At 52.3% G+C, this 71,537-nt stretch overlaps 1 long non-coding RNA gene across 3 annotated transcripts; it reads right to left on the reverse strand.

Annotated features, from left to right (window-relative positions):
* Positions 1–7,572: 7,572 nt before the first annotated feature.
* LOC124519298 (uncharacterized) lies at positions 7,573–53,688 on the reverse strand. Of its 3 annotated transcripts, XR_006964079.1 has the most exons (7): positions 53,206–53,688; positions 39,595–40,983; positions 36,097–36,160; positions 34,191–34,444; positions 33,618–33,742; positions 28,813–28,879; positions 7,573–7,984 (listed from the first exon to the last, which is right to left on the reverse strand). It is a non-coding gene; the product is annotated as an uncharacterized LOC124519298 (long non-coding RNA). The 3 variants fall into 3 exon arrangements; XR_006964078.1 differs by lacking the exon at positions 53,206–53,688 and having other exon boundaries at positions 28,813–28,876; positions 39,595–42,292; XR_006964077.1 differs by lacking the exon at positions 53,206–53,688 and having other exon boundaries at positions 39,595–42,292.
* Between the last annotated feature and the right edge of the window lie 17,849 nt (positions 53,689–71,537).

Below are 71,537 nucleotides of genomic sequence, written 5' to 3' on the forward strand. Positions count from 1 at the left end.
CAGTTTGACCCTGTGACTTTGAGAAGCTATTTTCGCCCAGCAAAGGACATGTGTGGATAAGCCATTTTTAAGCACTAAGTTCTGAGTGCAGCTGTGCAGTTATAGCTGAACTCTATAATTTGTGGACACAAATGCCCATTAGAATAGAACTGCTTTCGGGTTACCTTTAAAGGGTACACTCACTGGTTTGCTTAAAATCGGAGTCCAAGTAAAAGCTAACTAGGTCCCCACTGAGACTCTGAAGGGTATGTGTTCTGGAGCAGAGAGCTGATGCTGAGCTGTGAGGACGGGTGGCTGGGGGGGTGGGGGGGGTGCTGTGCCTGAACAAGAACGTAGTCAAGATCTTCAAATAATAATGATTTCTTCATTCACTGAGTTCACTCAGTGTACCCAGCACAGATGAACCAAGTACCCACCACATACCCTGCATTATGGCAAAACATAATCAGCGATGGCCTTCCTGCAGCTCATGTTCTGGTGGGGAAACTTAAATTAGCCCTGTAAGGTAAGATAACAAATGCAAGGCAGGTTGTAAAGCTGCTGGGGTGAGTGCAGGAGGGGCTCTAGCTCTTGAGTGGGCGTGGTTGAGGTCAGGCCGTGTGAGGAGGGGGTCACTTGGTTGATGGGAAGGAACCAGCCAAGTGCAGACCTGGGGAAAGAGCACCCACTAGAGGCACAGCACATGCAAAGGTCCTGAGGTGGGAATTGTATGGTGAACCTGAAGAGCAGCAAGGAGAGCTGTGCGGCTGCAGAAGGAGACCAGGTGGGGCAGGGGAGGGATGGAGTGCAACCCCCAGGTTGGGGGGGATCATGCCAGACACTGTAAGCCTGATGTCAGCACCTGACGTCAGCATCTCCACAGCGTTGACGACAATTTTGCAGCAATGAAAACAGAGCAGTTGCTTTCCAGTGTGGATGGGGAGCTCACCATGACCTGGGACTGTCCTGAGTACTTAACAAAGACCTTCTCATATGACTTCCCCGTAAGGAGGCACAACAGCGACCCTGTTTTACAGAGGAGGGAAGTGGGGATGACGAAGGTCAAATGATTTTCCCACTGACCCTCGGTTAACAAGTGGTGGCGTCAGGATCCGAACCCACATTTGCTGTTACCCCTGCCCCACACCACCTACATCTCGGCTCGAACACCACTAGTGATGAGGAGCCCTTTCCCTTGCCCCCTGCAGCCCTGATGGGGTCACGGCATCTGCTTTAGAGGAGAGCCCCCCTCCCTCAGCTCTGCTGTGGTGCAGACACCAGGTGAGCTGACAGACAGGTGGGTGTGGCTGTGCAGCGCTCTGGGCGGCACAATTCCCGGGGAGGTGGGACCTCCGCCTTGCCCAGTTCTGGGGGCACCCTCCGTGGTGGGCGCCGTGTGATGCTGCCCTCTGTGCTTGGCGATGCGGTGGCCCGTGCCCAGCACAGCCAGGAGCAGGAGGGGAGGCAGAGCTGAGAGCTGCTTCCCCTCGGGGCTGTCGGGCTCAGTGGACTTTGCCGTGGGCACCCTCCAGCCTCTCAGTTTGGCCAGAACTAGCGGTCTGTGATGGGCAGTGTTGGGTCCCTGGCCCCCCAGGTGACACCTCAGACGCTGATGGTCCAGGGTGAGTGCACTGTGCACCCAGAGGTTGAGGGACAGCTGTGAGTGGAAGGGATTCTGAAGAGCCATCTTCCCTGTAAGAGAGGACATAAGACAGCCCCACTCCTATCTGCCCTCCTTGGCCCCCACTGGGAGGCTGGTGCGACAGACAGCATGCCCAGAGACCTGCACACCCCAGGCCACGCAAGGCAGAGCTGGGCAGCTGACTGCACTGTGATTCTCAGCTCCCACGTCTGGCCACACTTCCCATGACTACACACGCCGGCGGCAATCAGACACACAGCCACTGGCACCTACAGGTTCCAAATCGCCAAGGGCTGATCTGAAGCTAAGTATGACCAGAAACAGCAGAAAAGGACTGCTCTGCGGATTCACAGACACCAGGGCATCAAACGGCTTCCAGGGGGAATGCTAATGTTGACGACACCATTCATCCATCAGAAGTGTGGACGGAGACACTGCGGGGTTTGTTCTGGGCTCTGGGGCACAGCCAGCGGCCAGTGAGGCATCCCTGGACACCCCACCCTGATGGAGATCACCAGGCCCAGAAGAGTGAGATCGCACACCCGCGCTCACGGCTTGCGCTCATTCACGGCTTAGGTACGGGCAAATGTGCACACACAGCTAGCACAGACCCAGGGGCCATGTCACCAGGAGCCTGTTGGGGACAGAGGACCTCTCAGACAATGAGATAGCCCAGTAGAGACCAACTCCCCGAGATGTCATGTCTGAGCTGCTGGCACTGGAATGGAAGGTCACTCTTGAGGACTGGAGGGGACCTTCTGAGAGCCCTGGGTGGCTCCTGGGAGCGCACTCGTCTCCCAGGAGTGCACTGTCCGGACTGGGTGCAAACCCACAGCCCCGGGGACAGGTGTGGCATTCCCCCTGCTCCACCCCGGTGGCCACCCCGCTTCCATAGCCGGGGTTGCCTTTGGTGCCCTCCACCCGAGGCTGCCCCATCCCAGCGAGGCTCGTCCTGGGTGTCCCGCTCTTTCCTCTGCATCCTGGGGAAACCGCAGGTCTCACCTCATCGTCTCATCTCTGAGCTGCTCCGAGGCTTGCAGAGAGCCTGATCAGTGGCTTAGATGGCAGAGAGAATGTGGAGGCTCCAAAAGATGGATCCCTCATCTGGCATCATACGAGGGCAAAGAAAAAAAGCGAAGACACCAATATGTTCATCCATTCCAGAAGCAGAGGGCCATGACCGCAATCCAACTCTGTTCAAGAACGCAAATTGGTGACATTTATTTCGTACCATTTCTTTTTTTTTTTTAATTTTTTTTTTCAACGTTTATTTATTTTTGGGACAGAGAGAGACAGAGCATGAACGGGGGAGGGGCAGAGAGAGAGGGAGACACAGACTCGGAAACAGGCTCCAGGCTCCGAGCCATCAGCCCAGAGCCCGACGCGGGGCTCGAACTCACGGACCGCGCGATCGTGACCTGGCTGAAGTCGGACGCTTAACCGACTGCGCCACCCAGGCGCCCCTATTTCGTACCATTTCTTGAGTACTCACAATGAACTAATTGCTTTGTAACTTTCTACCAATGGCTGTAATATAATCTGTCCCTCTTGCCAGCCTCATCAAGCAGGTGCTGGTGTACTTCAAGCAGACGAAGAGTCTGGAGTGCTGAGAGCTGAAGTGACCCACCGAGGCCTGACCTACCTCTGATGTGGGGTCCAGGGATGGGTGTTGGCCCTCCGGACTCGCAGGGCCCACTGAGAGACAAGCCTTGGGTTTGACTCACGTCGTCGTGCGAGGATGAGCCAGAAGCAGCAGGCCCTCCAGGACGCACACAGCTAAGCCCAGTAATCACTTAACATGATGAAGGTACCAGAGTCTGTATCCAAGTGATAGAGACTGGGTCCCTGCCCCGAGGGGCTTAACATCTAGAAGAATTACAGAAGTAATCTAAAGTGTCGTCAGAAAGAATGCTGAGAGAAGAAAAGGGAGAATCTGAGAGTGGGAGGAGTCCCTTCTCCCAAGAAGATGAGAGACCGGTTTCAGGCGGGTCTTCCTGGAGAGTCTGTCCTGCTGGGACTAGAGTCAACGGGGACGAAGCAGGAAGACGCGAAGGTCGGGCGAGCAGGACAGGCGGAGTCTGAGGCCCACGTGGAGAGGCCTTGCTGGCGCCCTCGATGCAGGGATGTCAGCCCAACGGTTCACCCGCGACTGTCCCTTCTCCGGTGCCACGGGGCTCGTGGCCCAATCCCACCTGTGCCACACCTTTTGTCCCATTCCCTCAGCTTCCACACTCCAAGCAGCTGCCCAGCAGGCCTTGCCATCTGCCCCTTGGCTGAGCATTTGCACAGACAAATCTCCAAAAGCCACACCTGCCCTGGGGCCACCCCAGGGGCTCTCATGGACCGTGCCCCGTGTGTGTGCCCATAGCGGCTCTCCCACCTAAAAGCCGCAGGGTCCCCCGGCAGCTCCATACCAAGAGACTGCAGGGAAGTGTCAGGTCCTGTGTCCTTTTCCACCTTGTTTCCTGCCTACCTGGGACTAACCACACGGGAACCAAAGATGTGTGAGGACAAAGATGTCCACGGAGATGAGATGAGGGGATTCCGGAAGCCTGGGCAAGAAAGGGCATCACAGCTGAAGAGACCAACACCGGCTTCCGTGAACACAGTGAGCGGCACGTTGCCTGCCTTCGCTGTTGGGGCAAGGCAGGACCTGGCAGGAAGTGAGCAGGCGAAAGGTATCCACGGGAACCCAGACAGTCTCCCAACCAGACGCATTGCTGACCACGGCGTGGTCTCCTTCTCCCATGCTTCATGACTCTGTCTCGCTTTCCACAGTGGTAAGCGATCTTCGTGGTTTGGCCTTGATCGATAAAGGCCACGGAGGAGATTCATACGTTCAATTTTCGCAAAAGGGCGGAAACAAGCAGGGATCTGCGCAGAGCTTTATTTGGACCCTTCTAAAGGAAGCAAACCCATCAGAGGAAATACTTGCACTCCAAAATAGATCAGCAATTTCCTTTTCCCTGTGGGATTTACGTTAGCGAGTTTGCAAACGGAAAACGCATTCGCAGAGTCTTCACAGCACTCAGCCGGGAAGTGGGATGTGAATCCTGTCGCTATTTTAAAACCTGTCTCAGGGTTGGGAGTACCTGCCTGAAATCGTCTCGGACTTCGTTCTGCATGACGATGCAGCAAAGCGTGTCAGGAAGAGAAAAGGAGAAAATGCTCGCAAAGGAGAAGCGGTCCTAAGAGGGAACCAGAGGCAGGCTGGGCTCAGAGAAGCGTGAACCACGGGGCTGGAGGCTGCAGCCAGAGGGGGGTGGGGGTGGGTGTGGGTGGGGCTGTGCTATCCAGAGAGACCCCGGGAAGCTGAGGCATGACAGGAAGCACAGGGCTGTGATTACAGCCCCTGGGGCCCAGCGTAGACCAGGCCTCGTGGAGGCTGCTCCTTTTGCCGGGGCGACATCTGCCCTGGGCATGATCTCTGGGTGGCTGGGCACACGGCCAGGCACCGCCCCACCCATCCTTTGCCTTCTCCCCGTGACGTCCGGGACAGATGAGGAACCAAGGAAGTGAGGGCACGCGGTCAGCCTAGAATAAAACCCAAGACCGAGGCACACTCACACACGCCCACATGCAGAAACAGGCCGCATTCACGTCACATTCAGGCCCACACGCTCCATCCCACGCTTCGGGATCTGCCCGCCCGTGCACTGGGCACAGCCCGGGCCCGGCTCACAGGCCCGAATAGAACCCGCCACAGGTGAGGGGTGGGTTGGCGGTCCGGGCCACCTGGGTGTCCTGGCACTGCTTAGGCACCTGCCTCCTTCCCCGCAGGAGCTCATTACCTTCTTTTTCCACCGGCATTCTCTGCCCCTCGTCATCCAGGCCTGTGGCTGGACCCTGCCCTGGGGCGAACGGGCCGTGTGGGTGAGACTGAGGGGAGGGCAGCACGCACCCCCTCTGCTCCACGAGGGAGACTAGTCCAGCCGAACCCCTCGAAGGCGCCCTGCCTCATGTAGCCCATTTCAAATTCTGGCTGCTGTGATCGCCAAGAAACCGGTTTTTTTTGTTTTTTTTTTTTTCAACGTTTATTTATTTTTGCGACAGAGAGAGACAGAGCATGAACGGGGGAGGGGCAGAGAGAGAGGGAGACACAGACTCGGAAACAGGCTCCAGGCTCTGAGCCATCAGCCCAGAGCCCGACGCGGGGCCTGAACTCACGGACCGCGAGATCGTGACCTGGCTGAAGTCGGATGCTTAACCGACTGCGCCACCCAGGCGCCCCAAGAAACCGGTTTTTGAAAGAGCTGAGCTAGTTCCTTGTTACGCTCATGTAGAAGTTCCGTATCGCAGAGCAAATCAGACTTGGCCGTCAGTGGCATCTCCTCCCTGCAGAGAGATGCCCGGTCCACCAGCACCTGTCACCATTTCTTCTGACGGGGAGCACTGCTGAACGGCGCTGGATGGCCGGGTGAGCATACGGCAGCTGCTTCCAGCGTGGTGCTTGAACAGCCACGTTTCTGCTGACGGCATGAATCAGAAAGTGGGGGAGATGTTCATTTCCACTCCCATACTCCACTGGGTTTGGTTGTGGGGGGAAGTGTCTCTGTTCCTTGCTTCCCCTACATGTGTACTTGCACTCGGTCAGTCACCCCACAGCGGCTCAGTAAGCGGCTCTCTCGTGCGCAAATGCCATGCCGGGCCCCGGAGACTCGTGGGAATCACGGCGCCCGCGTGGTCGGACACGTGGCCCCATTCAGACAGACCAGGATCCAGCCCAGAGCTAAGGCCACATGCTCCTGGGAGGCTGCAGAAGCCTGTCGAGTGGTCAAGACCAGCGGCTGGGGGTCCCGGCTCCACCGCTCCCCCACCGCGGGGTCCCCAGCTGCACCACTCTGTTCAGGTGGCACTGCTGATACCAACCCGCTAGGACTTCACGAAAACCGCTGCTTGTCTGGAGTCTAACGCTCGGCGAGCAGCGACATCACCGGCCCTCAGAGGCGCCGAGAGGGAGAGCGGCCAGCGGAGATGGTGCCCCAAAGACTCGGGCTCCGGTGGCAAGTGGCTGAGCCACGAGGGGCTTCCTGTCCAAGCTGCCCCCACAGGTTCCCGAGGCCATGTGGTCGTCTCCTTCAACCACACAGGCTGGGAAACATGTCAAGAGGGTCGTCTGCAGCGGCGAAGCCTAACCCGGACAAAGGCGCTCTCACGGCCACACGACAATGAGGGAAGAGCCTGAGTTAGGCAGTGGAGCCTCCTCTCTTATTCCAGTGCCGTTAGAAGAGCCTCGTGTCTATCCTCTGACCCGGGGGACCTCTGCATGAGGGCCCGCGGGCTCACCACGGGCAGGCCGGGTGTGAGCACCAGCTCCTGCATCCCAGTGACCTGCCACCCACCAGTGGTGCCAGCCGAGAGGGCCCCAATAGACCCCGCAGTCCAGCAAGACTGGTGGTCACCTGGAAGCCTCCCTCTCAAGCCTTCCCCACCCCTACCCAGAGCCAGGTGAGCCAGATCTGGGCCTACGGCAGGGACGGAGGGGGAATCAGAGGACAGGGTCTGTTAGAGACCCTGGGACGCGTAGTGAAAACCACCTGTTCCAAGTCTGGTTTCCAGGAGACGTGCGCTGGCTCACGCGTTCCTCAATTCCCCATTTGTTCATTCAGCATATTTGTCTACACCAGACTCGAAGATCATGCGGTGTTCGTGGTCAAGCCCCCAACTCTCCCAGAGTCCTGCTGCCGCCCTAGGCTGCGGACTCCCCTTGAGGCCCTAAGAAGGCCTCAGTAGATCCCGGACCGCCCAGCACTGCACTCAAAGTGGGAACCCAGCCGTCACCAGACACCCCTGCTCAGGGGGACCTGGCCCCGCCCACAAGAGGATCACACGTCCACCGTCCCACAGCCTGTGAAAGGTCAAGACTGCTGACAGGCAGCGTGGGAAGCAATGGGTGCCTCCCAGCAGGCCCCCGTGGGTGACCATTAGAAGCGAAGCGGCCCCCAGGGGCTTTGGCGGTCTTCCCGGCTGGCGGGTGGAGCCCCCGTCATCCTTGTCGGCCCACAGAGCAAAGGCCTTCCCTGGCGAGAGAGCAAGCCCGAGTTTTGAACGTACCTGAATGGGTTCTCCTGCAGTGTGACCAGTCTCCCAGCTCTGGTCCTGGAGCAGGCCCTCTGGAGAGGCCCATGCAAAGTTCTCAGCTGGCTGCGTTCGGCACCCCGAGGAACAGAGGCAGAAGGGCCTGGCTCTCACTTAGCGTGTTTCCTCCCAAATCCTCCTCGCTGACTTTATCCAACTTAAGGCCTGAACTTTTACATCGAATTCCAAGAAGCTACTCCTCTTCCTTGCTTTCTGCTTATTTGTTTCCCGAGGCACCCAGGCCTCCTGCTTGTGAAGAAGGAAGGGCAAAGGGGTGAGCAGCGCCTGGTGGGAGAGGAGGGGGAAACTCACATTAAATCTCAAAGCCCTGCACCCTTGCCTGGAGCTTACACTGTATCTGACCCACGATCGACGGTCAGGCTGCTGCTCTCTGCCCTTCTGATTGGCGCATACTTGGTTCTCACATTTCCCAGGATGGGATTCAGGTGTCTCTGCCTCGTCCCCGATGAGGGAAGCTGGTAGGTCTGTCCTGGGATGGGATTCAGGTGTCTCTGCCTCGTCCCCGATGAGGGAAGCTGGTAGGTCTGTCCCGGGGTGGGGTTCAGGTGGCTGCACCTCATCCCCGATGAGGGAAGCTGGTGGCTCCGTCCCGGGGTGGGGTTCAGGTGGCTGCACCTCGTCCCCGATGAGGGAAGCTGGTGGCTCCGTCCCGGGGTGGGGTTCAGGTGGCTGCACCTCGTCCCCGATGAGGGAAGCTGGTAGCTCTCAGCATCCGAAGCCCAGGCGGGGTGGGCTGTGGGTCTGAGCGGGGGCCCTCCCTCGCCTGGTGCTGGACGCGTAGCAGGACGGGGCAGGAGGGGCGGGGCTATGTCCCCGCTCCCCTGGGCTGAGACAGCTGCTCCCTGGTCCACAGGCTGTGCCCTCAGCCCGAGGCTCGCAGCTCAGGCTCGCGCCCTAGCCTCCGGGCTCGTCCCGGGTGAGGGAGGGTGGTCTGCTTCCTGCTGGCCGCAGCCGCCCTCAGACTGGAGACCTGGCGAGTCAGCCCATCAGCTGCTTCTCGTCATCGTGAGCCCTGCGACACTGCCCTACCGGCACAGAGCTGTGGACACCAGGGAAAGCGTCCGGACCTTCGATGTGCCCAGGTCCTGTCTGCCGCTCCCTTCACGCGAGTAAGGCAGGATGCCACGGAGAAGGCCAGCGGGGCCACACCAAAGCCATCACCCTATTAACAGACCCTCGGGGCCACAGGGCGGCAGAGAGGTGACCTGATGAGAGACCGGTCCAGTCCCTGGGCGCCGCTGGCTCCACTGGGCTCTCATCAGCCTGGACTGAGGAATCACTCTTCTCGCAAAAGCCTTGGGGGATGGGCTGGCACTTGATGTCTTAGGAGATGAAAGAGGCAAATGCTGCCAATTACGTATTTTCCCCCAAACACACGAAGAAGACCTGTCAGCACACAGGGCGGGCTGCAGAGTTCGTGCACCACCCCTGCCCCCCGCCACCAAGGAGGCGCTTCTGTTTTGCTGTTTCGGCAGAGGGTGGCCGAGCACCAGCCCTGCGGACTTGCACCCCAGAGGGTCTGTCGGGACCGGGGGCAGACCCCACCAGCCCTGCACGACCTGTGGGAGCAGAGGGCAGGGGTGCGGAGTCTGTTCTCCAGTGATTCCCTCGGAGCCCTCCGTCCCCTTGAGAACTTTCCGTCGGGCTGATGCAGAATCTCCACATCCCTGGGGGTTCTGACCCAGGCCCTATGTCCGGGCCCACAGCAGGCCCTGCTGCCTCCCAAAGGCCCTGTCCTGCTGCTCAAAGTCCCCCCGAGGTCACCTTCTTGTAGACTAGCCCTTTGAGGCTCCCCTCTCCATTGCTGATGAAAACCTGGCCACCAAGGATTTCAGCAGGAGCCCCGAATGGCTTTTTTGGAGCAGAGGTTTGAGTAGGGCCTGGAGAGGGGGCAGGAGTCCCCGAGGAGAGGGGCACCTGGACACGTGAGCTCTGGGGCTGCACAAGGAACCGCTCCCTCCTTCTGCCCCGGAGCCCACAGGGCCCAGTTCTCACCTTGTTCTGGGGATCCCACCCAGCAGAGGGTGCCATTGGCCAGGAGCGAGCAGTGACTGCTGCTGTCTCTGCCTGAGGGCCTGTGTCTGGGTGTATCTGTGTGTGTCTGTGGGTATCTAGGTCCCTGTCCTGTGTGTCTGTCTGTGTCTGTGTCTACTTGCTCACGGGACAGTCAGAAGCCACAGCCCACGCCTTTCTCTGTCTGGCCTACTTTTGGGGCCACAGGGAGGTCAGTGTCTTGGAAAATGAGCCCCATAGGCCCTCTGACTCAGAGCCACTTCCTCCTGCCCCCACCCGCCCCCAAGGCTGGGAACACAGGCACCCACAACGCAGACCCACAGCCTGACTCACCCACCTGCTTGTGTCTAGCTGGCTTGGGTCCCGGGAAGGGCAGTCGAGGACATGGGGTGGGGGGGGGGGGGAGCCGTGAGGAGGCGGATCCCAGGGTCCCTCTGCGCCCAGGGACCTTGCCGCCTTGGGGCCTGCAACACCCTCTCTGCCCGATGCCCTGATCGCTGAGAGGACAGGGGTAAACCGTGGCTCCCCGGGGCTGACGCAAGTGCGGCTATCACTTTGTGTCCGCTCCTTCTGGTGTGAGCGTCTCGTCTTGAACTTCCCCCTCACTTTCTTTAAGGTGATTTTCATTGACTGGGTTTTTAATGTATTCCGAAGTATTAGTCTCTTCTTTTATAGTTAGAGCTCTTCACAGTGTATTTAAGAAATGCTTACTCCAACGTCGCAAGTAACTCACTGACACATTCCAGGCAAAGTTTTTGAGAGCACCCCTGAATTTATGCCACGGGTCCAGGTGTAGCTGGTTCTGTGTATGTTGGGAAGCAAGGGTCCTATTTCTTGTCCCACACCCAGCGATTCCTCTCTTCTTTCAGGAGGGAAAACCCCACAGGAGAAAAGGGCAGTCAGATCCAAAAACGTCCTTGGAGAAGGACAAAAGGGCTCCCAGGCCAAACGTCCACCCTGGGCAGGGCCCCACGTCTGGGGAGACGTGAAATTCTCCAGAATGAATTCCGTGTGGGATTGGATTGATTTCAATCCACTGTTATCCGAAGGATAAACATGAGACACTCTCTTCCGGGGGTGAGTGTGCAGTTTTCACAATCAGCCAAATGCCATGGATGCCAGACTTTGGTGGTTTTTCTGTTTCCTTCCACCGTAAAGGTCAGAGTAGGGGACTGTGGGCCCCAAGCTGAAGAGAGGCGTGTGTTTCTGTATATGCATGGGTGTGTGTGTGTGTGTGTGTGTGTGTGTGTGTGCGCGTGCACGACGCTGTGTTTGTGCATATGTGTCTCCCTGTGACGGAGCTGATGGCAGAAGGATTTCCGCTCCAGACCCCATCAGGCCCCTTATCCATGAGTGTAGAGACACCGGCCCCCACATCTGTGTGCCCGGGGGGAGGGGGTGCGGTGGGGAGTCAGAGGGCGACCCGGGGGCTCACATGGAGCATCTGCTCCTAGAGCCACGCGGCTTTCCTTTTGGAGGCAAACCCCGCCTCCCCGTCCAGGAATCCGGCTCTGGGAGCTTCACCCTGGGCCCGGCACCTTCTCTCTTAGAAGCAGGAGTGAGTCCCAGGCCCGGGGAAGGAGCAGCCTGTCTCATGCAAGTGTCACGTCCACCCCACGCATCTTTTCCCCAGCTCCTCGGCAGGTCCGGGTGTCCACGCGACTGCTCCCTCCCTCCCTCCCTGGCACCCGCTCCCCTCCAGGACAGCCTCACGGGCCAGTCCACCCACTCAGGGCCTCCTCCACTGTCACCCGGGCAGGAAGGTCCAGGGCGCTCTCCCTTCCTTTCCCCCTTGCTCGGGCCCTGCCTTCTATGTCCCAGAAGGGCTCCTGCAGGTTAGCTTCAGGCTGACGTCTGGCTCTGCCATTCCCAGCAGTCATCCTCCTCTCTCAGGTGGGACGCAGAACACCTGCCACAGAGGGCAGCCTTGGGGGCAGGTCTCCCGGGCGGGGGGACATGCAGGCACACATCCCCAGGTCCTGGGCAAAGCCCCTAAGTAAATGCAGAGGAAAGGAGGGACGTCTGAGTTAAGGGTTGTGGGCCCACAGAGCAATCCAGGTCCCTAGTTAACTGAAACCCCCTCCCACAGAAAGCTGCGCTCCACACAGAGGCTGGAAATGCTTCCTGATGAACTATTTACTGCAAACACCTTTCACTTCCAGCCTCGGTCTTGGAATCAAACCCGGCATTTGAAACAATAACACAGAGAAGGGAGCTCTGTTAGCCAGCAGGACATTAAGAAAATCAAATTAAGTCACGCATTTTAACTCCCTTGCCTGCCTGGGCTCATCGCTGGAGAAAGGGAGAGAGAGCATGCAGCTTTCTGTAGCTTGCACAGTCCAGAGTTTTACTTATAAAACCCAAGAGAGCTGTGACCAAAATGGGCAGACCAAGCAATTCATTACAGATGAGGATCTTCAATGCTCATCTTGGGCCAGTGCAGACGGAAGGTGCTGGGCTAAAGAGTTTAGTCTGTACAAAAAGGAAATTCATTTCATTCAGGAGTTTCTCACTGACAAACCCCCGGGCAGGGGACGCCTCTGGCCACCTGGCAGGACAGCCCATATGTGGTCCCAGGAGAAGGAAACCGACCGGACACCCCGATTAATTAATCTTTGGAATCTGAAGACACCAAGGCTTCAAGTCACAAGACCAGTTGAGTGTTTGCCTGTGTGGACTTGGGCACGAGAATAAGCAGATTTGTGGATAATCCGGGAAATCTGAAGACAAATGATGTCGTAGCTTTGTGGCTCTTTGGACTCAACTGGCCTGGGAGACAGGTCGCGTTCTCACCTCTTCACAGTGGACCGGATGGCGTACGTCACAGCCCAGCCTGGGCATCTCTTCTTGAAATGAGCATATTTTGTGTGGGGTCTCTCCATCGATTTTCTGCATGAACATATCCTGAACACATCTTTCTTTTCTAAAATCTGTTGAAATCTCTAGTTTGCTCATAACTTCTGTCTCTACTGGAACCCTGGTTTTTTTGATGCCATGGACATTTCTTTATATGCATCAATAATTACACTTTGAGTGTAGATATGCTGGAGGCAAACATGTTGAGCAGTCCACCATCATGAACTGCAACAGTGATGCCCAACCAGTCGTCATGGACACACGTTTGCTTCAAAACCTAATGAGCACAAGCAATAATGTTTCAGGCCAGTTCTCTGGGTTCTAAGACCAGGACGTGGATGCCAAAACATGGTCAGTTCCTCTGAGTATTTTAGTGTTGATGTTCATAACTTTACATTCTAGGGTTTCTGTACTGAGCATAGACTGTGTTTAAAGTCAAAAGAATGTCACACAAGTAACAAAAAAGAAAGAAAAGAAAAGAAAAAAGGAAAGGAAAGGAAAGGAAAAGAAAAAAGAAAAGAAAAGAAAAGAAAAGAAAAGAAAAGAAAAGAAAAGAAAAGAAAAGGAGAGAGAGAGAGAGAGAGGGAGAGAGAGAGGGAGGGAGGGAGGCAACCAAGCCCCTCATTACCTCGTACCCATTAGGGTGGCCACTATCAGAAAAACAAAAAGCACAGGAAACAACCAGTGCTGGCAACCGCATGGAGAAATGGGGACCCTTGTGCACTGTTGGTGGAAGTTGTAAAATGGTACAGCTGCCATGGAAAACGGTAGGGTTGTTTTTGTTTTTGTTTTTGTTTTTCCAAAAAGCTAACAATAGATCATCATGTGATCCGGCAGTCCCACTTCTGGTCTATCCCCAAAAGCACTGGCATAGGGTCTTGAAGAGATATTTGTAGGGGCGCCTGGGCGGCTCAGTTGATTAAGCGTCCGACTTCTGCTCAGGTCACGATCTCGCCGTTTGTGATGTCCGAGTTCAAGCCCCACGTCGGGCTCTGTGCTGACAGCTCAGAGCCTGGGGCCTGCTTTGCATTCTACGTCTCCCTCTCTCTATGCCTCTCCCCTGCCCATGCTCTCTCTCTTAAAAATAAATAAACTCTAAAAAGTAAAAAAAAGAAGAAGAGATACTTGTACAGCCATGTTCACAGCAACACTATTCACACAGCTGGTAACCGGAAGCAACTCAGGACATCCGGCGACGGATGAGCGGATAAGCAACACAGGCACACGATGGGATGTTACTGAGGCTTTAGAAAGGAGGACCTCTTGGGATGTGCTACCACAGGGGTGAAACTTGAGGACACTGTGCTGAGTGAAAGAAGTCACACGGAGAAGGACACACACTAGGACCTGCTCGCATGAGGCCCCAGAGTCATCAGACTCACAGACACAGAAGGACGCACACTAGGGTCCACTCACACGAGGTCCCAGCGTCGTTAGATTCACAGACACTGAGTAGACAGTGGAGCCGGGGCTGGGGGAGCAGGTGGGGGTCTGTGTGTAACAGGGCCAGTGTCTCAGGGTGGGGAGATGGAACATTCTGGAGATGGACCGTGGGGATGCCCACACAATAGCGCGAATAGGCTGACTATCCTTGAACGATTGGTTTAAAAAGGCTACTATAGAAACTTTTACGTTGTGTGTTTTTACCACCGAACAGCGAGTCCCCTCGAGCTGCCGTCACAGATCACTCAGCCTGAGTGGCTTAGGAAGACCAGACGACTATCCACCAGTCTGCGGGCAGAAGGTCCCAGATCAAGGAGCCAGCGGATCTGCTGTCTCGTGAGGTTCACAGATGGCGTCTCCTCGTGTGTGCGCAGGCTCGCTGGAAGGGGTGAGGGGCCTGCTTTACGAGGGCGCTAAGCTCCAACCCAAGACCTAATCACCCCAAAGGCCTCAGCGTCTAACAGCATTACACGGAGGGTTCAGTCTCGGTGTATGCATTTAGAGGGACACAAACATGTGGTCTGTAGCAGACCTCTTTTCTCTCCTAAATATGCTGGGTAGGGAATCTGTCCACAGAGTCGATTCCTGTGGGCCGGGCCAGGCTCAGTAGGTGCCCCTGCCTTCTCTCCCAGTCCTGCCAGGAAGCCAGGACGGCGGATGATGTTGCCTGAGGCTCCATGGTGGTGACAGCGCCTCCCTTTCCAGGAAGAGAGCTCCTCCCTGGGGCGTGGGGAAGGGGGACGGCCACCTGGCTGAGGCCTCAACGCTGCCAGGAAATCAGGGTGGTGGCTCTGGCTCAGTGTGGGATCTTCAGGCATTCGTGAGTAAGAGGGGCTCCTTAGCTTGTCCCCACCCCCACCTCCCACACCCCTATCGCGTCCTCCCGGCAAAGTAGCCGGCTGCTTTGACGCTCTCTGCTTTCAGAGCACCCAGGCCTCTGCGGGAAGTTGCTTCCCGTGACCTCCCAAATTCAAGCTCAAGTAACCCATGGCATGCACAGCCTCCCCAGACTGACGTTTGGGGGCACACAACTGTCCCTCCACACATCTCAATAAAGCAGCTTAAGAAATAAAGACATTGCATGCATAACGACTGCTTTCCAAAGAGTACAGTGTAAGAGGAGGGGAGTCAGTACCTTCACGGTGGAGAAATCTGACAGACACAACCTCAGTCAAGTGACCCAGGTCACACCCCGAGTGACGAGTTGTTTTGACAGCATGGACCCCGACAGGGTGTGCTGAGGGTGCTGCTTCCCTTCTGTGGTCTGTGTCCCAAATGCCACCCGAGTGTAATCCTGAGAAGAGCACAGAAAAATCCTTACTGAGGGACCTTCCTCCTTAAAACTGCCCAAATCACCACAAGATGGGAGAAGTCTGAGAATCTGTCACAGCCGAGAGACTTCTAAGGAGATGTGATAACTAACTGGAAAGTGGTGTTTTGGATGGGATTCTGGGTACAGATCGAGTACGCTACGGAAAAAGGCAAGGAAACCTGACACAATGCGTTACTTTAGTTAATAACAGTATACCAATATTAGTTAATTAATTGTGACAAATGGGCCATACTAAAGTAAGACATTAATAATAGAGGAGCCTGGAGGTGAAGTATATGAGAAATTATTGTCAGGATTTTCTCTAAATCTAAAAATAGTCAAAAATTAAAATTGTATTAAAAACAATTTTTTAAATAAAGGCAGGGCTCTCTGATATCAATATGTGCCATGAAAATGCATTCATTGGGGCGCCTGGGTGGCTCAGTCGGTTAAGCATCCGACTTCAGCTCAGGTCATGATCTCACGGACCGTGAGTTCGAGCCCCGCATCGGGCTCTGGGCTGATGGCTCGGAGCCTGGAGGCTGCTTCCGATTCTGTGTCTCCCTCTCTCTCTGCCCCTCCCCCGTTCATGCTCTGTCTCTCTCTGTCTCAAAAATAAAATAAACGTTAAAAAAAAAATTTTAGAAAATGCATTCATTAATAGCCAGGAAAAACACCCTCAATGCACCAGCGTGCACACACACACACGCACTTAACATATGCACAGGGAGCACCTGCATGCACACACACACTGAACATATGCCCAGGGTGAGAGCCAAGGAGCTGACTCTGGCATCGCAAGGAACAGAATCCAAAAGGCAATCACATTGCCACGTGTTATGCTAATATAATTATTGGAATTCCCAGTCAAAAACAGTTAATTGAATAATTAAGATAGATTGACCTAAAAGTTGATTTAAAATTAACCTGATATGTGCATATTATCTAAATAATGACTCTCTCCTACGATCTAGCCTCTCATTAAAACAAAATCCCTTTGGGATAAATTATACACTTCGCACATGATTGGGAAGAACAAGCCACACTCAGCCCCCCACTGATGAATGTGAGGGAACCAAGTGAAAGTGAACAAGCCTGGCCTTCCCGGTCTGGTGCCGCCTCTCGCTGTAACCAACTAGCCTCCCTCCCACCTGTCCTCAGGAAATGCTGGGGGCCCTATAAAATGGCACCAGCGAAGGACCTCAAACCACTAAGTGTGTTGCTGAAGCTCCTCCTAGAGGGCAGTTGGGCAGGGAGGACCCATGGGGCTGGGGTCTTGCAGGTGCACTGATGCCAGGGAAGACAACTGCACACCTCCAACACATAGGCACCTCTCGCATGATGTGGATGCGTCCAGTTCGCTTTTCCAGAAGCAAGGACACCCGGGCCAAGGAAGAGGAGGGGCTTGTTGGAAACCCATCACAGAGCCTGTGGCCAGGGTGGGAGCAGAAGCTATGCTCAGGGTCGTGTTCGCCACTGCACAGCTCCTCCTCTTTCCCTCATGATTTCCTACAGGAGCCCATGGTGAGGTGTGCCAATCTGTGGGGTCCTGCTGGAGCACTCCAGGCTCCCAAGGCTATGCCCGGGGTTTGGCCCACGGTAGGTGAGCTGTTTTTGCTCTCCCTGTATCTCCAGACAGCTGCCTGCCGGGAGCCCGTGCTCCTGGCGGAAGACCTCACGGGGCACGGGGCCGGGTCCTCATTCATCGTGAGCCGGAAGTTACCTTGATAACATCGTTTAAAATGGGTCTCCCTCTCGACATTGTTAGGAGACAAAGAATTTCCCTCCTTAACATCATTCAGATTCTTAGCAGCGCGAGGAAACACGGGACACTACAAAATGATCTATTACTGAAAGGGTTTTTAATATTCTACTGAGGAAAACCACTCACCGCCATGCGTCCATCCTCCTGGGCCATCAGCATAAGGCAGGGATTGGTTGCATTCTTTCTGTATCTGTCTGATTTCTCCAGAACCTTCCCTTCAAAGAGAAATCTCTGTACCTCCGAGACAGGCCAGAAGAAAAGAGGGGGCGGGAGGTGGGAAGTGGTGATAAGGAAAAGCCGGCCGTCACTTTCAGTCGCAGGCTGAGCGTCTGAGCTCATCTCCAAATCTCCAGAGAAAGTAAACACCACCAGGAGTCAGAGTGGTTGGCCCTGACACACAGCGTAGGGCAGACGGAGCCAAGAGCCAAACCGCCACGGCCACTTGCAGAGAAAGAAACCAGAGCGGGGGGTGGGGGGGGGGGGGTGGTGGCGGCACCATCGAACACAGCTTGAAAAGGGTCACTAATGTAAATAAGAAGACACACTTCGCAGAAAAGTGAAGACAGTTTCGTGGTTCTCAGAGATTTGCAAATACTGTGTGTTCTTCAGGAAGCACACCGAGGCAATCGGCCTTTGAGGGTGATAACGGAAATGACTCTGAGCTCAATCACTGTTTCTGAATTACAACAGTCCAGCACTCACTCCTTAACCACGCGGAAGATGACCAAGGCCCACTCGCCAGATTCCGAGGGGAGCAGGAAGGGTGACGGGGCGGCCCCCGGACCACAGACGGCTCGGCAGATGCGCGCTTCACAAATATTTTCTGCCATTCTGGGCTGTGGATTGTGAATTATCCTTTTCCTTTCTTAATTTTCTCCTTTATGCACTAAAGTTTCTCACTTTAAGGGAGAAAAATTATGTTTTTGTTATGTTCCTGGAGCTTTGATATCATACCTAAGAAATCACTGCCAAATCCAGGGAAACAAAAGCAAAATGAACTACGGGGACCTCATCAAAACGAAAAGCTTCTGCACCGCGGACGAATCAATCAGCAAAACTAAAAGGCAACCGACGGAATGGGAGAAGATATTTGCAAATGACATATCAGATAAAGGGTCAGTATCCAAAATCTTATCAAACTCAACACCCAAAACACAAATAATCCAGTGAAGAAATGGGCAGAAGACATGAAGAGACACTTTTCCAAAGAAGACATCCAGGTGGCCAACCGACACATGAAAAAATGCTCAACATCACTCATCATCAGGGAAACACAAATCAAAACCACACTGAGATACCACCTCACACCTGTCAGAGCGGCTCACGTTAACAACTCAGCAAACAACAGATGTTGGCCAGGATGCGGAGAAAAAGAGTATCTCTTTTGCACTGCTGGTGGGAATGCAAACTGGTGCAGCCGCTCTGGAAAACAGTGTGGAGGTTCCTCCAAAAAATAAAAACAGAACTACCCGATGACCCAGTAATTTCACTACTAGGTATTTATCCAAATGATACAAAAATGCTGATTCGAAGGGGGACGTGCACCCCAATGTTTATAGCAGCACTATCAACAACAGCCAAAATATGGAAAAAGCCCAAATGTCCATCGACTGATGGATGGATAAAGAAAATGTGGCTCATATATACAATGGAGTAGTACTCGGTGATCAAAAAGAATGAAATCTTGCCATGTGCACCAACATGGATGGACTTAGAGTATATTATGCTGAGTGAAGTAAGTCAGTCAGAGAAAGACAAATATCATATGGTTTCACTCATATGTGGAATTTAAGAGACAAAACAGATGAACCTAGAGGAAGGGAAGCAAAAACAATATAAAACCAGAGAGGGAGACTCTTAAATACAGAGAACAAACTGAGGGTTTCTGGCAGGGTGTTGGGTGCGGGGATGGGCTAAAGGGGGGAGGGGCACTACAGAGGGCACTTGTTGGAAGAGCACTGGGTGTTGTGTGTAAGATTCTATTCCTGAAATTATTATTACGCTATATGTTAACTAACTTGGATTTAAATGTTTAAAAATAATTAAAAACTTGAATAAAAACTCAACGAAATGGAAAAAAACAAAAAGAAGTCACTGCCAAATCCAAGGTCACGGAGGGTTATGCCTATGTTTTCTTCTACAAATTTTATAATTTTGCTCTTACACATAGGCCTTTGATGTCTTTTGAGTTCATTTTTTTTATGGGGTGAGATAAGGGTTCAACTTCATTCCTTTGTATGTGGGTATCCAGTTGTCCCCTCACCTGTAGTAAGTGTTTGCAAGTTTTTTTAAGATTTTTTTCCTGGGGCGCCTGGGTGGCTCAGTCGGTTGTGTCTGACTCTTGATTTCGGCTCAGGTCATGATTTCACGGTTCCTGAGTTCAAGCCCTGCATCGGTCTCTGTGCTGACAGCATGGAGCCTGCTTGGGATTCTCTCTTTCCCTCTCTCTCTGCCCCGCTCCCAAGCTCGCTGGCTCTCTCTCTCTCTCTCTCTCTCTCTCTCTCTCTCTCTCTCAAAATGAAGAAAGAAACTTAAAAAAAATTTTTTATGTATGATTCTGGATACAGATGTATTTATGATATGTGCACAAAGAGGTGTAAAGAGGCAATTTACTTCTCCCTTCCCAATTTTTATGATTTTGATTTTATTTCAAACTATCTGTGTCTTTGTATTTAAAGTGCAGCTTTCGTAGACAGCATATACTTGGCTCTTCTTTTTCTATCCATCCTGACAATCGCTGCCTTCTAACCTTAACCTTGACCCACAAACGCCTACAATAAATATGAACCAAGATGGCAGTGCAGAAGTTACCAGCACGGTTGTTCAGGCAGTAAAGTGGGAGGCTTCCCACTACCTGATTTCACATGTACTAGAAAGCTACAGGAATCAAACCACCATAGTACTGGCATAAGACAGACATTTGGAGCAATGGACCAGAATAGAGGGTTCAGAAATAACTCCCCACATTTATGGTAAATTGACCTTTGACAAAGGTGCCGGGAACACACAACGGGGAAACTCTCTTCAACAAATAGTGTTTGGAAAACTGGTTTTCCACACACAGAAGGATGAAATCGGATCCTTAATTCACTCCCCATGTAAAAACCAACTCAAAATGGATTAAAAACCTAAACCTAAGACCTTGAACCATAAAATCATTACGAGAAAATATAGAGGAAAAGCTTCTTGAGATTGGCCTGTACAGTACTTCTTGGCTACGACCCCAAAATTACAGGCGCCAAAAGCAAAAATAGACAAATAGAATTCAGTCAAACTGAAAACCTACCTCACAGCACAGGAAACCGTCGACAAGTGCAGAGACAGCCTACAGATGGGGAGAGAATATTTGCCAATTGTACATCTGGTAAGAGGCTAATATTGAAAAAATAAGGAACTCATACAACTCAATAGCAAGAAATAAACAACTCGATTACAAATAAACAAAGGATGCAAAGAGACATTTCTCAAAAGAAGACACGCAGATGGTCAACAGATATATGAAAAGATGCTCAATATCACTAATCCTCAGGGAAATGCAAACCAAACCATAATGTCACCTCGCATACGTTAGAATGGTTATTATTGAAAAAAAAAAACACTCAAGATAGCAGGTATCAGGGAGGATGTAGAGAAGGGAACCCTCATGCACTGTTGGTGGGAAGGCAAACTGGTGCAGCCACTCCAAAAAACAGTATGGAGGTTCCTCAAGAAATTAACAACAGGCCCAAACACCTTTGGGGTGATTAGATCATAGGGTTGGAGTCCTCACGAATGGATCGGTGCCTTTTCAGAAGAGGCTCCAGAGAGATCTCTGGTCCTTTCCACCATGGGAGGACACAGAGAAGGTGCTGGCCATGAACTAAGAAGGGGCCTTCATCAGAACATGACCATGTTGGCGTCTTGATCTTGGCCTTCCAGCCTCCAGAACTGTGGGAAACAAACTGCTGTTCTTTCGAAGTCACCCAGTCTGTGGCATTTTGTTATAGCAGCCCAAATGGACTAAGACAAATTCCCCACTCATTTTATTTTTTCCATCAGTTTTTGTGGTCTTCAGCATATAGATCCTGTGTCTATATGATTTATTCCTAAGTATGTTATGATTTAGAAATTTAGAGTTTAGAAATGTCAATTTCTAATCATTTATTGGTAGTGTATAGAAAAACAAATGATTTCTATATGTTGACTTTGTATCCTATGACCTTGTTACACTCATTTATGAGTTCTAGCAGCCTTTTTAGTTGTTTGTATTTTTTAGTACTTTATACTAGATATCATGCCGTCGACGGAAAAAGTTTTATTTCTTCCTTTTCAATCTGTTCCCCTTTTATTTATTTGTCTTGCTATTTCACACTTGCTAAGAATTGCAGCATGATGTTGGATGGAGAAATGAGAATGGATATCTTCACCTTGGTCCTGATTCTCGAAGAAGGCATTTAATCTTTTGCTATGGATGTTAGCTGTCGGTTTTTTGTAGATGCCTATATCATTTTAAAGAAATTCTATGTCTACTTCTCTGGACTTTGTTTTATTATGAATAGATGTAGAATTTTTTTGAATGTGTTTTCTATGTGCCATGTTCTTTTTTTTTTTTAACCTGCCAATATAATGGAAGTGGATTGCATTATTTCACTTTTTGTCCCACTGGCTTCTATTTTTAGTCGTTTCTCCAGAGTTCACAATATCCATCTTTAACTTTTCAGATGCCGCTTACAATTAACATTTTACCATTTCCGGTGAGATGTAGACATATTGCGGCCATCTTGGCCACACCTCCCCCCCTTCATGCTGCAGCGTGCAATACATCTACACACCTTATAAAGCTCAGAAGAAATATTACAGTTTTATCTGAAGACTTAATTTTTCTAGAGCAGTTCAGGGTTTACAGCAAAATTCAGAGTAAGGTACTGAGATTTCTCATATGCCCCCTGCCCCCACACACGCACAGCCTCCTCTGTTATGAGCATCCCCCCGCCAGAGAGGTACCTGTCCTCACATATCACACTCACCCACAGTTCACGGTTTACTCTCAGTGCTGTACGTTCTCTGAGTTTGGACAAACATACAACACACAGGCATCCATGGTTATAGCACCACACAGAGCAGTTTCCGTGCCCCGCAGATCCCGAGCTTCACCTGTTCCTCCCTCCACACCCCCAATGATATCATAGGTTTTACTTTACAGAAGTTAGGAGGAAGAAGCAAAATAAAATGAGTAGCCTTTTACATTTACCTATATGTTTATCATTTCTGAGGCTATTTACTCTATTCTGAGGATCTAAGTTTCCTTTTTCTGGTATAATTTCCTTTATCCTAAAGAACTTCCTTTAACTGTGAGGTTTTTTTTTTTTTTTTTGGTGATAATTTCTCTAAGTTTTTTAAAATCTTAAAAAGTTCTATTTCAACAGTCACTCTTTAAGGATATTTTTACTTGATATAAGGGAGATACAGAGGAATATAAAGGATATGGGGAAACATTGAAGACACAAAGGGTATAAGGGGACATAAGGGACATAGGAGATATGGGGAACATAGCAGATATAGGGGCACACAGTAGATACAGGGTGACATAGGAGAAATAGGGGCACGTAGTAGATATAGGATGACATAGGAGATACGGGGGACATAGGAGTATAGGGTGACAGGGGACAGAGGAGGACACAGGAGACATAGGGGGATATAGGGGACATAGGGCACATAGTAGATATGAGGGTACATAGTAGATATAGGGGGACATAGGGGATATGGGGGGACATAGGCGTATAGGGTGACAGGGGACATAGGGGAACATAGGGGCATGTAGGGGGATATAGGGAGACATATGGGATATAGGGGATATAAGAGATATAGGGAGACATAGAAATAGGGGGACATAGGGGTATAGGGTGGCAGGGGATATAGGGGGACATAGGGGACATAGGGGAATGTAGGAGATATGGGGAACATAGGGGGATATAGGGGACACAGGAGATTTAAGGGGACATAGGGACACATAGGGGAATGTAGGAGATATAGAGGGACATATGGGACATCCCGGGAAAATGGAAGATACAGGGTTCTAGATTGAAAGGCCTTTTTGTTTGTTTTCTGCACCTCAACTCTCATTTGTCATTCTCTTCTGATCCCCACAGAGTCTAATAAGAGGTTGGCTGTTGATCAAAGCATTATTTCCCTCTATGTAAAGTGCCACTTTTCCTCTTTTGCTTTCAATATTTGTTTTTGGGCTTTGCTGACCATCTGTTTGATCCTGCTGTGTCTGTGGCAGTGTCCTTATTCTGCGTGGCACGATCTGTCTTCCCACACGTGGATGGGTCCAGCCACGATTCCTTCAAATATTTTGGTCTATCGTCCTCCCTCTTCTCTCCTCCTTTGCAGCCACTGGTCTCATTGAGAGTGCCTGCGACTCTGTTATCTTCCTACCCTTTTCGCTGCTCTTTTTCACATCAGACCATTTGTGCTGCTCTATTCATTATTTACTCTGTCACCTCTGTGTAGCTGTCAAGTCCATGTCATGAATTTGCTATTTCTGATATCGTACTGTTGAATTCTAAATTTTTTCAATTGTTCAGATTTTTCTGCCAACATTTCTGACTTTTTCATTTTTTACAAGCATAGTTATTTGTCTTCATTGAAGATATTTATGACAACGGCTTTAAAATCTTTCATACTTCTCCTGTCAGCCAAGACAAAGTTAACAAGGAACAAATTCACCCTTCTTACTATAAAACTAAGAATTGTGGTGGAGGGAGAGATATATTGAATAGTTGTTTTTAGAAAGTGGGCCTCAGGCAGCACCGGACGAAACCACTGGTACGTGCAGCTGACAAGGTGAGCCCTGTATTGGGACTGCTGTCTGCAGAGAGAGAGTTCAGGCTTCAGCACAGGGTGGAGAAGCCGGTGATCTCCCTGTGTGAAGGGATGGCCCTAGGAGTCCGGGAAGGGTAGGTGACTCATGCTTACCTGGAGGACCACGAGAGAAGAAAGAACTGTGACAGGAGGGTGAGATCTTTGCAGATTCTCAATGGGTCCCCTTGAGTCTTCAGCTGAATACTGAACTGTGTGCAAATGTAAGGGAACTACCCAACGGTACAGAATAAAATACCAAACGAGAATGAGAGGGAATAACCCGTGAAGCTCACGCAGAACCAAGAACGGCTCTGTGTTCCAACCAGGTAACACGTGGCTCAGGAAAGCCTCGTAACGCAGAGGAGACCGTGTGGAGTATTCAGAATGGCGTCACCCCAGGGGAGGAGCATGATCAGCCCGAGACTGAGGTCACTCCAATCCCATCTCACAGTGCTTAAAATCAAACATAAATGTACAAGTTGTTTCAAAGTCACACAACTCTATCCCAGGAATAAAGCTCAAGAATGGTTTCAGGAATACAAAACCGTCCAGGAGCGAACAAAGAAAAATATGCAATGTCTATCAGCCAAAGGGAAATCACCTGGTACAGAAAACAGCAGGAAACCACATCACGTGATGAGAAAAGTCATTGGTTGAAACCGACACACAAATGGCAGATGAAGTAACTCATGGACAAAGACGGAATGTCATTACTGTCACCGTAACCTGTGCTCCAGAAGCTATGAGAACATGGATGAGGCTCAGCAGAGACAGGGAAGAAATGAAAAAGACCTAAATCAGACTTTCAGGGACAAATCCTACAGGGTCTGTGATGAAAATTCACCAGATGAGATTAAGAGCAGATCAGGCACTGAGAAAGAGAAATTTAATGGACTTGAATACATGTAATAGAAACCATCCAAAATGAAATATGGAGAGAAAACAGACCAGAGAAAATGAGCAGAAAGTTAACTGGGGGATGACTTCAAATGGCCTAACATACATGTCATCAGAGTCCCAGAAAGAGAAAGAAAAGAAGACAACAGGACAAAATATTTGAAGAAATAATGACTGAAAATCTCCCATACTTGATTTTTAAAAAACTGTAAACCTGCATGTCCAAGATGCTTAATGAACCCTGAGTCTAAGAGGTCTGAAGGAGGCACATCATAATTAAATTGCTTATAGAGGATTATAACAAGATAATCTTAAGATCAGATAAAGACACATGCTACCCACACGAGAAGGAGGGAGACGTGAGGCAGATTCCTTATCGGAAATGGGGCGACAGGGGGAGGGGACCAAGGCCCGCAAAGCACTGAGAGAAAAGTGTTGATTCATGATTCTATGCCCAGCAACAAATGGTAGGAAGAAGGTAAAACAACTTTCTCAGACCTACAGAAGCTACAATAATTCATCATCACCAGCATATCAACACTAAGAGATGTTAAAGAAAGTCCTTCAGGGGCGCCTGGGTGGCTCAGTCGGTTAAGCATCCAACTTCGGCTCAGGTCACAATCTCACGATTCGTGAGTTTGAGACCCGCATTGGGCTCTGTGCTGACAGCTCGGAGCCTGGAGCCTGCTTCGGATTCTCTGTCTCCCTCTCTCTCTTCCCCTCCCTGGCTTGCGCACTGATCTGTCTCTGTCTCTCTCAAAAATAAATAAAACATAAAAAAAAAAAAAGAAAGTCCTTCAGGCAGAAAGAAGATGATGCTGCACAGAGACCTGATGTGAAGAAAGAGGTGCTTTCTTGGGGGGTGTCTAACACATGAAGGACAAAATGCACGGGGACAGCACCACTGAGGCCCCAGGCAAGGGAAGGAGCTGTGCTGCTGTGAGGTTACCAAACTGTCATCAAGGGGGAATGATATTACGTGAAAATGGGCAGTGATAAGTTAAAGCTGTGCATTACAAACCCTAAAGCACGCTTGTGAGCGCGCGCACGCACACACACACACACACACACACACACACACACACAATTACAGGGAACCAGCAAAGATATGATTAAATGGAATCACAAAAAATGCTCAAGTTATTCAAAAGAAGGCAGATTAAGAGGAAAAGGGAAATGAAAACCAGATGGACAATAACACAAAATAGCAAGATCATAGATTTAAGGCCGACTCTACTCAACAGTGGCATCAGATGAAAATGCTCTACAAACCCCAATCGAAAGGCGTAATTCGAGAGACTGAGTAAGAAAGCAAGACTCAACTATGTTCTGCCTGCCCATGTCCACTCTAAATAGAAAGACACAAATAAGGGGCTCCTGGTGGCTCAGTCGGTTAAGAGTCTGACTCTTGATTTCAGCTCAGGTCATGATCAGCTCAGGTCATGATCCCAGGGTTGTGGGATCGAGCCCCGTGTTGGACTCCACACTCAGTGTGGAGCCTGCTTGGGAGTCTCTCTCTCTCTCCCTCTCTCTCTCTCTGCCCCTCCCTCAAATAAATAAATAAATATTAAAAAAATTAAAAGAGATTGGAGAACCCTACCACTAACGCTAGCTGAAAGAGCTGTAGTAGCTGTGTTATTATGAGATGAAATAGATTTCTGACCCAGGGACAAAGAAGGTCCCGGTGCAAGTCGTACAGTGTCACTTGCAAGGGGACGTAACGCCAATGTCTCTGCAGCTAGCCGCCGAGAGTCGTGGTGCATGAAGTACAAGCCCCACCTGCTGTCCTGACCCTGGGGCACCCTGGGCTCTCTCTTCGTTCACGTTCCTTTCTCTGAGGAATACGTCCCACTGACTTAGTCTTTTGCATGTCGGGTGGCGATTTTGAACCACGTCCACATTGTGAATGTGGTCTGGAGGCGGCTCTGGATTCTGTTATTTTTTGCCAGTGCCGTGTCTCATTTGGTTCGGCGGGTGGTGATGTCAGCTGCGCTAACTCAGGTCCCTGGGGCCGCAGCTCCAGCCTCCGTTCAGGTCTTGTCCTTGCCCGGTTGCTTCCGGAATGCTGTGTGCACGCGGTCCGGTCAGGCAGGGGTGCAGATTCCCTGTACACTTCTTCCCCAAACCGCAGCGGCCAAGCTCCGTCAGCCGTATTGATCTCATTCTCCAGGCCACAAAGAGCGGCTTTCCCCCTCAGACTGGCTCCCGCACGGCCCAGCTGCACGTGGCCCCTGCACGTGGCCCAGCTGGAGGCGGAAAGGAGCATTCTCTTCTGCGCTCTTTGCTCCTCAGTACCCTCACGAGGCTCCCGTTTGCACTCTGTACAGATTTTCTAGCTGTTTTCTGTGAAGGCGTGAGTGTGGTGTGATCTTACAAAAACCATCACAGGAAGCAGAAGCAGCAGTTACCCGTCCAATTTTAGAACTGCCTCCGGCATGAACCTCACATCCTCTGGGTCACGCTTGGGGAAAGTGTACATTTCATCTGCTTCAAAGTCACATGGCTTCGTGGCACTGATGAGAAACACACTGCTGTCTGGTAGGGGACACTGCAGCCTCGTGAACAGCCAGAGTCCGCCGGTCCAGGGCTGGGGCTGGGGTGGGCACCGCGGGGAGAAGGCAGCGACAGAGGGCACCTGGCGGGCCTCTTCCATTTCAGATTCCGGGTCTCGGCACAACTTCCAGCTCTGGCCAAGGGGCCGTGCCCCTCTTCCCTTCAACATCAGCCCCTTCCACCCCGACCTGAAGTCTCCGCAGGACCTGCCTGACTTGGTCTCCCCTCCACCCCGTGGCCGCTCCTCGGCCCAGCCCCGTGCTCGGCTCCTTGCCACCTCTATTCCCCTCCACACCCGGAGGCTTCTCTAGACGGCACCCCACCCCTCCCCCACTCAGTGCCCCTCACGGGGCTCTCCCTGCTCCCTCCGGGCCCAGCCCCCACCCTCCTGCCTCATCCACCAGGACCATCTCAATGTTCCTTCTTCCCCCAAGAAGCCTGTCCTGACTCCCCAGCATGAGTTAGGGGCCTTCCACTCTCCTTACACTGTCCTTGTCTTCTTCAGCGCTGGAAGTCTGAGACCCAGGGGAGGCAAGCTTCCCTGTCCCAACCAGACCTGTCACTGGGGAGGGGCACGGAGAGCCACGCGGCAGCTCTGCCACGGTCAGGGAGAGTGAGAGGGGCCCCATGCTCTGCTTGCCCCGTGCAGCCCTCCACTCGGCCCAGCCTGGCCATCTCTAAAGGAGGCCCCACAGACCCCATGGGGTTGTCCAGTGGTCCCACTGAGCTGCCTGGGTGACAGAGTGGGAGGAAGTGAGGAGGGGACCTGGGCCGAGAGCCAAGAGCCTCAGAGCGTGCCGGCCGTGCCACAGCCGAGGGGCTTCGGGGCCTCAGGACCCACACTCAGAGGGGTGCTGCCACCCCATCACCGATGGGACACCCTGGCTGGGGTGGCTCAACAGCTTGGCCAGTCACATGGCTCCGAGTGGGGAGCAGCCAGCCCAGGGGCATGGAGACGCTGCTGGAATGCTGCAAGCTGGGCCTCGGTCCGGCCTCCCCACCCTTCCCTCAGGAGCAGCTGTGGGGCCCAAGAGCTCTCTCTCATTCCAAACACTCGACTTTGCTCCTGTTTGAAGCTGACGGACCACAGCTCAATGCCCCAGGAAACGCTAGGCTTCGTGAGGGTGAGCGGGCCCACCCACCTTGCAGAATACGTGTGGCACGTAGGTATCCTGTAGACACCTTCGTTTTACCCAGCCCGTCGGCTGGCTAGGAGTCTCAGGGAGGGAGCAGCACCTCGGCACACCTGACACCCTCCACAGAGTCACAGCCCTTGCCCCAGTCTCCAGCCCTGCCTGCTGTTGCCAGGACACTCCCCACCTGTCCCATCCCCGTCCCTCCTACCCCTGCCCCCAGAACCCTGACCCCTGCTCCTCTGGGGCCAGTCCACAGAGTCACCAGGTCTCTTACCACAGTTCCTGGGCTGTGGCCTTGACTCAGCCTAGCTCTGCTTCTCGACTCATTGCCCTGGGACCTGCTGGAAAAACAACAGTGTCAGCCGTGGATTAGTCCCCACCCCCCGGGCTTCTTTCTGATACTCTCTGGAAGTCATGTGAAGAGCCCGGAATGTGTGTGTCCATCTTTTCTTTGTTTTCTGAGGAGGGCTGATTTTCAAATCATAAGTCACGCCTCTTCTGGTCAAATGCAGTGATTTCTCCCAGGTTACAAGAGAAATACACTTACTAAAAGTAATTCTGCCGTGGGGCTGGCTCAGTCGGTTGAGCGTCCGACTTTGGCTCAGGTCATGATCTCGCAGTTTGTGGGTTTGAGCCCCTCATCAGGCTCTGGGCAGACAGCTCTTGAGAGCTGACCTGCTTCAGATTCTGTGTCTCCCTCTCTGTCTGTCCCTTTCCTGCTCACTCTCTCTCTCTCTCATGCTCAAAAATAAATAAACACTTAAAAACATTTTTTAAATAATTCTGCTACAATGAAAACAGGGCTGGAGCAGATCTGGCCACAGTTAGTGTCAGTCCCCTACCCCTACATGCCAGGCCTGGATTACAGCCAGAGAAAAAAAGAAAGACAAGAATTGATAGGGAGAATGGGATGGCCAGGTCGGTCCATGCAGATGGTCACGGAGCAGAGAAGGGAGGAGGAAGGACAAAGACCTCAGTGCGGGGCCCTCGGGTTGGGGGGGTGGGGTGGCAGCCAATCCCCGCGGAGGCCGGCCCGCCTCAGGGCTGTGCCTCAGGGCTGTGCCTCGGGGCTGTGCCCAGATTCAGGGGCACCAGCAGCTGTTCTGCCACACTGACTCCACTGGCAGGAAAACAGACTGGGAAATGGACCTCAGTCAGTGTCGTCCGGGGACCCCGACTCAAGGCCAGACCTGCAGGCTGTGCCCGCTGCACCCGCTCAGGTGCCCCCGGCCGCAGGGCATCGCCACAGCCCTATTACCATAGCGATAATGCAGAGGTGTGATAAAAGCCACCTGTCATTCATAAAACGTGGCGTCGCCTTTTTGCAAGGCCATAAGCCATCCTGGGGCTCAGCCAAGAAACGGCCTATAAAACCCTGAGTAATGACCTCAAAGCATACTTTCCAATATAAGGAATATTCTAGGCAGCTGTTTGCAGAATATTTACGTGCAATAACTTTACACCCCCCCGACTTTTAACATGTTCATAGTCTGACTCCCTCCCCCAGCAGCTCCCCCCCCCCAACCTTAGTAGCAGGAAAGCGTCCAGAATGTGCCTGACAGTCCTGGGAGCACAGGGCCCTGTCCCCTGGGTGACAAGTGGCAGTGCTGTGCTCAGGTGCAGTGCCCTTTGCCATCGGATGCCTCGGCACGGCAGGGGCCTAGCAGAATGCCAGCTGTCTTCGGGATCTCCAAGTTACCAGGGAGGAGGAGCTCAGCCCTGTCCTGAATCTGTTCCTACGGTAATGCTGGGAACAGCAGATTTTGTCCGGGTTGGACGAGGGTGGGCATCCTCTCTGGCGAGGGCTGGGGGGGGGGCTGGGGGGCACCCCTTCCGACCACGTGCCCCAGACAGAGCCTGAGGTGTGCAGAGGACAGGGAGCCTCAGGAGGAGGGCCCACCTGGGGCTTGCACCTGAAGGTCAAGGGATGATGAAGCTGGTGAGTACAGAGCTTGAACTCCATCCCAGATGGCCTCATTCCCAGATCAGCTGTCTTCCCAGAGGAGCCAAGCCTTGCCCGAATGCACTGGGGGAACAAGGGGGGTGGGCCCATGCCTGCCTCGGGCACCGCTCTGTAGCCAGAAGGCAGCTCAGCCTGCTGGTGCCCCGAAGTGCTTTCTCTGCCCACCCTATGTGAGGGTTCCTTCTGCCTGCGGGCAAGGGGACGCTGCCAGGCCAGCAAAAATGTCGGCATGCTTCACTCTCTTGAGCCACAGCTCCTGGATGAAGGAGCAGGGCCAGCGGCAACCCCAAATCCAGACTCAGCTGCCCAGGCCCCACAGTCTGTCCAGGGTGTGTCTCTGGGAAGGAGGGAGCAGTGGTGCCCAGGGCCTTACAGCCTCGGCTCCCAGGGGCAGAGAAACTGCAGGGTGGTGAGCACAGGCCGAGATGTCTGCCAGCACAAAGACACTGCGGCTGAAATGGGCAGCCATAGAACCGATCGGTCAAACCTGCAACAGCAAAACCCCCATCAGCTCCTGTCACATGGGCTCAGCGACTTCAGTAATGTCGGGTGCGGGGCTTCACTGCGGGCCCCCAGCAGTGAGGTGGTGGCCACTACCAAGGGACTATGCTCTCCTGGTTGGCAGGCTGTTGACTGGACAAGTGTGGAAATAATCGCCCTTCACTTGCCTAAGGTCTCGGTCCTTGAGGGCCTGATTTCGATTCACGAGGGCCTCAGTAACTATTCTAACTGGGGGTAGGGTCCCTGGGTCCCATGCCACGTCAAGCATCCACAGCCACCATGGGAGGTTTTAAGGCAAACTGTGCGATGACCTTGGAGGACGTAGGGCAGGTGCCACTGCAATAGTTAAGATGAGGCCTGTCTATGCGATTCCTGTTTGATGTTCGTGTTTTACCCAGGTCTGGACCACTTTCACGAGGCCCCGGTCCCACATTCCTGCCCCTAAGCAGGTATTCTGTACCGGGAGCTGGGCAGGGCTGGCAAGCACAGCAGAGCCGTAGCTGAGCTGGGTACCAGCAAGGGCAGGTCAGGGTCCATGGCACCAGGAGCCAAGCCACAGGTGGCTCTCCACTACACCTGGCCAACTGTGGCCGTATAGTCATTGTGGACTGCTAGCTAAAGCATACGGGCACCTGTGCTGGTGAAAATGTTCCAGAATTTACCGTGGCCAGTGGTTGCACGCATTTATGAACACACTAAGACCACAGGAGTCTACCCTCTAAATGGGTGACTTGGGTGCTAGGTGAATCGCAGCTAACCCTTTTGAGTGAACAAAAGGAAGAAGGAATGAACAAGGAAACTGGAAAAAGGAGCAAATTAGTGAGCACTGCCTGGCGTTGGATGCTGGGGACTGCGGCCAGCACCAGGGCCACCTCTGTGAGGCTGAGCAGCCTGCCTCACTCGGGGAGCTGCGTCTGCCCTTCTGTGAGACGGTGCTCTTGCCGCCTGCAGGCCTGGGGCCGCTCGGGCGAGGGGATGTTTTGGAAGCAAACGCGATAACACAATTTCAGTCCGTAGCAGACTGACACGTGTTGTCTGGGTGTTTATATATTAGTAAAAGATTTCCTGAACCAATGGGCGTTTCAGCAACGGTCAGAGGCTCCTTCTCAGCTACTGGGAGGGGGTCTGACAGGAAATGGGAACTGTGCTCCTGGGTGAAGGTCACGGCCTCAGCCTAGATCTGTGGGCCTACCACCCTCTCGGCAGCAGAGGGTTCACTTGGAGGCCCCTCTCTCTAAGTGGAAAATGAGATCAGCCTGACGGATGGGCCAATTCTAGACAATCCAAAGGAAGTGGGAGTCTGTGGACTCCATGAGTCATGGGTGACTGAGCCAGGCTGCTCAGGGCCACGGGGCCCTAAGGTCAAGGTCATGGTGAAGATGCCCACAGACAGGGGCTGGGGCTCTGACGTTAGTTGCTGGCCAGATGCAAATGGACACAGTGTGGAAAATGCTACTGTGTCCATACACAAGAATGGGACGTTCCAGGCCCTCGGGGGGAGCCGTGGCAAGAGCCGTGGATCCCGCAGGCATCCCTCTCTCCCTGAACAAAATGAGGAAAACCAAAGGAGTAGATAATACTGACAAGAGACTTCTGCAGGGCCAGCAGTGAAGGAAACATTCCTGTGCAATCAGGGCGCAGGGGGAAACCAGGCCTATTTCCAGGCCTGATGCTTGGCATTTGTGCAACACGGGGTTTTGTATTAGTGCCCGCACGCTGGAGCCTGGAGCCCCCTGACGTTTGCTACCCCACCGCTCCAACATGTGCTGGAGCCCCTGCCCACGTGGACGGTTGTCTGGGGTGGCCTTGCTCTCAAGGGGTCCCTGGGACAGTGTGCGCTGGTGCGTCCCACCTCGGAGGGGCAATTGGGGTGCCACCTCATTGTGTCAGAAAAACAGCAGGATCTATGTGGCCTCCTCTGCTTTGCAATTGTGAAAACGAGTCCCAGAGCAAGAAAGGGGCTATCCAAGGTCACAGAGGGGCCTCGCTCAGGTCAGTACTGCAGGCCCCACTGTCAATGTGTTTTCATTTTTTTTTTTCTCTAAATACACATTTTTGGGCACCTGAGTGGCTCAGTCAGTTAAGTATCCGACTTCGGCTCAGGTCATCATCTCACAGTATGTGAGTTCGAGCCCTGCGTCGAGCTCTGTGCTGACAGCTCAGAGCCTGGAGCCTGCTTCAGGTTCTGTGTCTCCCTCTCTCTCTGCCCCTCCCCTACTCATGCTCTGTCCCTCTCTCTCTTTCTCTCTCTCTCTCTGTCTCAAAATTTTTTTAACGTTTATCTATTTTTGAGACAGAGAGAGACAGAGCGTGAACAGGGGAGGGGCAGAGAGAGAGGGAGACACAGAATCTGAAGCAGGCTCCAGGCTCTGAGCTGTCAGCACAGAGCCCGACGCGGGGCTCGAACCCACGGACCGTGAGATGATGACCTGAGCCAAAGTCGGACGCTCAACCGACTGAGCCACCCAGGTGCCCCCATTAAAAATGTTTTAATAAAATAAATAAATACACGTTTTTACTGAGGTGTGGCTTACATACACAAAAGCTTTATAAAGTGAAAACACGTGTGTACTTTGTACTCGGATCCAGAAATAAAAAAGATCCCATGCACTTACAAACATCCACTTGCAGGCCCGCAGAATCTCGGCAGCTACACACCCGTGCTGATACTTAGTACTGTCAGTCTTTCCATTTCAGGCACTGGGTTCACTACGTATGGGTATTATAGAACAGAGATGACCTGGAACGACACGGGGGTAGGGGCACCAATTCCCCACACAGTTGGAAATCCATGTGTAACTTCTGACGCCTCAGAAACTTAACTACTCATACCTTACAATTGACCAGAAGCTTTACTGATAACATAAAACAGTTGATTACCGCATATGTTGTATGTTACACGTATTACATACTGTATTCTTACAGTAAAGTAAGCTAGAGAAGAAATGTTACTAAGAAATCATAAGGAAGAAGTGCATTTAAAGTACTGTACTGTATTTATTGAAGAAAAAAAAAAACCCTTGTATAAGTGACCCATGCAGTTCAAACCCATGTTACTCAAGGATCACCTGTAGTTTTACTTCTCCTTTCCTAATGCACGACAAATGCTCAACTTATCAGTGATTAGGTTTCCCTATATTCTCACATATGCACTGAGGCTACAACTTTCCCTCTAGTTCCAGCCTTACCTGCATCTCTGTGCTGGGGTCTGCCTGGGAGAACTGCAGAGGGTGGCAGAAGACCACTGGCCAGTGAGCCTGGGCCTCGATCTGGCCAGAAAGTGCACATCCCTCATCCTCATTCCACCACTAGAAGTGCAGGTGTCTGTCCAGTGAGACTTCTGTCAGGAGGAGATTCCCCCAGGCTGGCTGTCTCCTGGGAGCCCAGGGACCCCTCAAGTTGGGCCACCATCAAGGGACACATCCCAACACCGCCGCTTGCCCTGTGAGTCCAAGGAAGGGGAAACAACCTTGTTGTGAGGCCCAGGGCTCCAGCCAGTCCTTGCTCCCAGATGGGTCAGAAAATACCACTAAAGAGAGCTGCTGAGGGGCTGGGCCTGCTAGACACATCCGTCAGTCCACCCTTGGCTGCGAAACGCAGGTCACAGCCCAGCTCCCTGGCCTCTCATGGTCCAGGCTAATTAGATCAATTACAGGGGCACCTGGGGCACCAGAGCAGGTTGTGCCAAATGGTTGGGGTGAGTGGGGTAACCCTGGACCCCTCTCACTGTCTATCCTTTAGGAAGCAACCAACGGGTAGCTGTGTTTTTTACGGGCAGTGACAAAACTCCAGCCCAGAGCCCTTCACCTGCTCTGCACTGAGTGGCCAGAGGCCAAGCAAGGGCCCCACACATGCCTGGTGCCTACTCTGTTATTAGAACTGACATTAGGCTGCTCTTACAGTCAGCTAACACTTCAGAGTGAGTTCCCTCCGTGCCAGCCTCTGCTCTGGGAGTTTCTACATGTTGTAGTTGCTTCTTAAAAGGCCTATGAAGTAGTAAGTATTGTTATTACAACAATTGCAGAGTTGGGGAAACTGAGGCATGGAGAGAGTGACTAACTGCTGGGTTCTGAACTCCTACAGCCTGACCCCAGGCCCACAGGCACCGGCCCTGCTGTGGAAGCCCAGATCATTTGGGGCTGCTTCTCTTGCACCTGAATCCTCCTCTGAGCCCCCCACCCCACACACGCTGGGCCCAGAGACCCCGAGAAGCAGCATCTCACAGCCGCCAGAGAATGGGTTCATGTCCTTGCAAATCAGGCTTCGATTATAATCCTTGTCGGGAGCTTCGGGTGTTGGAGAGAAACGGAGCTTGACAACTAGCTTCTCATTACAGAAGCTCCCCGTCTCCAGTTCCTGGCAAATGACAGGCTGGCGCAGGCAGGGCCCAAGACAAGCCAGGCTGGAGACGCAGACGCTAATCAGGGTGGACACGCCCAGTGACAGAGACCTGTCCACAGCACCTGTCACCATGGCCCTGCATTGGCTGCTCCTGATTGTTCACTGTTGGCAGCTGTGCCTGGGGCTTCCTCCCAGAGCCTGGGCCTGCACTGGGGCTGCTCCCTTCCACAGAGGGATGGGGTCCACTCAGGACAGGAGAGTCACGGTGGGAGTCTGGGGGAGAGTGCCGTCCTTCCAGAGGGCGGCCGTATGCGGAAGGAGCAGCATGGAGGGTGGGGAGCATGTGGTCCAGCCTGGGGAACGCAACACTCCCTGAGAGCCCCAGCTGCAGCCCAGAGGCCATGGGAGGCATGGGAGCCACGTCCTTGGAAGGCTCACTTCCTTTCGTGCTCGGCCCTGGGAGTGTGCCCAGCTTGGGGGGCTTGTGAGAGTCCAACCGCCACCAGACTCTGAGTCTGAGCGGATCCTGGGGGTTTCCCAAGGGAAGGCCCAGCCATAAGTAAGCCTGGGAGGGGCCCCCGTCGCCCTGCTTCCTGAAGTTGCTCTAGCCCCTCCCCCTCCTCCATCCTCCTGTCTCTGTGCGTGCGGAATCTCATACCAAGTCCGCCTGCTGGCCCGAACCTCCCCGACTTTCACATCTCTGCGTACTTGTTTGACCGGGAAAACGTTTGCTACGCTAGTCTGTAAACTTACTTCCGTGAACAGCATGCTGTAGACAGATTCCACTGTTGTCGAACATTCTTCACAAACACGGCTCCTAGTGATGAAACAGACATTCACCACATGATTGCGTCAGGACGCACCTCCTTGCTAGTAGGCACTCACCTGGTTTCCAGCGTGTCACGATAATGAAGTGAACCTCTTCCTGCACGCAGCTTGGGTGGGGACTCTAGCTACTGTCTTGGGATAGATTCCTGAAGTAGAACTGCTGGGCCAAAGAGCACGTCTGTTTACTCCAAGGCTGCAGGTGTGTGCGTGCATGTGTGCATGCTCACACATACGTGTGTGCGTGTGCCCACGTGTGCTCATGCACATGTGTGCGCACACACTTGTGTGCTCGTGTGTGCGCACGCGTGCATGTGTGTGTGCGTGTGTTTACGCGGGTGCGGGTGACAATCTCAAACCTATGCAAAGGTTGCAAATGCGGTGCAAGGATTTTTGTCTGACTGCTCTAAAAATAAGCTGCTGACTGGAAGGCTCCATCACCCCCAAAATCTTTCCACAAACGAGGACGCTGTGCTACATCAGGGCGGCACAACCATCACAATCAAACCAGGAAAGGGACACGATGCTTTGTTAATCCTGTGACACTGCACTAACCTAATCCTGGGCTGCATCCAAGTTTCACCATTTGTCCCCATGCTGTCACCAGAGAAAGAAGGTCCAGCTTCGAGCTGTGTGCTGGCTTCTTTACCCTCTTTCTTCTCAGTCGGGAGAAGCTCTTAGTCTCGTCTGGACTCTCACGATCTTGGCGCATTTGAAGAACACAGGTCAGTTACTTTGTGGAGCATCTGTCCGTTTGGGTTTGTCTGATGTCTCGTCATGATTAGATGCACCTCTAGCAGGAATGCCGCACAAGGAACTGTCCTATCACACATCAGGTGGCAATTTGTCCACTTACGGATGATGTTCCTGTCTGTCACCTGACTACCCCCGTGTCCCCTAGTCTTCTCCACTTATTTTCTTTTCAGTTAATAAGAATTTTGAGAGAGGGGCACCTGGGTGGCTCAGTCAGTTGACCATCCGACTCTTGATTTCAACTCAGGTCATGATCTCACGGTTCGTGAGCATGAGCCCTGCGCTGGCCTCTGTACTAACAGTACGGAGCCTGCTTGGGATTCTCTCTCCTCTTCTGCGCCCCCCCCCCCCCAATGCGTGCTCCCTCTCTCTCTCAAAATAAATAAACTTAAAAAAAAAAGAATTTTGAGAGGAGGAACTTTGAGTCTATTTCAATGTTCCATTTCTCATGGAATTTTGAACTTATTTGTGCATTTCTTTACATCAGTTTAATGTGTGGTTTCTAGTATATGCAATCCGTCCCTAATTTTACTTATTCTCATGCTGCAATTGTCCTAGAGTTGGCAGGTGGGACCCTCCATTCTGGCTTCTGTGGTGTCTGATGTGTTGCCACCATTCTGGAAGCATTTCCTGTCTCGCACAGTCTGATGTTTCCTGCTCATCTTTCCCTGCTCCAGCACCAAAATGAGCTGTCGGCCCAAAAAGTCCTCATTTCTTTTAGTGAAAGGGGTACTCAGGCCAATCTCTCAGGGTGCTGTGTGCAGAGTGCCAGGTTGCCCCTACTTGCGGGCTCCCCGGTGGATGCTGCCTCCTCCAAGGAAGCTCTGAGTGATGACCCATCATGCTGGCCTCATCCTGCCCTTGCCCCTGGGCTCATTCCCTGAAAAGAATGGCCCTGAAATCTTTAGGAAGGGACTGAACAGTGAAAGGGAAGGAGAAAAAGAGGAGCCGTGTCAACATCTTTCATTAATTAAGGCTGAAGAAAGTCTGTATTTTCCTACCACCAATACCACCACGAGAACTTGAAATGACTCATTACCAACACTGCATACAATCCTCTTAAAGTCAGTGGGGCGCCTGGGCGGCTCAGTCGGTTGAGCGTCCGACTTCGGCTCAGGTCACGATCTCGCGGTCCGTGAGTTCAAGCCCCGCCTCGGGCTCTGTGCTGACAGCTCGGAGCCTGGAGCCTGTTTCGGATTCTGTGTCTCCCTCTCTCTGACCCTCCCCCGTTCATGCTCTGTCTCTCTCTGTCTCAAAAATAAATAAACGTTAAAAAAAATAAAAATTAAAAAAAATAAAGTCAGTAACAATTTCCTATCTAAGTCTGATGTGATCAGTAACGATGCTAAACATTTTTCCGTGTTTACTATTATCATTTTTGTGTTTGTCTTTCATGTCTTTTGCCTTTTGATAATCATTTCTAAGAAATTCTTACATACTAGGGGAGCATGCCTATACATTTTTTATAATTAAATTACCTTCCTAATTTTTCCTTATTTTCGTCTTAATTTATAATTTCAATGTCAATTCAAATCTGTTTTTTGTGTGCTCACTTACATTTTCTTCTTAAAAATGACATTTTCATCTTAAAGTGGATAAAACTTAGAGTTTTCTACTTAGAGTAGAGTCCTGTTTTGTCTTGTCTTCTTGTTCTTTTGTGGCTTTATTTTGAAATCAAATCTGCCTAGAATTTAGTACATTCTAAGTACATTCTAAGATCTACTTTTAGTGTATGTAATTTATTTCTTGGTCCCATATGATTGACTGAATAACTTTTCTTCATTGATTATGATGATCCTGTTAACATTTAGTAGATTGTTACATGAACACATAAAATTATTGCATAAATTCTGATTCTATCCAGAGTGATCTATGATCTTCCATTGATACAAATGAGGGCTCCTGCAGGCGCACTACCTTTTGTGGCTGAGTGTAGCTTGGACTACAGCTGGAGGTCTGATAAGTAATCTCTGACCTCAAGAGAGACCTCTTCTCTTAAAGTGCTTGTGGTTCTTCACATTCACTTCTTCTCCAGGTGAGCTTGAATCACATTAGCAGGCTTCAAAGATCGAGATATAATTTTGTCGTGACTCATACGACATCTTTAAAACCCAGGAGAATTAACGCATATGCTATTCAGTCTTTGCCTTCCGGTGATGGTGTCTCTTTCGCTCGCTGTTTTAATAACCTCAGTGAGATAGTGAGCATTTTCCACATTAAGCCACTGTCTTTCTGGATAAGTTAATTCCTAGGTACTTACCACTGAGATCAGGCCTCAGTTTGTCCCTATCACATTTTCCAAATCACCCCTGACTTTCTTTGGAAACATGCTCATTTCATACATCTTGTTGCCATTGTCCTTACTACAAAATACTATGCATTTCCCACCTCCCCCCACCGCCCTGGCTCTATACCCCAGACACATTTGCTCAGGTCTGCAGTGGCCAGCCATGTAGCCAGCTCCCTGCATCTGGAAGGAGAGGTCCTGATGGGAAGGGCCCACCATGGTGGCCTTGGGGAAGAACCCCCCCAGAAGACGCCCAGGCAGCCCTGCCCTCTGATGTGCCCAGAGCCAGCAGGGACCCTCTTCTGCCAAACCCACACCCACACACCCACCCGCAGTCCCTGTGCTCTTTGCTCATGGAAATACCTCCGTGGTCTGTGATTACTCACCCACGTTCCCAACTTCCTGCGCTGTAGGCAACTTGTGTCTCTTCCTTTTTACTTCATTTGTTCTTTACATATTTTTTAACCTTCCAGCGTCCCTGTGAGAAGGAAGGGCAGCGAACAACACTGAACACCACCAGCTCATGACCATCATAGCCTGCCGTCTCTTACAGGGGAGCCTTAGAAACCGAGACCCTCCCCACACTCACTTAAGGAGCAAATACGCAGTACGAGATGAAGACCTATAGCACACACACCTCCCTCCCATCTTTTCACGAAAGACCGCGCTCAGTGGCGGTCAGAGCGACACTGCATGACGGTCACCTCTCGCTCATCTCTCAGGATAACAGAGGCCCGCGCTCCCACTGTCAGCCTGTGGTCAGGGGATCGTATGCCCCTCCTTGCACAGGGGGCAGACTAGGCAGAGACCTGGCTTCCGAGGTCCCGGGGCCCTTTGGCCCTCCTATGACCCCTGGTGATCTGCATCTGGGCGGCTTCCCGAAAACCCATCTCGTGGTCGAGTGTATCTGGTCTCCAGCAATTGTTTCCTGAAGATGTGGATTACAGAATGGAGGGACCTTTGGTGAAATCTGCATTGTGCATTTTCCCGCAAGGACATCTCCAAAGACATTTTAAAAATACATGTGGAAAAAAATCAGGTTTTCAAAAATAGTAAACGTTACAAACTAAGCTGCACATTTATTTCCTCTTTTCTGTATAAAACAGAACACGCGTGGTTATTTTTAGCTCCTGGAGCTCCACCGGGAACGTGGAGCATTAGTATGTGCCAGTGTATACACAGAGAAGTCCTTGTTTTGTCAGCCGCTCAAGCCCTGTAAGGGCACGTGTCTTCCTAAAGGATGCATGGAAGCAAACCACTGTCCTCCCTTACGCTGATGCTGGTCTGAGTGTGAATGGGCTGAGGCGGGAAGGAGATGGGTGGGTGCTGTGGACACAGATCATTTACTCGGCAGACAGTCCCCGCTTCCTGCCCGAGGGGCTCTGGGACTGAGGAGTCAGTGGGAGGGAAGCAAGACAGACAGGGTCCTGCGCTGGAGGCACTCCGTCTGGTGGAGGGAGGAATGCCATTCTCTCAACCCTCTTGGGGTCTCTGGCCTGGGCCTGAAACTTAGCAGGAGAAAGCACACAAGTTTATTTTACATAAGTTTTTCATCGCATGGGAGGGAGCCCTCATAAGGAGAACGAAGACCCAGGGTTGGCAAAAACGAGAGGTTTCATGCTAGTGTGAACAGAAAGGGACAGTGGGGAAGTATCCAAAATACCTGGATAGGAGTTATTTCAACAAGAATTCTCTCGGCCTGGGCTCCCGTCCCCTTGGCAAGACCACTTCCTTCCCCATGGTGCAGGGACAGCAACTTCACCCTGGTCTGTGTCCTGCTCTCAGGAAGAAAGGGGGAGATACGGACGTTCTTCTTGTACCTGTTTTTCAAGTGCCTTTTGCTCAAATCATCTTATGCCAAAGTGGGGTGGCCGTCTTGGGGTGGCGTGTTCGGCCACCGTTTACGGTGAACAAGTAGGAAGACGAGTGACACTTTGCACCGTGCTGTGTTCTGGCTGAAAGACACGTAAGGGAAGCCCTTCCAAACCTGCTCCAGACAGACTCCAGGCAAAGGCTGGGGGTGGGGGCTGTAAAGGACGTTTGTTTTCAAAGTCAGGAGTCCTACTCAAATAAAAAAAAAAAAACACCACACGGCAACATGGCACATACTTTGTTTAACTTGTGAGGAACACGTAAGATATTACAACCAGTTCAAGGCAGAGTTCAGACACATTCGTATACAGGCAATCAGAAATCCTGAAATAAATCTACAAATAGATGTCAGTATCAACAGGGCAATTGCATTCCAAAGGACAAAATTTAGTTGCATTTCTATGGGCAATAATTAGTTGCATTATTGTAAGTTTCCTACAGTTTAAAAGCTGTAAAATAGCTCAAGGCAATAAAAGGCACAGGCCCGAACTGAATCACAAAACCTAGAGGGGGAACGACAATAATTTTTTTGTTTTCCTATCTTAATGTTTCACGTTTTTTTCTAATAGGGCAAACATTCAGTTCTGTCTCAGCATGGCTAGGCCTCTGCATGAGGTGATACGGTGTCTTTCAGAAAACTGAGCCAGAGACCAGTGCACTGGGAATGGGGTGAGGGCTGCAATCCCAGGGAAGGAGTAAGAGGCAGGAGCAGGAGTGTCAGTGGGAAGAAAGGGGAATAAATACAGAGTGATGCCCTTTGGTTTTGCTGTTGGTGGGTTTTTTTGTTTTTGTTTTTCTTTTTGGCTTGCCACAGATTATAAAGGAAACAGCAAGACGATGGCTCACTGAGTTATCTTCGGGGAGACTTTAGGGAACCACTGCCTCTCTAGACCTTCTAGAGAAAAGGCAAGCAATTTATCTGCCAGTCTCTTCAGGTTGGTCAAGACCCTTCCAAGCATCTACTGGCCTTTGCCCAAAGCAGGAGCTGTGACCACCGGGGAAGTCATCACAGTGGAGGCAGGCTTCTCGAACCACAAAGAGGTCCACCTGCACACACTCTGGCTGGTCCATGTGAGGTGGAGCGGATGGGGTAGACGGAAGGGGTGGGGTCGATGGGGCCAGTGAGGCAGGTGGGGCGGATGGACGCGATGAGGGAGCTTGGCGCACGGCGAGGGCAAATACAGGCTGGCATCACCCCCACCCCCCTCCCCGGTGGAATATGTGTGATATTCCTCGGACACTCCTGGCTGCCCAAGAACAAAGGAAAGGGGTTTAAGTGCTTGCCATGGTGATGTGGGAAACTGCAGCAAATTAAAAATTAAATTTCCTTACTGCCTACAGCCCATTGACAAGTCCTTGAGACCGGCAGAACGACCTCCCTCTGGGAGCTCAGCTGCCTCGATGATGACACTTTGCTGGGGCCAAAACAGAACCCTAGCTTAACATTATCCCAACCTCAAGGTTCCTGTAAGTCTACTTCCTTTATCTCAACTGCCCCAAGATACATGCTGGCAATCACACTCCAAACTTACGGCCCCCCGATAAACATCTGGGGGGGGGGGGGTCTCATGACCGAGGTTTTACTAAATGGTAATAAATGGTGTTTCCCTAGGAACAGCTAACCCCTCAAGGTCCCGGAAACCTTGTTTCCAAAATTCCTTAGAGACTTACTCTAGCCCTGACCCCCTCCCAACCTACGGGTAAAGAATGAGCTACCTGTCACGACCCCAGAGCAGCTCTTCCCGCCATGGGTCCTGTCCACATACTTTAATAAAATGACCTTTTTGCATCAAAGATATCCTCAAGAATTCCTTCTTGGCTGTTGGCCCCAGACCCTATGAACCCATCACCCGAAAACATCATCAGGAGGGATGAGACAAGTGGGACAGATGGAGAAGATGGAAAGAACGGAATGGGCGGGCCACATGGAAGGGCATTCCTGCAGGCAGAGGTCATTTTACTTCTGTCACCATGTTCTACTTGCCTGCTAACAGTACCTGGGCAAAGTCTGAGCTTCTGTGGCATCTAAAGGAAGGAAAACACTCCCCAACCCGATCATCCCTGCCCAGCTTGCCAGAGGCCAACACCAAAGCACACGTGGCCCAGGGGCCCAGTGGCCCAGTCTGGGCTCTGGTGAGGACACGTGGATGCCAAGGAGGACTGCTGTCCACAGACAGCTGGGAGCTCTGTCTGGACTCTGCCCTGTGGCCTTCTCCTTGTGTTACGTTCGCCTGTATCCCTTTGCTGTAATAAACCACGGCCGGGGGGCATCTGGGTGGCTCAGTCGGTCAAGCGTCCGACTTCAGCTCAGGTCATGATCCTGCGGTCCGTGAGTTCGAGCCCCGCGTCGGGCTCTGTGCTGACAGCTCAGAGCCTGGAGCCTGCTTCGGATTCTGTGTCTCCCTCTCTCTCTGACCCTCCCCCGTTCATGCTCTGTCTCTCTCTGTCTCAAAAATAAATAAACGTTAAAAAAAACTAATAAATTAAAAAAAATAAACCATGGCCCTGAGTACATCAGCTCTCACTGAGCTCTGAGAGTCCTACTGGGGCATCCCCCACTTGCAGTCTGTTCCCTCGAACCCTGCAATAATGTTAGCTCTACGTGCATGAGAGCACTTGAGAGCCCGGAAAACTATCTGGAAAAATGCTGAAAGTAGATACCTCTGGGGTGCAGCACGTACATGTGTGTTCTCATCAGTCTGTATGTGTATGCACAGCACCTGTAACACACCCATCTCTGCTCTGCCACTCACATGATTGCGGGCTCAGCGGGCTCATCACTTCAGTGAAAAGCAGTAGACCACTTCTCACTGTGAGCTTCACCAGGACACTTAGGTTTGCACCCAAGCACGTTTATGCCGCTTGTCCACACTCTCCCTACTGCTGAGCTCGTTTATTATTATGGAAACCAGCTTCTGGCTAGTGCTAATGAAAGAAAGTGGTTTCTATGAAAACCAGGATAAACTTGACTTGGAAAATCAAGATAAGGGCAAGTTGAAGTTCTTTTAAAAATTGATCTTGAATTAGGTATAGACAAGATAACTATTAAACAGAAAATAATTTTTGAATATTTGGAAGAATTCTGGTCTTAGACTGCCTTACAAATACACTCGATTTCTCAGTCCACTTTAGAAAAACACTGAAACCACACATCTTAGGAAGACAAATTAAGGATGCGGTTTATACTAAAAATGGAGACTAAGAATCCAGTTGTGAGACAAGTGCTCACTCAGACTCTTCAGCCCCATACAGAAACATCCAGAGTTGTGACAGGAGCCAGAAGTGGCCACATTAGGAAGGCGGTTAGGGGTGTGGTGGCCTCTGGGCGGGATAATGACCAGGAAGGAAGCAGGGGGCTTTCTGGAGCCGTGACATTGTCATGCATCTTGTCTGACTTTCCACATTTGTCACAACTTACCAACATGTGCAGTTAAAACCTGAAGGTTTCACTATATGAAAAGTAGATCTCAATAAAATTGTTAAAAATTAATGCACACATAGCTACAAATCTTAAGTTAAAATATATGTAGCCTGTATCTCCTTCCTGTCTATTACCTATTTTCACAGCTCTTATATTTAAATGACAGATCATGTTGGCTTCACAGAACTGTTTCTTCTAGCCATATATGAAAGGCCCACACTAATATCATCTTCAATGGGGAAAAACTGAGAGCTTTCTCCCTGAAATTAGGAACACGACAGGGTTGGCCACCCTCACCACTGTTGTTTAACATAGAGTTGGAAGTCCTAGCTATAGCAATCAGACAACAAAATGAAATAAAAGGCATTCAAATTGTCAAAGAGATCAAACTTTCACTTTTCACAGATGACATGATACTCTACATGGAAAACCCAAGAGGCTCCACCAAAAAACTGCTAGAACTGATATAGAAATTCAGCAAAGTCGCAGGATATAAAATCAACGTATAGAAACTGGTTGCATTTCTATACACCAGGGATGAAGCAACAGAAAGAGAAAGAATCGATCCCATTCACAATTGCACCAAGAACCATAAAATACCTAGGAATAAACCTAACCAAAGACGTAAAAGATCTGTATGCTGAAAACTATAGGAAGTTTATGAAAGAAATTGAAGACAACACAAAGAAATGAAAAAACATTCCGTGCTCATGGACTGGAAGAACAAATATTGTTAAAATGTCGGTACTACCCAAAGCAATCTACACATTCAATGCAATCCTTATCAAAAGAACACCAGCATTCTTTGCAGAACTAGAACAAACAATCCTGAAATTTGTTTGAAACCACAAAAGACCCTGCATAGCCAAAGAAATGGTGAAAAAGAAAAACAAAGCAGGAGGCATCGTAATCCCAGACTTTAGCCTTTACTACAAAGCTATAACCATCAAGACAGTATGGTATTGGCACAAAAAACAGACACCTATACCAATGGAATAGAATAGAGAACCCAGAATTGGACCTACAAATGTATGGCCAATTAATCTTTGACAAAACAGGAAAGAGTATCCAATGGGAAAAAGACAGTCTCTTTAGCAAATGGTGCTGGGAGAACTGGACAGCAACATGCAGAAGAATGAGGGGCACCTGGGTGGCTCAGTCAGTTAAGCGGCTGACTTCAGCTCAGGTCACGATCTCACAGTTCGTGAGTTCGAGCCCCGCGTCGGGCTCTGTGCTGACAGCTCAGAGCCTGGAGCCTGGAGCCTGCTTCGGATCTGGGTCTCCCTCTCTCTCTGCCCCTCTCCCACTTGCACTCTGCCTCTGTCTCTCTCTCTCTCTCTCAAAAATAAATAAACATTGAAATAAATAAATAAATAAATAAGATGCAGAAGAATGAAACTGGACCACTTTCTTACACCATACACAAAAATAAATGCAAAATGGATAAAAGACCTAAATGTGAGACAGGAAGCCACCAAAATCCTAGAGGAGAAAAGAGGCAACAATCTCTTTGACCTCGGCCATAGCAACTTCTTACTCAACACGTCTCCAAAGGCGGGGAAGTAAAAACAAAAATGAACTACAGGGACCTCATCAAGATAAAAAGCTTCTGCACAGCGAACGAATCAATCAGCAAAACTAAAAGGCAACCGACGGAATGGGAGAAGATATTTGCAAATGACATATCAGATAAAGGGTCAGTATCCAAAATCTTATCAAACTCAACACCCAAAACACAAATAATCCAGTGAAGAAATGGGCAGAAGACATGAAGAGACACTTTTCCAAAGAAGACATCCAGGTGGCCAACCGACACATGAAAAAATGCTCAACATCACTCGTCATCAGGGAAACACAAATCAAAACCACACTGAGATACCACCTCACACCTGTCAGAGCGGCTCACGTTAACAACTCAGCAAACAACAGATGCTGGCGAGGATGCAGACAAAGAGGATGTCTTTTGCACTGCTGGTGGGAATGCAAACTGGTGCAGCCGCTCTGGAAAAGTGTGGAGGTTCCTCCAAAAAATAAAAACAGAACTACCCTACGACCCAGCAGTTGCACTATTAGGAATTTATTCAAAGGATACAGGAGTGCTGATTCGAAGGGGGACGTGCACCCCAATGTTTATAGCAGCACTATCAACAATAGCCAAATTATGGAAAAAGCCCAAGTGTCCGTCGACTGATGAATGGATAAAGAGGATGTGAGTTATAAAGTGGAATACTACTCAGTAATGAAAAAGGATTGAAATCTTGCCATTTGCAACAACATGGATGGAACTGGAGGGTATTATTCTAAGTGAAATAAGTCAGTCAGAGAAAGGCAGATATCATGTTTTCACTCACATGTGGAATTTGAGAAACATAACAGAAGACCATAGGGGAAGGGAAGGGGAAAAAATAGTTACAAACGGAGAGGGAGGGAGGCAAACCATAAGAGACCCTTAAATACAGAGAACAAACTGAGGGTTGAGGGAGTAGAGAGGTGGGGGAGAGGGGAAATGGGTGATGGGCATTGAGGAGGGCACTTGTTGGGATGAGCACTGGGTGTTGTATGTAAGCGATGAATCACGGGAATCTACTCCCAAAGCCAAGGGCCCACTGTATACATTGTACGTAGCTAACTTGACCATAAATCATATACATTTTTTAAAAAGTGCTACTTCTGTTACTTTCACAATGAAAGAATAAGTGTATTTTAAATAAAATAAAATTTAATAATTTTCATCATTGTCAGGGGTAGGATCAGGATCCTGTATGAAAGGGAAATACCATCCACCTTGGACTAAGAATTTTTCCAGTGAGAGATTTAAGTGAGGTTGAGGGAACACAAATGTCCTGGAGAGTTGCCTAAAATACAGAAAATGTTCCATCTTTTAGATTCCTAAGCAGAGGGCAGAAACTCACCCCAACTCTCCTTTCATGATGGGTGACTGGTGCCCAGGACCCAGGAGGGGAGCCTGCGTGGCCACAGCTCTCTAACAGGCCAACTGGGGCCATGACAGGACTCCTGGAAGGCACCCAGGTGGGCTTCCTTGTTGGGCAGAGGGCTGCCAGTGTTAGCAGTGGTGAAGACGTGCTGAATATAAATGTGACAACGTTTCTAAACATTGTTGGAAGAGACAATTTCACCCTCGCACGCGCTGCAATCGGACATGTGGCCTCTGACTGCAGGAATGACCACAGAAGCAAACGAGCCTGCGAGGCCCCCTCCCTCTCCTCTACATCGGCCTCAGCGTTCACTTCTCATCCTTCCCTCAGAAACAAGTCCCCAGGCCCCCGGCGGGCTGCAGAGACCCAATACCAGGCTGACCGTGATGGTGTTGACTTCTGGAGGGAGTCCTGCACACGGGACAGTCAGTGCCTTCTCTGCAAGCCCAGGTGCGATACACGGGGCAAAGTCCCTTTGCCAGTGAGGCAATGAGGCCAGGGGCAGATGGCTGTGGCTCTGGAGGCTGGACTGGCCCTCCTGGGCCGGGGACCCTGGTACATCTCCGGTGGGGACACTGCACTACACCTGGGTCCACAGTGGCCCAGCTGACTCGCATTTACAGGCAGCAGTGGATGGAGCCCAGGCCAGTGTTCTGGGCGGTTCCAGGCAATGCTGCAGCACGGGTCATTTCCCACCCTGCACCTCCCAGAGAGGGGACCTCTAGCCATTGAGATTCTTCTGCCCATTCCAGAGTTTAGACACTACTGGGGGGCCCGGGAGATCCGATGGGACAGACTCACTCTTGTTAGGACTTAAGGTAGGAAAAGCCCTGAAGTAGGCTCCCTAGGAGAGAGAGACTGATTTCCTGACCTCAGCCTGGGAGTCCAGCGCTACCTGTGGGGCTGATTCTGGCCTCACCCCAGGACCCAGGAGGTGCCTAAAGTGAATGTAGAGAAGCCTTCACCAAATCCCAGTGAAGGAGGATGCTTCACTGATTGGTGGGATAAAGGAGTGAATTGCTGAGAGGCGCTGGGTGCAGGCCCTCTATGGGTGGGGGTCACTTGTGCTGGTGCAGGACCCCCCACACACCCCCACCAAAGTCAGGGCTCAGCACAGATTCAGCAGAGACTCAGCACAGACCCAGCACGAAGCAAGCACGGACCCAGCACGGACCCAGCAGGGACCCAGCATAGACCCAGCACGGACCCAGCACAGACTCAGCACGGACCCAGCACGGACCCAGCACAGCTGTGCCTGGCCTCTCTGATGCCAGGCTCAGCTTGGAGGCTGCAATCTACTCCCTCCGCAGCTGCTCTGGGGCCAGGCGCCCGCTGCATTAATCCGTGCACTTCCAAGATCCCAGGGTCCGAGACCAGGGAAGGCAAGGAGGTGAGCGTATGGCGATGTCTGGAGATAGCAAGTCCAATGGTGCCACAGAGGGGACACCCTTGGACAGCTCGGGGAGCACAAGTTTGGGCCACTTTTACGGGTGGTGTGGCCACTGTAAGACACTCTCTTACAGTACCTGCAGGAACACTCCTTCCAAAGGAACAAGTCATACACAGTGGACACTGAGGAGTGGCAGCTACTCCCTCTTACTCGGCCCTTTTCAGTGTTGACATCACCAGGATTACAGCCTTTTCAGAGGGATCTCTGTCTGGTTTTCAAATTGCTGGTGATCACTTTGTATTAAAGGTAATCTTCCATTTGGGGAGAAGACTCAGAATATGTATGAAGGCTCGGGCAGAACGTTGAGAACACGCCCTGTGCATCTGCATGGCTGGAGCAGGGGCTCGTGGCCTGACTCCGGACACGTCCAGACAAGTCTAACTGCTGTGGGCAGCGCTCGGCTTCATACCAGAGAAGTGGGCCCCTCCAGAGGGAGGAGGAATGTGTAGGGTTGTGGTTTTTTCCTAGCATTCCTGAGTCTAGACATGGGATAAGAACTTGGGAGGATTCTCAGCGTGGGGAAAGAGAGCTAAGGGCACGTGATATGAGCACAGCGTGTGCAGAAATGTGGGCAGCAGGGATGGGCAGGGATGGGAAAGTCTGTACGGCCATGCACCTGGGCCTTTGTGGATCCTCTCAGCCATCGCTGCCCCTGAAAAGGCCAAGAAGCCACACTTATGCGTGATTCCTGTGTCCTCGCACAGTGGAAGCCTTTTACGCCAGAAGAAACTGAAGAAAGTCTTTTCAGCTTGGTGGCCTCACGTCAGGGAGGACAACTCTGGGTCCAGGGGAGCATCCCCACTGGGCACGACCACTGGCGACCAGCATCCTGGTGGCCTATGTCCTGTGCCTGTTCCAGCTTCTTTTCCCAGACGCTTCAGGGCCCCCGTCTCGTACGGGAGAAACGCCCAAATCAGAGGGCAGGGGGACCGCAGGACGAGGGGACCTGCCATCTGCCCACAGAAAATGCCACAAACCAACATGCAGTTTTACATGTGACTTACACAACCCCGCGTGCCAAACGGCCCCACAGTGAGTCTTTCTTCACCTAGATGCCCTGACCCAGGCTACAGGAGGTCAGCTGGTTTCTTTCCAAAACATCCTAGGTGCACACTACGGCATTCTTCCATGTATTTTAAGGTCTAGGTGTCCCCCCACACCCCATTTTTGTTGATCTGTGGTGTACTCTGCTTAGGGAATTCCCTCCTTAAGCTCCCAGAGGGACCTGGGGCTCCCTGGGATGCCGGGGTCCTACCTACACTGCAGGCTGCTGGTGTATACCGTCCAAGCAGGCCCGCAGGTCCAGGGCAACAAGGGGAGGAGCTGGTACTCCCTTTCCTCACGAAGGCAGGGCTGCGACTGAGTCAAAGGGAGACCAGCACCTCAGCCTCCCAGAGAAGAGCGGACTGCCATGCCCCTGCACCCACACTCCCAAACAAGCACAGCTCTCAGATGGGACTAGTCCCTGGCTGGCCTGACCCGGCTCCACATGACCCTTCAAACAACCACAGAGAAGCCAAAGAGGCCCAGGATGAACTAAAACCCAAGTGGGGAGGAAACCTGAAGACATCCGCGACCGTCCACGACACAAAGCTGGCCTGTACCTCCTACGCTTCCTGTTCGTGACATCGTGCCACACCAGCCATTTGACGCCAGGTCCCCTCCTCAGGCCTCCCCCTGAGCGAACGGAAACCGCTCCCAATCTTCGTTTCTCCGTGTACTGGTCTGCCCCTGTCCCTAAATACAAGCTACAAGAGGCTGAGGACTAAGCCTGTCTTACCCTGAGGCCACCAGGTAGAGCCGGACAGTGTGTGCCACCAAGGGGGTGCTTTGCCCACCAGGCCTGGTGCCCAAAGGGGCACACCTGCCGGAGTGGGCACACAGCTTCTGGCCATCTCCCCAGCGAGGCCTTCTTCCATCAGCACAAAGGGTCTGTATGAGCTACAGGTGGCCCTGTGGCCTCCTCAAGCACACAGGACCCACCCCAGTCACCACTCCCAGTGTGTGCAGATCCCCATCACTGTCACGTGGGGGTGAGGCCGCTCCTGGGAGCTGCCCCTCATCTCCTCCCCTTGACCAGCCACCCTTCATCATTTCTCACCCATGAACCTCACACACGTGTTAAGATGCAGGCCTCCCGAACAGCACCTAACAGATGAGGAGTCTCCCCAGTTGTCGTTGTCAGGTATGACCTGCCCACACGTTTCTGGCATGTTTCAAGCACGTTCTGAGCACGTTTCAAGCACAAGGTAACCAGGGTGACTCCAACAGGCTGAAATAAAACATAGTGGACGCATCAGCAAGTGTGGCTAACTATGGTAAGTGCTGGAATTTCCAAAGCCTTTTAAAAGTATTCAGAAAAAAACTGGAAGCATCCCATTGTCAACCTCTCCACATCCCTAAGAGGTACTGGAATTCATAACTGGATACCACTACTTTAAGATAATGGATAAAAGTAGAAACCTCTGGGGGCACCTGGGTGGCTCAGTGGGTTCGGTGTCTGACTCTTGGTTTTGGCTCAGGTCATGATCTCACGGTTTCGTGAGTTCGAGCCCTGCATCAGGCTCTATGCTGGTGGTGCAGAGCCTGCTTGGGATTTTCTCTCTCTCCCTCTCTCTCTCTGCCCCTCTCCCCCTCACACCGTCTGTCTCTCTCAAATATCAACTAAAAAAAAAAATTTTTTTTAAAGTAGGAACCTCTGACTTAAAAACATACGTATTTTTCTCCAGGTTTATGAAAACTTTCACACACACATAAAAGATGTTTTATAATGTACAGGGATGCATGGTTGGCTCGGTCGGTTAAGCATCTGACTCTTGATTTCGGCTCAGATCACGGTCTCACAGTTCGTGGGATTGAGCCCCATGTCAGACTCTGTGCTGCTGGCCCAGAGCCTGCTTGGGATTCTCTCTCTCTCTTGCTCTCTGCTCCTGCACCACTCACGCTTTCTCCAATCAATCAACATTAAAAAAAAAGAAAAGACTGATAATGTACAGACATATAGGGGTACTCCATTACTATTACTAAGTACCATTACTAATGGTATTATTATCAGTACCTTCACTACATTAACACTTTGGTTCATCACGTAATTCTATTTTTTCCATCCTTCTATGCATCTATCATCAGTCTTTTTTTGCCAGCTACCGCTTCACCCAGTGTTGCTCAACAGCAAACACATGCCGAGTGACGAAACCACCAACCGGTACGTGCTGTGTGATTCCACTTACACAACATTATGGAAAGCGAGGCCAGACACTTGGTTCTGGGACCTGCTGAGAGCAGAAGCTGTACCATAGTTGTATTATTAACCTAGCCTCCCATCCCATTCTTTTCTTGTGTTTCCCTAAGCCCTGTGCATGACTCATCATTAACTTTGCCCTTCCCACTTTATCCCTTGTTTGCACATTGATTATAAGAATCTGATGGAAAACAGATGATAACATTTTTCTTAAAACTATCTGATGTACCAGGCAGATCCCGATGGCGCCTCACTGTCCAGAAGAATGCATACCTTCAGTGGTTTCAAGACTACCCTCAACTTTCAAGAAGCCCATAAACTTCCCTTCACATACTCGCATTCCTAACCAATCACATATAAACTGTCCCTAGATTCAACAAGGCAAGGCAGCTTTGGGAATGACCCCCTGCCTCCTCGTTGGGCTGCCCTTCTGATAATAAAGCTTTCTGTGCTTCAAGAACTATGTCAATCATTGGCTTACCACGCATCAGGTGCCTCAACAAAAGGACAAATCTCTATAGGGACAGAAAGAGGACGGGGCGCCTGGGGGGCTCAGTTGGTTGAGCGTCCAACTTCGGCTCAGGTCATGATCTCATGGTTCGTGGGTTCAAGCCCCACGTCGGGCTCTGTGCAGACTGCCTGGAGCCTGGAGCCCGCTTCAGATTCTGTGTCTCCCTCTCTCTCTGCCTCTCCACCACTCACGCTCTGTCTCTCTCTCAAAAATAAAAGGAAAGAAAGAGAGAGACAGAGAGAGAGAGAGAGAGAAAGAAAGAAAGAAAGAAAGAAAGAAAGAAAGAAAGAAAGAAAGAAAGAAAGAAAGAGGAAGGGAGGGAAGGAAGGAGGGAGGGGATCTGAGGTGCTTGGGACTGGGGTACGAGGGCCTGGTTGGAAAGGAGCACATGGCAACATCTCTGGTGATGGAGAGGTTCCACGTGTCGAATACGGTCATGGTTACACGAGTGCTCACATTTGCCTAATTTTGTCAAAATGTACATCTAAAGTGGCTGCATTTTATGTAAGTTACACCTCAAAGAGTTGATTTTTAAAAGGAAGTAAATGCTGCTTTGGACTCAATACCTCTTCATTATGTGACTCCTCTCTTCCTCTCGCCTGCACACCACCCACCAAGTCACAACTTGGCTTTGTGTCGACAGTCCCGGAGCACTGTCTCGACAACATCAACACCCTCTTCGTTCTCTCTAGGTGCCTGCCTTGCTGCTCTCTCCTGTACTGAACAAGACAGAAACTTCAGAAAACAGTACATTCATTTATTCATTCATTAAGCTGGTCAGGCAGCAAGTATTTATTGCGTCTGTCAGCTCCGAGCCCTGTATTAAGAGAAGCTGGAAGTACAAATGACAAAGTCCACCCTGTACTTTAGAAGAGGTAAAGAGACCCAAAGTGAAATCAGCACAGTACTGCTATCAGTAACCGGTTGTGCAAGGGCCAAGTTCTGGAGCACAGCACGCCCACGCAACCGGGATCCTCGTCTTCTCCACTGTCAGGAAAGGCTACCAAGACACGATATCTGAGGTAGGTCTCCAAAGACACAGTGCAGACGGAGGAACGAGGGAGCGTCCGAAAGGGCATCAGACAGACGATAAATTACGAGATGGGAAAATGGACGAAACAGCATGGCAGTCAGGGGGAGCACAGCAGTTCAGCAAACCTGGAATGCAGGGAGCAGGGCAGAGGCTCCCGGCAGGCAGAGAAGGGAGAGAGCGGGGGAGGAGGGGCAGCAAAACCAGTCCATCAAGTAGGAGCTTAGGCTGGAGGGAAACAAATGTATTAAGGTACAGATAATTTACACAAACACCCTATACACACATACACGTGACTTTGTTCACAGGTGCTGTCTCTGATAGTACCAACTCCCATCACCCAATTCTTTTTATAGACATTATGGTAATAAAAAGTACAATTTTAGTACTTTAAAACCAGCCATTCACACACTTGAACAGGTTTATCTGCCAACCTGACAACTCCACTTACTCCTGAAGAGACAAAAATGGAGAAGGAAAGTGACCAAAGGATTTTTGGGTTCATCCAGAATACCAACTCTTCACTGGGGGGTAGGGGGCGGCAGGGAATCAGAATGGCCAAGGAGAGTTACACGAGATTTGTAAAGGCAGTGGTTTGATAATACATGGGTATAATTATAAAAAGATTAAGAAAGTACTATTTAAAACCCTAATGTACGCTCATGATCGAAAAATACCAGAAAACATACAGTGCTCTTCATTTCCATGTAAGACATTATTTTTCTCAGCCAAGTTCCTTTTAAGGAACATTAATGAAAATCACGTTCTTTCATAGCACACACGAAACACGAAATGCCCACTAATGGATGAGGAGCAATGCTGCCTCTTTTCCTTTCTTTAAACACAGACAGTTGACAACAGTCAGGCAGTATGTCCGGGCCACAGGGACTCGGGCGCGCCGTCTTACTCCCTATTCTCTGCAGTCCTGGGAAGGCTCGGTCCCCCGGCGGCGGGGACACGGACAAAGCGGCGCAAGAGAGGGGCGCGGAGGCAGACCCGGGCGCTCGCAGCCGGGGTAGGGGGAGGACAGAGCGGCCACCAGCGGACGGCGGGGCTCTCCCTCCCGAGGACACCGAGGGGCACCACGCCGCCCGGGAAGCGGGTCGTGGCTAGCGACTGGAGGTGCCACGTTCACGGGGGCGGGGAGGGGACGAGGGGAAGGTGACAGGAGAGGAAGGGAGCTGGACGGACGGGACGGGAGGCACCTTCTCGCGAGGTCATAGGGCGGGGACGCGGATGGGGGCCGGGGGCTTCCCGTCGCCTCCCGATGGAGTCACAGGCCTGCGCGCACCCTGAGCGCACAGCGCGTCACCCTAAGGCTCGCCGACTGGAACCTGGGCCCAAGTCGAAGCCGGGGCCGGCTCTCGACGCGCGCTCCTGCCCCGCGGCGGCCACGCGCAACAGGCACCAATAAACACCTGCGGAAGGGGGACCCGCGGACTAGACGGGCGACAAACGCTGAAGGACAGAGGGCCAGCCTCCCCCTCAGCCCGCCAGACTTCCATAGTCTCGGCCTCCAAACCGCGCCTGCGCAGGGGCTGCCGCCACAGTACGCCTGTGCCGGCCTGAGCTACGCCCCGCGCCTGCGCAAGTCCAGCTGCAAGCGGCGTCTGCGCAGCGCGGTCTTCAACGCGTTTTCTCCTCAGGCACATTCAAGTTTCTCGCTGAGCAGCTACACGTCGTCCGCTCAGTTCGGAGGCACACACAATATCTGGGTTTTCTTTAGCTCGCTCGACCACCATCGTGACCCGATCTTCCCCCACCCACCCCCGTGTCTCCGCTCGAGAGCACAGGAGCCGCCTCCCCGTTTCCTAACGTGTCCTGCAGCCCTGTTGTGCCGCTCTGCGCGTGCGCGGAGCCCCTCACCCCTTCAGCCGTTTGGGGTGGCGCTGTCGTAAGGCAGTCCGTTCTGCACGTGCGCAGAGCCTCTCCTTCCTCCCTCAGCCGTCTTTACAAGAGTGTCGTGCGGCGCACTGCGATAGGCTCTACGCGTGCGCTGAGCCACCCCGCGCAGACGGCTCCTGTGGTGGGGTCATGTGGCGCTGAGCCTTTCCGGTCTGCGCGTGCGCGAGACCCGATTTTTTTTTTTTTTTTTTTTTTTGGGGGGGGTTCCTTTGTGTCTGAGTTTGCACCTGTGAGGGTCGCCACCTGCTCGGACACACAGTTCTTCGAGTTTTTCATTTTTAGTGTAACCCTTCACAAGGACGTCATGAATTACGTTTTCTTAAACACGAATGATCTGTTTTGAACGTACATAGGAACGGTCACACTTTAATGCCCTCGTGGTGGCCTCGGTACCACTGATCATCTTGGCCTAATTTGAGTTCCAAAGGCCCGAGGCCAGCGAAGCTCCTCGCTACCTTGCGGGGTGTTTGTGGGGAGGTCGCTACTCCACAAGGTTCTCGGCCACCAGGAGCCCAGTTTGGACTCTGTGGGGAGCGTGGGGTCAGACCAGGGGGGACCTTGGAGGAATGAATCTGGGAAGTGGGTGGAGGCCACTCAGAGCTGGTTCACTGACGAGTTCAGCACCGGAAGGGACTGGAGCATTTCCAGTTTTAGATGGGGAGATCTGCGGGGGAGGGAGTCAACTAGGGGTGTCGCGGGAATCACAGCCTTTGCTCCAAACACAGAGGGCAGCCAGGCTTCCTTTGAAGGCCCGCGGGAATGCGCGGTGCTTCACAGTCCAGAAAGTGGGTGGGAGAGGCTGGGTCAGAAAAGCCAGAGAGCATGGCCCAGCGTGCAATACAGAGGTGCCAGTGTCAATCCCGGGGATAAGTTAACCTGCACATAATGGACAGAGAAGGTACACACACCATGGCCAAACAGGCCCTGTGCGGTCTGGGGCTGAGGGGACAGAGTGATGCCTCCTTTACCCTTAACGTGAGAGATGGGCTGGGTGGGGTTGCAGAGGCTTCTGTTCAGAGTTTGCCCCCTGTGATGGTGCCGGGGAGCCCCCTCACACTCCACACCCCCTGAGAGGCCCAAGCTTCTCACCACTGTGTTTCTTGAGATCTGGGGGCTGTGGCTCTCGGTGCGTGGGGATGGGAATGGGGAGATGAGTGGGAGGTAGGTTCGTAAAAGACCATGAAAACAAAAGCCAGAGAATCGTGGCCACTCCTGCAGCCCAGTGTTTGAAATGAGACTGAGCAGTCGAGGCCCAGGCTGAAATGGAGGCTGAGAGAGAGCCTTCAGGAGGAGGGCGGGGGACCTGGCACCTCCAGGGTGAAGGGGAGGCGAGGAAGCCTTGGACCTGGCAGACTGTAGGGGCCAAGCAGCCGAAGCCAGGTCCTCATGGGCAAATTTGAATGTGCCCTGCCTTACAGGTGAGAGCAATGTTAGACCAAGATAGATATGTATCAGTCCCAGAATGTCTTCTGACATTTCTATTATAATTTGGTTTTAGATTATATTTCTGCTTGATCTGTCTCTTTCTCCTAAAAATGGAATACAATATAACAATCCTGGCTATTTCAGTTCTGGTTCATCAAGATTTTAGAGCACGAAGATTTTATTAGCTAATTAGAATTAATTATAATTCTGGGATACTTAACAATGCCATTAGACAATTTTCACTGTTGCAAATGGAGAATGAAATCAAGTGCATGTGACGCTAACAGGATCTGTTCATCATCAGCAACTTTAATGGAGTTAAGTAAAGTAGCCCTGGGTGGGAAGACCCAGTCCATTGAACTGCCTTCACAGCCCTTCCAGAAGCCCCTAACTTAATTCTGGGGTGATGAAAGCGTTTCAGAGATCAAGGGAATAATGACGGACATAGATGAGACCGCTTGCAGAATCCTTCAATACGATCTTTTCAAGATCCATCAGCAACAACGTCTAACCCGGATGGCTTGGTCCTGAGTTCCTTCACGATCAATACACCATTTATCCTGGTTTATCTGAATTATTTGTGCAGAAAATTTGTTTGGCTTACCTGGGAAGACTTGTTTATATGCACATTTCTTTTTAGACAACCCTCTCTATTGTCATAGATTATTTTCTATCTATTTTTGAGTAATTCCTGGGAATAATGCAGAAGAGGCATTAGAAATGACCATCACCTGGATTCAGGCCCCAGTGTTTCCTCCAAAGTGCTCTGCTAAATGAGGTGAGAATAGAAACTGCAATATTTTTAGATAAAATTTCTTTGGGAAATAGCTTCTGTTTTGTCAGCAATCCTCTGGCTAATTTTTTAAACTGGTATTTCCAATGCCACTGAAGAGTTTTGGGATAAATGGATTGTAATAGAGAAAAGCTGTTCTAGAGTGCTGCATTGCTGGTGGGCCTCGGGAAATAAGGGAACGGAGAAGATGCCAACAAACGACGGGCCCCCCGGGCCAAGAGAGAGCACCTGAAAGGAAGGCAGGTGTGAGCACATCCATGGCAGGACCACACCGGTGCCTCCCATGAGGGGAACTGGATTGTGCCGGCTGTGCCGCGTGTCCGGGACCAGTCCGTTCTGTCCATTTCTGACAACGTGAGGAGCTTGGTGCCCTGCCGGTCCCTCTGCCTCTCCCAGCTCCTATCAGATGGTTATTTTTATATCGCAAAGCTAGTAAGATATCTCTTTTGTTCCGTAACCAGAGTTAAGTCTCCCTCGGCCTCAAGTGTCTGTGTGGCAGTGTATTTAGGGCCCAGGACAGCAGTCCCTCCCTGCTGGCCCAGAGACACGAGCCTGAGCCAGTGGAAAGGAAACCTTGCCAGCACTAAGGCCAAATACTTTTTCCATCTGTGCCATTTCTTCTCTAACATCATGCCACATTTAAGTTTCTTTATGTTTACACTGATAGCTTTAGTTCTTAAAATTTATAAGCGCTGTTCTTTTTGGTACAAGAGATTAAATAAGGCCGACACATCACAGTCTCCTTCTCAGCAGTCTCTCGGAGGCTGGTCCTAGATGGCTCCATCTCTTCTCTCACCATCTGGGGTCTCCAGGATTCTGGGCCATCCCTTCCCCGAGCTGTCCCCTCCCTCCTGCTCTGTCCCACATCTGTGCTCACAGGGAGCTGAGAGGTTCCTGCAGCAGCAGCTGGAAAGCCCCGAGCAGCCTTACGGCTCACACCTCGGTGGCCTTTCCGGAGACATCTAGGGGAATACTGATTCATGGGCACTCCTGAGGGGGCAGAAGGCTGGCCCTGGGAGCCCGTAACCGGTCCCTGCCCAGAATACCGTGTGGATGGCAAGGGTCACCTCTGCAAATGCCAAGACTGGGCTAGGCCGGCCTTCCCCGAGCACAGAGTTGGAAGACGTTGAGAGTCTCACAGTGCAGGAGTATTTGCCCAGGCTGCTTCTGGACAGACCCCCCGCCCGCCATGGAATACACGGGGCTGTGTGTGCGACATGGGGTACAACTCACAGTGCCCAGGAAAATCCCGGAGATATCAGGTGACGGGTGGTCACGGGAAGTCTGTGAAGCTAGAGACAGTCCCCACAGGCCACCCGGCCACAGCCGGCTTCCTCTCGGGACTGGCCCAGGAGGCCGCACAACCGCAGAGTGAGGCCTGGATGGAAGGAGGGGAGGAGGGCTTTCCGGTCACTTCTGGATAGGCAGCCTGTAAGACCCGCATTCAGGCCCCGCCAGCAGCTGCAGGAGCTTCTCCTCGCCACCTCTCTGCCATCCACACGGACGGCGTTGCTTTCAGGGTGTAATTGAGGAAAACATAAACATTACTGGAAACATTACAGGATGCGACGTTTGCTGCCCTCTCTTCCCAAAGCTGTAAACGTGATGGATGGCCCATTGTTGGATTATTATGAAAGATGAACCAGCTTATGAATTTCAACAAAACCTAAAATATCATCAGCGAGCCCAGTGAGCTTAACGGTTCATAAACCAGATGCTTAATTGTTGTGACACAGAAGGTCGAGAAAGATTGCCTGGCCTTTTTCCAAAAGAGGTTAGCCCAAGAACATGGACTTCCTCAGTAGCCTTCCGGTTCCTTCTCCTCCACGTACTGCAGCCAATGTCCTGGAGCGTCACAGGTCATGAAGATAGGGCACAGGATCTGCCGGCAGGACAGGTGTGAATGGGGACACACAGAGTATGGACAGAGAGGGGACGGCGCCTCTCAGGACGGCAGGCTGCAGGATGTTTACTTCACGGGGGACTGTGGTGGGTCGGGCCGGGGGAACATGTTGGAGGACACGGCCAGCATGCCTGTAACCAACGGGACACGCCGCACAGGCGGGGGGGATGCGGACCTGAGCGCGTGAGGAGGCTGGGCGGAGCGTGTGAGCGGAGACGGCAGTGTTGAAGGAGGAAGGCCGTGCCGGGCTGGGGCCGCGGGCTCTGCTGCTGAGGTCCCTAGGGGAAGGGAGCCGGGGAGGCCAGAGGAGAGCAAACAGAACCAGGCACGAGGTGAAGGGGGGAACCAGTCAGGGGCAATTCATGGTGTAGAGTGCCGCTGGTCAAGCACAATCAGAGGGTGGCAGAGAGGGACCTCACGATGCGGAGGCCGTGGCTTTGTGGAGAGAGTGCGTCACTGCCACGCAAGGGAGGGGTGGCCCTGCGCAAGCCTGCCGTGGGTCTGTGTGAGGCGCCGTGGCCACCCTGCGTGGCCTTTTACCTCTTCTGAGCCCCACCGCCAACCGGGTCTAGGACTTTTCAATAATCGGTCTACACTGAGGACTGTGAAACCCCTTATCAAGCTGTGCCCCTGGCCCAAGGCTCTTCCCACCCTCTTGCCCCTCCCCCTTCTGCTGACCTGAGTTGTGCTGTGCTACTCAGCTGTTGGGAAACAATTAACCCTAAATTATTTGCATCCCTTTTATTTAGGAAGAGCCTATGACATATGAATTTTAACGGCGCAGTTCTGATGATCAAAGCTGTTCGCGCTCGGCAAATTTTCAGGTCTAAACAGACGTCCTTCATTATGGGGTGCGGTTCAAGGCGGCCTGCTTCTGATACCCATTCTCATTCCAAACTGGGCTCGTCCGAGGCCCCTTCCGGAAAGCCACACGCCGTACATGGTGAGGCACAGACCCGAGGGAATCAGAGGGCAGAGGAAATATGCGCGCAGTGACGTTTTTCTCCTGGGTTCCCCCCCCCCCGCCTCCAGAGCCAAGCTCCCCGCCGCCTGTGGGGGCTGAGCTCTGTCACGGCCCGAGGACAGTGCCGGGGTGGCGCTCAGCCTCCGAACTGTCACCTGGCCTTCCCGTGCACATCACCTTCCGGGAGAGGCAGCAGCTGCTGAGCACAGGCCCAGAGGGACCCGCAGAACCGCCCGGCAGCTGGTGGGGAGGCCGGTGGGGCGGCGAGCCCCTCCCTCCTCCCTGGTCCTCGTCAGTGCGGATCCAACGAGAACACTCAAGGCGTAGAGATAACACATGGGTCACCCAGCAGATTTTATCCTCGGTGACACGGGTCTGCATCAGAATCACCTGGGGTGTTCGTAGAAGACACAGACTCCAGGGACCTGCCCGAACCTACCAAGAGACTCTGTGCCGGTGGGCCTGCCGTTCCCATCAAACAGGCCCCTTCAGTGAATCCCAGGTTTGTTCAAGCCTGAGAGCCACAGGCATCTGAGTAGTGACTAAGGTGGCTGGAGGTCAGGGAGGCTGCTCCTGTTCTAGCTGGTGACTTGGGCAAGTCCCTTTGCCGGTCCGTCCTAGTCCATTCTCATCACTCCCATACAAATACCACAGCCTGGGCGGCATACACACAACGACATCTACCTCTTGAAGTTCTGGAGGCCCGAGATCAAGGCGCCAGCGTGACTGTGTGAGGGCCAGCTTCTCACCGCAGTCCTCACCCGTGGAAGGGTGGAGAGCTCGCTGGGTCCCTTCCATAAAGGCATTAATCCCCTCTGAACACCAGCACCTGAGTGTTCTTAACTTAAAAGGCACCACATGAATTGGGGGGCACTCGAGCATTCAGTGCAAAGCACCTTCAAAGCCTCAAATTTCTCTGATGTGAACTGGAGTGACATCTTCCTCCCATGGTACAGAACTAAAGATTCTTCTGGTTCTAAGCGGTAGAAATCAAAGCCAAACCAACAGCCAGAGAAAATAAAAGTTAAAACATAATTTTATTGGCTCAGTTCATTGAAAACTTCCTGAGATCCAAACAGTGTCCCTGGGCCCCCTCTTCTGTCTGCCTCACTCAAGAAGCCCCTCGCAGAGGGCAGCCAGGGAGAAACACTGCCCCGGGGCCGGTGTCACCCTTGGAGCTGGCGACCTCCGCCCCCACATGGGCGTTCACATCAGCCCGGGAGGTGGTCTGACCCTGGACCAGGTGTGTGACCAGAGGGACGGGGACTCTGATGGGCCAGCCTCTGCAGGGAGCTGCTCCCACAGGTGCCCCCGACCCCAGCGGGGGGAAGGGAGAGAAGAGGTAGTGGCCCCAGCACGGCTCACCCAGGGCCACCGAGGCCGCGGCTGCTCTCCACAGGGTAGCAATGGGGGTGCTGGTGCCATTCCCTGGGAGCCCTCCAGCCCTGCTGACAGGCCAGGTCACGTTCACAGGTCCTTCCAGGACACAGGGGCCTGATGCGGACGTGCTAGAGCAAAGCGTATCACCATCACACCCTGTTCTGATTCTGTTGGCCCCTCAGGTGGGTTTCCCGCCCCTGCTGGATTTGGGGTCGGGCACTGGGGTATCGAGGCAGAGACCTCCTGCGAAGTTATGCATCGCCCCTTCCCCCGAAGCCTGTGAGAGAGGTTGTACTGGCAGCCGCCGGGGAAGGATTCAATGAGCAATCTTTTATTCTGCAAAGTAAATATAAAACGCCCAGGTCCCTGTTTACTGGAAGGTAAAGAAATCATAGTTATCAGAGGCAGCAAAGTAGTCATTTAACTTGATATGAGGCATATACTTAAAGTGTCTGAGTGTTTCCTGATGGAAGTATTTTCAAGGGTACTCGTCTCAGCTGCCGGTTCTGTTGGCCGGCCACACAAGACACTCACACCCACCTTGGAGGAGGGCCCGGGGGACGGTTCACAAGGACACGGGAGCAGGAGAGCCGCGCTGCCCAGGGCCACCCCTGCAGAGTGGGGAGCCAGGGCCTCTGTTGGCAGCAGCGCCTGGTGGGGGCCACCCCAGGGGGCCAGCTCAGGCCCCCAGCACCCAGTTTCACCAGCATGCACCTCAGCTCCCCTGGGGGAGGACCTTTGGGGCTCAGGGAGCAAATCCGTCACCAGCCCGATGTTCTCATTTGGATTGCCACCCGCATTGGCATCTTTTCATGAGGTCTGAGCCATTTGCAAGGACTGCGTCCTGTGTGCTCTGAGTAGACACCATTACCGACGGGGACTGGAGTTCTTGGGCGACCTGTGCCCTCCTCTTACATCACCCTCGGCTCACGGGGTCCCAGAGGTCAGGGCTGTGAGGCAAAGCCAGGTGAGCGACCAGTTCCTCAGCAGTGAACCGGGAGGTCAGCTCTCAACCCAACCGTGTGTGGAAGCCGTGTGCGGGGGCTCTTAGAGGCAGCTCCCTCCCTCCCCTCCTGCTGTAAGGGACGACGATGCTCTCCCAGCTGTGAGCTTAACTTGCAGAGGACTCTCAGCTCTGGAGCCAGATCACACACACACACACACACACACACACACACACACATGGTGGTCGTCTGGAGCACCAGACAACCTGGCTGGACAACCTCCCTGCACCCCAGACAGAACTCCCCTCCTAAGGGACTAGAGACGTTGCTTCTGGCCAGCTGCTAAGTGCCTCACATGACCCCCACCCCCATTTTCCCTCCACCTCTGACCACCCTTTTATGGGAGGGGACACGCCAGCTGGGACGGACGAGGTTCTCCTGCCAAGCCTCCAGCCCAGACAGGCTGAATGTCTCTCCCCCTTGGTGGGTCCCCTCGCCATCACCCTGGGGGCGTGACATCGCTGGGCAGTCTCACACACAAGTTGGTTGGACAGATACCTAGGGCCACAGCAGTCTCCTTCCAGCCCAGAGGACAAGCCGGTGGTTTTTAAACGACTGTGCTCAGGAAACACTTTACAAACCAGTCATGCCGGCAGGCATCCTAGAAAGGGTCACGTCACCCACACAGGCTGTCCCCATGCAGCACTGGGCTGCTTTGGCATAGACGCGTTTACAGCAGGGTTCCCGGACGACCGGTGAGCACACAACCATCTCTGATGGCAGAGACAGGCATTCTTGAAACCAGAGCGTCGTGTCAAATTGTGCCACTAGCTTCGCACGACGCGCTCAGGCGAGGTGCCGTCTCGAGGGCTGGTGGTCACGCAGCGTGGCACAAGCACGACTCTCCCAACCCAAGCAGGGGCTCCCAGCCCTCAGAGCTGCGGGCAGGAGGCACTGGGGACAGTGGCCGGCCCATCTGCAGCATCCCCGTGGGGGCAGCCGCCTCCTCCCCACCGCACCGTGAACACCGGTGGGGCTTGACCACGGCCCGACAGCCGAAGCACGTGGGCCAGATCTGTGGGGTCTTCGTGACTGGTCACCCCTGCACCAGGACGGTGGGAGCCGATGGAGGTGCCCCAGCCTGACGAGGGCTGAGATGCAGGTTGACCCTCCAGGAGCACAGGGCCAGGGCCGGCAGAAGGCACCAGTTCTAGAGTGCCCCCCCCCACAGCCCTGGGTGCCACCCGCCCACTCAGATCTGCCCGGTGAGCACCCCTCAGCGTGGCCGTGGGTGAGGCGCACGGGCCCCTCAGGAGCCCTGAGCTGCTGGCAAGACAAGCAGAGGTTGCACAGCCCTGATAAGAAAACCGGCGGACACCTTGCCCGGACTGGGAGGCTGGTCGGAGGCTCGTAGGGTGAATGGTTGGGGAGCTGCAGGGGAGGGTGGGGAGGGGGGCCGGCCTCTAATTTGACGTGCACGGGAGAATCTCCTCTCCGCAGGCTGTGAATGCGAAGATGCCGCAGAGTGAATTACCCAAATTTAGCAGCTCCTGTGAATGAGCACGCACCATCCCGCGCAAGTTGGGGAGCCCAGGCACCTGCTTGGGTCTGGGTCTGCTCTCTGTGTCTCTCATTCTGGGTCCGTGGTGGCGGCAGAAGCTCCAGAGAGAGCCCAACCCCCCAAGCGCACTGCAGAGCTGGCCAACGTCCCACCCACCAACGTCCCACTGACAGACAGTTTCCACACGTGGCGGCCAAGGGCGGGAGAGGTACCTGCTGAACAGGAGTCAAGCCTGTTCCCGCCTTGGCAGCCGTGAGGCTCACCGCAGCGCCTGCTGCGGTCATAAGCACGGGGCAGCCACGCAGCCCGTCACACACCCCGAGGAAGGAGTAAGACTGCATTCCCGGCTCTCTGCCCCAAGGTTAAAGTCAAACTCCCTAAGGCAACGCACAGCCCCTTGAGCACTGCCCCCACTTGCCCCAAGGTCGCGCACAACCCCTTCCACCCCTTGCGGACGTGCGGTCCCGGCTTGGCACTTTTGTACCGTGGCGTGCAGTCCGTGCCGACAGACGCTGCTTCTTCCATCTCCACCTGGAAAGTTCTATTAACCCTTTAGGCTGGGGGAAATCAGCAGGGTGTATTTGGGGAGGGACGGGGTCCCATTCTGAGCTCCAGGCTTCCTGCCAGGAATGCTAGGAGGAAGGTCCCGTGGGGAGGGTGCCAAGTCCAGTCGCTGGGCAGGGGGGTGGGGGGTTTCTAGCAGAAAGACTGTGGATCAAGTGGTCTGGGGACTCCTGCCCGGAGGCTTCACACCTGCCTGACTCTGAGTGGACTGGGAAGGAGGGTGGGGAAAGTGAGTGCCAGGTGGTCAAGGGACGTTCCCATTGGTACCTGCCCAGGAGTCCGAGGCTGTTATGCTCATGGGCAGAAACCAGAGCCCAAATGAGGGGACCACGTTCGGGGGCTTGGGTGACAGGTCTCAGCTGCCAAGCACCTGGGCAGTATCAGCTGGACAATGGCCTCGAAGCACCCTTGCCTCTGAGAACAAAGACATTGCCAATGTGCCTGGGAGGAAGGCAGCCTGGTGCCAGCCTGGCAGTTAGTTGAGCACAGCAGCTGTGGGCGCCGGGAGTGAACAAGGACTCGGGGACAAAGTTCTGGAACCTGGAGCCCAAAGGGAAGGTAGAATCGCAAGAGTAAATACGTGTGAGGAAACTGACACCAGATTTGTCCTCGGTTGAATGTGGCACCACTCACCGTGCCGGAGGCCACTGTGGCCACGGTGAGTGGCCGTCACCTCGCCAGAGGCTATGATGGTCATTTCCTGCCTGTGAACCTTCACAAAGCCCTGTCTGGCCTTGGAGAAGAGGGAATCCAGGAGGCTCCTTGCAGTGCACACCGGGACATCAGGATCCGAGCAGACGGCACGGTGCGGCACGGCCTTGTCATTTGTCACCAAAGACTTCGGCCTGGTGTTACGGACGGTGCTGTGAAAACACACCTCGCCAGGAGGGCTGGGAAGTGTGCATCTTTATTTTTAAAAACTTGAAATCTAGACCCAACCTATGGAGAGAGAAAACACTGGAGAGAGAAGACTCTGGACAGAAGTCTGAGCAGGGAGCTGGGTCTGGGGCCCTGAGGGACCCAGAGCCTTCCCAGAGGTGGGACAGGCTTCAGGGGGTTCCTGAATTCACCGCTCTCTTCTCAGAGAACAAAATGCAAAGGCATGTAATGCCCAAAATTGAGGTTGGTGACAGAGATTGGCCATTCCATCAAAAATGATAAATTGGCATTGTGGGGGGGAAGGCTATTATTCCGAGAGCAATAATGTGGTCCCCTGAGTTCCAAAGCCCGGCTTGGGGTGCGACTTCTCTGAAATGACAAAGGAGTGACTTCCTGGTGACTTTTCCCAGGGTTTCCGTGGTGCCCGAAGCAATTCCATCTACCGCCTAACGCACCTGATGTCCACCTTCTCTCCCGATTAGGTCCCCATCCCTGGGCTTCACGGAAGCCTGAGGAAATATCTTTTGGTAGGCATGAGGTGATGTTGGTGGGGAGAGAGACCGGGAAGGAAGTCTTCTCTCCACGGAGCACTCACGTGACAGGGAAAGCTGGCACCAACCCAGTCGGGGGGAGTTCGCTCTGATTTGCTGTGCACCTGGGAGGTGAGGTTCGTATCAGCTAAAGCACCACATCCTGGGATTGTGTCATTCACCCACATTTGCTCAGTATCTACCTAAGTATTTACTTAGAATATGTTCTTTTAAAATAACTGGTGTTTATCAGATAAATGTATCTACACGGAAACTTTCAGTCGTGGGTTTGAACTTTTAGTAATACATTTCTCTTAATATACCTTAAAAATGAATATACAACTGTTGTCAGAAACAGAAGCTGAGACTTGGAAATAAGGCAAGCTGTCAAGAACTGCTCAGGGGGTGGGTGGGGGCGCTGAGACCTGTCCAGGGGCACTTAGTTCATGTTCTTGTTCACTGTTGAGTAGAGACCTCAGGCTCAGGTACATCACCGTTACCCTGGCAGAAATGCAGTAATTTCTGTCTTGTGGGACAGGTCACCCCACAATTCTTACCAGTCAAATGATCTCATCATAACGTTTCTTTGTTAAATTGCGTATGAACACCCTGCATTCCAGATGCTCTCAACAACCAGAAGTAACATCTTGCTGATTTCCTCATCAATGAATGAGTTAACTAAAATCTTTGACACGTGACCATTTTCTGGATGTTTGAGCGTTGTTACTTTGTCTCGTCAAAAATTATATTTGGCAATCTTTAACTTTTTAAAGTGCACATAGGTATGTACCACTTTGAAGTCATTATGTACTCCTTCCAGGACTAAAGGCTGGGATAAGGAAGGAAGGGAATAAAAGCCATTGGGTGGTCTTGTGCAGACCACCCTGATGGGAGAGAGGAGTGGCTGCTTTGTAGAAGAACACTGATTCATCTATTCATCTATTAACACATCCACCCGTCCATATATGCATCCATCCATCCATCTATCCATCTATCCATCCATCTATCCTTCCATCCATCCATCCATCCATCCATTCATCCATCCATCCATCTATCCATCCATCCATCCATCTATCCATCCAGCTTCCATCCATCCATCCATCTATCCATCCATCTATCCATCTATCCATCCATCCATCCAACCATCTATCCATCCATCCATCTATCCTTCCATCCATCCATTCATCCATCCATCCATCCATCTATCCATCCATCTATCCATTCACCCATCCATCCATCCATCCATCTATCCATCCATCCATCCAACCATCTATCCATCCATCCATCTATCCTTCCATCCATCCATCCATTCATCCATCCATCCATCTATCCATCCAACCATCCATCTATCCATCCACCTTCCATCCATCCATCCTTCCAACCTTCCTTCCTTCCTTCCTTCCTTGATTATGCACCTCACCTGTGAGGGTCTCACAGTGACCTTGGGAGAGACGTATGGCAAGAGGCAGACAGAGGGGGGTGTGGGCCACTAGACAAGGCTGGGCCACTGAGTGGGTGGGTGGTGTCTGTTAAGAGGAAGTAACATCTGAATAGGCCTTGGAGGTGGTGGTTAGTGTTTTAATGAGTGGAAGCAGGGGAGGAGCAGGTACTCACATATTTCCGGAGAAGATGGTGTGGAAGGAGGCACAGAAGTGGCAGGGCAGAGCTGACGAGTTGAGGAAAGTGCTGGGCTCATGGAGGATGTGAGGAGGTATGCTCATGGGTTAGCTTCACTCACCGTGCACGTGTGGGGCACACGGATGTTCATCAAAGATAGCACGTAGCAGGGCCTTGAGGCACCTGAGCATGGCCCTCTGAGGGCCCAGCGAGGGCCTGGCTGCCTCGGGGACATAGTCAGGATGCCAGGTCCTCCCCTGCCACCTTTGGGACCTGGCTGCTCATGACAGGATGACACGTGGGCTCCACACGCGTTGAAAGTGTCCTCCTTCTTTGCAAATGAATGCTTGTCTTGTGTCGCTGGTGACAAAGGATATTTGCATAACCAAACACCCCTTTCTCAGCCTGAGAAATGTCTGTGTTCATCTTGGCTGATAAGCAAACCCCCTCAGTGACTCTGTAGACTGCTCAAGAGGCCCAGCCCTGACCACCCCCCTCCACCCCCCACAGTGTCCTGACCTGGAAGCCGAGGTCCCGGGAGCAGAAAGGGCTGCGAAGGAGAGGGCTGGCCCTGCGCTGGGGAGGAGCAGGACTCAGGGGGTGATGGAGCCTCCAGAGGAGTGGACCCTAGGGAAGCCCCAGACTCGGCTGTCTGTGTTCTGTGACTATTCCACGGGCTGGCCTGCGGCTCCGCCCGTCCTCCGCCCCACCTCGGGCCACACACAGGACATGCTGCTCAACCTTCATGGGCTTCCTCTTTCTCCTCCTGGGTGGTCCCCCAAACTCCCTGATTTTGTCACTTCTTGGCATAGCCATCAAGACAGCGTGAGGCCACCCTGCCCGTCGGTCTCAGAGCATCTGAGGGAGGCCCAGAGACAGACCCGGATCTCCTGTCTGCAGCCTGGCCGAGAGACTGTGGGGTCTCTGTGCACAGGCAGAGGGGGAGCCCAGGCCCCTGAACACGGGACAAAGGGTGCTGGGGGGCGGTCGTCTGGTCGAGTCAGCAAATGTCTGGGGTGGCTCTGGAGGAGGCACGTTCCCGGTCAGCGCCTAGTGGGAAAGAGGCTCTGTTTGGTTGCTCATGACTATTTCTTAACAGTTTTAAAAAAACCAGCTTCTGTGGCCCCAGCGATCTTCCCACCAGGCACGCACTTTCAGCCTAATCAGAGCACCACGTCCGAGAACCGAGGGGACTGTGATCCCCACTGTCCTGGTTTCTTACTGTCACCTCCCCATCGGAAGTTCAGGACCAGCAACGGAAAGGCCCAAGACACATAATAGAGAGAATTTGCCTTTTCCCTCGCCGGGTGCCCGTGTCTCTTGTCTGGCACACATGCTCGTCACCGTGCGCGACCAGGCACGGGCAGTGTATGCAGACCCACAAGGACGCCTGGATGAGGACTCACAGCGGCTGCCGGTTTGCAGTTTGCTCTGGCTCGGGGCTTGGCATCGTGCTGAACGGGGCCCCAGGAGGGTCCTGGTGGCAGCTGCTCGCCTGGGGAGTGAGGCGGCTTCCTGGCCACACGGCACCCTGCCTGACTGGTTAGGGGAGCATGTTGGGCTTCGTCTGGTTGGTCGTGAGTCGGAAGTGATGGGAAGCAACGATTCAGGCTGACCCCTAACTTTGCAGCCGCTGAGCAGGTCCCGACCTCCTGGGCCAGTTGCTGCCAATGTGTGTGTGCGACCTCTCGGTCCTGCATTGCGATCTGGCCGGGCCACACGTTGTCCACCGTCACACCTCTCTTGCAGGAAGAAGCCAGATCCGCCAGCCGTCCCGATTCAGGGTCCACTTGGAGGGAGTGCCCGTGTCGTCAGGCTGGTGCACCCAATCTTTTTTTTTAATTAATTTTTTTTTTCAACGTTTTTTTAATTTTATTTTTGGGACAGAGAGAGACAGAGCATGAACGGGGGAGGGGCAGAGAGAGAGGGAGACACAGAATCGGAAACAGGCTCCAGGCTCTGAGCCATCAGCCCAGAGCCCGACGCGGGGCTCGAACTCACGGACCGCGAGATCGTGACCCGGCTGAAGTCGGACGCTTAACCGACTGCGCCACCCAGGTGCCCCTGGTGCACCCAATCTTAAGGCACTGCCGGGGCCTGTCAAAGTCTAGGGTCTCTAACACAGTCCCTCAGACCCTGCAGAACTGTAGGGGCCTCTCTGGAGCCATCAGATGGGGGTGAGGAAAGGCCTGGGGGAGATTCTAGGCCCCCACCTTGGCAACTCCCTCGCGACTCTGTTGTGATTTTTAATCCACTTTTATGTAAAAACTTGTTGCAAATAGAGCATAAAATCATTGAATCCGAAACACTTCGATGTGAAAAACCAGGTTCAAAGGGGAAATGGACTTGAGTTGCCCCCTGCCTCAGGGGGAGACCCTGTCTGTGAGATCTTTAAATGGAGCCTTCTGGAAAGCAAGTACTCTTAGGTCAATTCGGCCCTGTCCTGGTGCCTGGGAGCACAGGTGTGTTCTCCCCTCTGCTCTGGCTGCCCCTCCCCCCCCCAGAGCACCCTGGCTGTGTAGGGGCTCCTGTGCATTGGGTGGGCATCAGATGCCTCCTGGCAGGGGATGCAATTTCCTCATTGTGTGGGTGCCGGCCTTACTTTTAATAGCAGCCACACCATTACCAGGAGGAGGAAACGGGCCCACTTACTCTGTGCAGATAAGAATTCCATTAATGTTCTAAGAATTCCATTAACGGTCGCTCTGACCTTTGCTAATTCCAGCATCATTAGCCGTGCATACGTTTCAAAATCTCCTTAATGCCAAAAAGCAGTAATGGGTGTCTGCTATGCTTGCTTAATGAGCCATAAAATGAACCAGTGGGTGATGTGTTTCTTGCCATCAAGCCCCTGGTTAAGTAATGGCCAGGCTGCTGGAATGAGGCTCTGCGTCCTGTCACCAGACAGCAGCTCAAGGCGCTGGCTCTTCTAATCGCAATTGATTAAAAGGTAAAAATATTTGTGTGCACACACCTTATTTCCCATATCCTAGAAATTCTTCTCAGTAATGAGTTTCTCCATCATCATTTGGGGAGAATGTTAACACCATTGATCTTTGTTTAATTGTGATAAATCCTCCCAGGAGGCTCCCCACCGGCCAGGCCTCCCGCACCCCGACAGGCCTGCACCGCCTGCCGACAGGTCCTCACGCCCACTGTCAACCTCCCTGCTCAGACCCGCCTGGCTGCTGTCCCACCAGCCGCCATCCCCGACTCCGTGTTGGCAAAACCTGTGTCTTTTCCTCAAGGGGAAACGAGAAAAACACGTACCCGAAATTCTGATGCTCGAACAATACTCTCCTGCGTTTGCTCACATCAAATAACATTCTCAGTGTGTGTGGACATTTTAAGTGCTTTCCTTCTTAGTGCACACGTAATACTGTTTTCATAGATAACGGCACTA

The sequence above is a fragment of the Lynx rufus genome, unplaced genomic scaffold, assembly GCF_022079265.1.
Source record: "Lynx rufus isolate CCGP_SWC_20201006 ecotype Redwood Valley unplaced genomic scaffold, mLynRuf1.p SCAF_27, whole genome shotgun sequence".
NCBI classification, from domain to species: domain Eukaryota; kingdom Metazoa; phylum Chordata; class Mammalia; order Carnivora; family Felidae; genus Lynx; species Lynx rufus.